Genomic DNA, 71,596 nt, shown 5'->3' with positions numbered 1-71,596 from the left:
AAAAGTCATAAAAAATATGGTTTGACGAGTGTCAAAAAAAATAACACTCGGCAAAGAGGATAAGACACTCGGCAAAGGATTAACGGCATCTGCCGGCCATTAACGGTGGTGGCCCTTTGCTGAGTGTCTTATCCTGATACTTGGTAAACCACCTCTTTGCCGAGTGTTATTGTTTGCCGAGTGCCAGTTGTTTGCCGAGTGCTTTCTCTATGGCACTCAACAAACAGCCTCTTTACCGAGTGCCCGATAAAAAGCACTCGGCAAAGTCTGGGACACTCGAAAAAGAAGCTGTCTCCATAGTGAAATATGTATATTACTTTGTGATCAACAAATATAAAAGAAACCCAAAATATAAAAAAACATTTCATTATGTATTTGCTCTTCTTTGGTCGTGCCATTTTTGATGTCATATGGTACGCCAGGGACCGGCTACCGCGCCGGCACCGACCACCGAGTGCCACCTCCTGCCTCTGCATCGGCCCAGCTAGCGTGCCGCCATCGAGTTGCTAGCTTGTCTCTCGCCGATCGCCACCTGCCCGCCTCTCGGCCTCTGCACTTGACGCATCGGCGCAGCCGATCCATCTATAAGAGATTGGGTGAACGAGATGACCCCTGCCTGGCCTCTTGGTTACGTGTTTATAGAAACAGGGAACAGCCCCCTGTGTGGCTCACAATGAATCTATTGTTACAACAAATACTCCACAATTCTCTCCACAATTCTCTCAACTTTCTATACTACCAATATACATAATAGGAAACCGAGATATCCTCTAATATTCCCCCTCAATCTTAGCCACTAACAAGGTTAAGATTGGACCGAAAGACTCATAGCTTGACAGCAGGTATGGCTTTTGTGAATCCATCAGCAAGTTGATCACTTGAGTTGATAAACCGGATATCAAGAAGTTTGTGAGCGACTCTCTCTCGGACAAAGTGAAAATCTATTTCAATATGTTTCGTCCGAGCATGGAACACAGGATTTGCCGAGAGATACTTGGCACCTAAGTTGTCACACCATATACGAGCTATAGGTGGATGAGGAACTTGTAATTCAGTCAAGATCTTTTGAACCCAGATCATTTCGGCGGCAGCATTGGCAAGAGCTTTATATTCAGCTTCAGTGCTGGAATGAGACATAGTGGGTTGCTTCCGAGTAGACTAGGAGATCAAGTTATTCCCCAAGAATACAGCAAAACCACCAGTAGAGCAGCGATCATCAGCACAACCGGCCCAGGCAGCATCCGAGAATGCACTTACTAACATAGAGGAAGAACGCTTGATTTTGTGCCCAAGAGCAATAGTGCCTTTAACATACCGTAATATCCTCTTAACAGCACTCCAATGGGTGGTCGTAGGAGCATGAAGGTATTGACAAACCTTGTTCACTGCAAAGGCAATATCGAGTCGTGTCAAAGTCAAGTATTGGAGTGCACCAACAACACTCCGGTAGCGAGTAGAGTCCTCAGGTCCCAACAAAACACCATCAGTTAACCTCAACTTGTCAGTGGTAGACAGAGGTGTATCAACAGATTTTGCCTTGTCCATCCCTGTATGTGTCAGGATATCAGCAGCGTACCATGACTATGACAATAGAAGTCCATTAGTAGACCTTGTAACTTCAATGCCCAAGAAGAAATGAAGGGGACCAAGATCCTTGAGAGCAAAAACTTGCTGCAAATCTCTGAGGAGTGCATCTGTAGCTTGCTGAGATGAACTAGCCACTATAATGTCATCAACATAGACAAGAACAAACATAACATAACCCCCTCGGATGAAATAAAAGAGAGATGTATCAGCTTTGGAGGCAACAAAACCGAGCACTTCTAGTCTCTTGCAGAGTCTTGCATACCACGCCCGTGGAGCCTATTTCAAGCCATAGAGAGCTTTATCAAGTTTACAAACATAAGTGGGATGATAGGTGTCTGCATACCCTGGAGGCTGGTTCATGTACACATCCTCTTCTAGAACCCCATGAAGAAAAGCATTTTGAACATCTAGTTGATGAAGTGTCCATCCCTTGGACACAGCAATAGAGAGAACAAGTCTGATAGTAGCTGCTTTGACCATAGGACTAAACATTTCTACATAATCAACACCATACTGTTGTTTAAAACCTTTGGCGACAAGACGAGCCTTATACCTATCAATAGACCCATCAGCTTTGCGCTTGATCTTATAGACCCATTTACAACCAACAATGTTCTTGCCCTTTGGTCTTGGAACAAGATGCCACGTCTTGTTCCGTAGTAACGCTTGATACTCATGATCCATAGCTACTGACCACTCCTTGCTTGCAAGGGCTTGATTGAGATTGGCTGGTTCACCTGTAGATACTGCAGTGTGCATACCATAGCGTATAGTACCATCAGAGTATTGTTTGGGTTTGAATATACCACGAGAGAGGCGTGTTGTTGGCCGAGTAGAGGATGGCGGCACCGAAGGAGTCGTAGAGGATCCGGGGACCAAGATCCCAGACGTCCCATCAGCCGGGACAGGTGGGGAGGCCGCCAGATCAGGTTGTGCAGCAGGTGAAATAGAAGTAGCTGTTGTTGGTGATGAGCTCAGCGCAGTGGATCCCAGGCCTGATGATGCGGCAGCATTCCCAGGAGACAGCGGTGCAGGCGAGGTCGTTAGTGCGCCAAATCCTGAAGCTGATGGCATGGCGGGCTTGATAGAAACTGACGGCGCGCTAGGGGAATCAGCCTCGATGCCCGGGATGCACCCCATCGGGGAACACATGAAATGTGGAGGCTGAGTTGAGCTGGGCGCCACCGTGGATGCAGCATTTTGATCTGAATTTTCACCTGTAGAACACTAAGAACCAGAAGAACTCGATGCACCATTAGTGTTAGTAGGAGAAAGCATAGATTGGTCAAGCAAATTTTGTTCCCCACTACTAGACAAAGGGTTGCGAAGCATATCAGGTAGGAGTTCGATTTCTTTGCGAAGTAAAGCACCTGCATTGGGATGAAGGGCAGCAAAGGGGAACACATCCTCATCAAAGATAACATCATGTGAGATGTAGACTCAACCAACTTTTGGATCAAGGCACTTGTAGCCTTTGTGTAGAGGACTATAGCCAATGAATACGCACTGTTTAGAGCAAAATTCTAACTTCCGTGAATTGTAGGGCTGAAGATTAGGCCATACAGCATAGCCAAAGATACGAAGAAAATTATAATTGGGTTTTTGACCATGGAGACGCTCAAACAGTGAGGTGTGGGCGATGACTTTAGATGGCAAGCGATTAATAAGAAAAGTGGCAGTGGCAAAAGCCTCGTCCCAGAATTTAAGAGGCATAGAGGCATGAGCTAGGAGAGTGAGTCCCATCTCAACAATGTGGCGATGTTTGCGTTCCGCCGACCCATTCTGCTGGTGAGCATGAGGACAGGAAACATGATGAACGATCCCAATACGCTTAAAAAAGGAATTAAGTGCTTGATACTCACCCCCCAGTCGGTTTGGACTGCCTTAATTTTCTGCCCAAACTATTGTTCAACAAGGGTGTGAAACTCATGAAAAATATTGAAAACCTCATATTTGTGATGCAGCATATAAACCCAAGTGAATTTGCTACAATCATCAATGAAGCTGACATAATATTTGTAACGACCAACAGACGAGGGAGCAGGGCCCCATACGTCGGAGAAAATAAGGTCCATAGGACTATTAGACACACTGGTTGATGTAGGATATGGCAACTGGTGGCTCTTGCCTTGTTGACAAGCGTCACAGACTCTATGTTTATTGGAATCGTGCAAAATAGGTAAACTATTGTGACTAAGGACCTATTGAATGACACAAGATGATGCATGCCCTAGACAGTGATGCCAGACTGACAAGGAAGGCTTGGTGACACCCAAAGCTTGTTTATTCGATGCTGAGGAAGACACATGCAAGGGATAGAGTCCTCCTTCACATTTGCCGCTGTGAAGGATTCTCTTCGTCGCCTGTTCCTTGATAAGAAAATGATTGGGGTGAAATTCAAGGAAAACTTTGTTATCTTTAGCGAGGCGATTAACAGAATAGAGGTTTTTTGTAGCTTGCGGCACATGTAGAATATTTTTAAGATGGAAATTGCGTAATGGGGAAGAAAAGGTGCTATGACCAATATTAGCAATCTCCATACCTGCCCCATCATCCGCATGCACTTGTTGATCACCATGGTACTTGTTCCGCATGGTCAGGCGCTCCAATTTGCTAGTGATGTGATCAGTGGTGCCTGAGTCCATATACCAATTGGTATCCACACCGTACGAGTTGGATGTGGAGGCCGAAGACGCGCTCTTCTGCGGTGGACCATTGAAGTTGCTATCGTACCTCTTGAAACACTGATGAGCAGGGTGGCCCTCCTTGCCACAGATCTGGCAAAACACACCAGGTTGGAAGTTGCGACCATGGCCGCTGTTGGTGCCTCCACCTCCGGTGTTTCCTTCTCGGCCACGATTATTGCCACCTCAACCGAAACCCCCACAGCCAGTGCCGTGATTGCGGGAGTTGTTGGAGAAGTAGGGGCCACTGTTGCGACCGCCCTTGGCAGCGACATTGGCGGACAGATGAGATGCATCAGCATGGAGCCCCTTGCGTTGTTCATGACTTATGAGTTGGGCATAGAGTTCAGGAATAGTGATAGGTTCCACTCTTGCTGCGATTGACGTGACAACCGACTCATACTCCTCACCCAAATCGGTGAGGATATAGGTGACGAGATCTTCGTCTTCAAGTTTCTTGCCTACCGAAGCCATGTCGCCGGCGAGGCCTTTCATCTTGACAAAGTAGTCAGCGATAGAGGATGTCCCCCGGGACGTCGTAGCGAGCGCCATGCGGGTGGAGATGATGCGGGCACGCGACTAGGAGGCATGAAGGCCTTGGATCGCCGCCCAGAGCTCAGCCGTAGTCGTCGCTGATGACACTTGCGCAAACACTTCCTTGGAAAGTGATGAGAACAGGTAACTCAACACCTGTTTATCTTGGGTGACCCACGTCTCATGCGCGGGGTTGGGCATAGGAGGCCCTTCTTGCTGGTGGTTGGATCGGCTTCTCCTTCGAGGAAGGCTTCCGGCGGCGCAGCACCCTGCTGGATGTAGCTGGCAAATTTTGCGCCTTTGAGGGTGGACGACACCTGGGCATACCACATGTTGTAGTTTCCCCGGGTCAATTTTTTTAGAGACAGGAAGAAGGAAGCCGAAGGCAAAGGCATTGAGCCCGGCGGCGGCGGCAGAGCTTTGCGCCATGGAGGATTGAAGTTTATCTCGTCGGGGAGAAAAAAGCTCGATACCATATAAGAGATTGACCAATGAGAATGACTTCCTTCCATGCTTCCATGGACCATGGGCTCTTGAGATCGATTGGCCCGTGAGATACCAACCCAGCCACAAATTACATCCGTACAATAGCCACGCACACTATTTCATGTATATACACATAATATACTAGTGTTTTCTATAAACTTTAGGTATGGCGGCCGCCAAACCTCGCCATACAGCTGCCTCCACCCATGCATCGCTGAAGAGGTTCACTGTTAAAGTATTTCAGAAATTGTAGATGCCGCCGTGGACTGGGTGACTAGCGCCACGAAATACGCTAGGACATCACCATGGCCAAGCTGCTCAGGCAGCCTATCGTTGTCTGCCTGCATAAGGTTAGTGAGCTACTCTCTCTCTCTCTCTCTCTCTCTCTCTCTCTCTCTCTCTCTCTCTCTCTCTCTCTCTCTCGCTTGCTCTCGCTCTCATTTTCTTCGATCTCTAGATGCTTTGATTCAGTCCTGAATTTCTTTTTGAAATAAACAAATGGAAACCATCACTTAGTGATAGGAGTAGCAGTGCTCAGAAGTAGTTGGGCTTTGGGGCTGGATACTTTGTAGTTTGCATATAATAGATTAATACTACATGACATTGTGACATAGCACAAGATCTCTCCATCTTTCGGTTCTTTTTAGTCTATTTTCTTTGTCTGTAGCTGAGGCACAACAAAATCATGGATCAATGGATGCTTTCATTTTCTAGTATAAATCGTTGTTAATTCTATAGCAAAATCTTGGATCAATGATGCTCATCGAAGCTATGTTTTATTTTCAACCTATTCGAGATAAGACTATGAGCTCACTGTCAGTGAATTTTGAACAGTGAGCTTTAGGTGTTAGTGCACTAAGCTTTTGATCACAAGTGGTGGTTGTATGACTTTTGGTCATATGAGGTAGAGGTAGGGATGTTGATGGCTTGCTCATGCACAAACTTCATGTATGCAATGTAAACCTTACATTGGGCTAGCTCATATATGAATGAATCAATGTCAATGTCAATGTCAATGTTTTATGCTCATATTAATCAATGTCCTTGTATATGTATGGTTAATGTATATTGTATTGAACGTTTGTGCGTTAACAATAGATAATTTGGGATTCATTATGTACTGTTGATTAGCAGTATATATATTGTGTCTATGTGAATGATTCACATTGGACTGTTAGTTGCTAAAAGTATTTATAGCTTCAAATTATGTGTCGGTATATATAGCTCCTAAGGCATCAGACTGTCGGTCGCTAAAAACATGTTGGTCGGCATAGGCTATACTGGCGCCACTTTCAACGACTACAGCTAAGTGTCAGTATAGATCTATACCGACCGATGGTATGTCGCTATATCGACCTATAGCGACCAATGTAATGTTGTTATTCTGGGGATGTGGTGTAGTGCATGCGGTGTTTTATGATGTATTTTTGTTATATTCACATGGTATACATATGATGTTCTATTATGTTTTTTGTGATGTTCACATGGTATACATGTGATGTTCTATGATATTCATGTACTATACATATGGTGTTCTATTATGTATTTTAAAATGTTCGCATTACCTAACTATCGGTGCAGAAAGTGACCAACAAGTAAATATTTGTAGTTTTACTGTATGTTTTGATCGGAGGTGGCCTAAGACTCAATGACACAGTGCTTATACTTGTTCAGGCAATGTGCCCTACGTCCAGTTTGAGTCGGTCGGTGACTTTATTCTAAAGCCTAGGTGCTCAAAGTTTGCAGTGGGGTTACAAACGAGAAGGAGAAAGATGGGGGTACAAGAGGTCCGGTCGGCTCCGGTCGGAAGGGCCGAGAGCGACAGGAGATCCGCTATGAGCTAAGTGTTCAAGCGTGTGCTTAAGGTTCGAACCTAGCGGTTCTGTGGTTGTGAGCTAGTGGGCTTGATTGATCTAATAAATCTGGAGGCACTTGAATCGACCTGAATTAACTTAAATGTTGGGAGAGAGCACATCCCCTTTTTATAGATGAAGGGGATGGTCTTACAAATGAGAGTGAGAGGGTACATAGCTCCTAAATCTTGTTGCCCACGCCAATGGGTACAGGATGATGGTAGGCGCCCACAACACTGTTGGATATCGGATACACGTGGAAGGTTACATCGTCTTGTTCGGGCATGGCAGACGTCGGTGCCTGCCACACTGTTGATACCTAAGGTAGGCAAGGAGTTTTTACCATGTTCATCTGCTACGGCAAAAGTCGGTGCCCACAACACTGTTGATGCCTAGAGGTATGTGGGGGGCCTTACTGTATGAGAGTTAATGGCGCCCACAATACTGTATAGGAAAATGTCAGCGCCTACAACACTGTTTGTGTCAGAGAGGTTGTAGAATACTGTTTCTACATGTGTACATGGTACGGTCCCTGGTATCATGGTTTGACTTGTGCGCTCTACCTTGCTTTCTCCATTTGTTCCCTGGTCCTTTTCAAGTGGGCGTCCCTGATAGGTTGGTCGTAGTCGGTTCTGATCGAGCTAGTCAGAGACGAGCAGTGAGCAGGGTTTTTGCGTACTCCGATAGGAGACGTGGGGTCAGAGTCAATAGTAGTGTTTTTGGCCAAGCCTTCTAGTCAGAGAAGCCATCCGAAGGCAGGCTGGAGACCAATGTGAGCCCTCCGGTCGGAGAGGTGGGCCGGAGTCGAAAAATGAGCGTCACTCCTCCTTGGCCAGACCTCCAGTTGATGATTGTATCACTCTTCTGGCCTGTTGTTTAGATACTTAGGCTGGCCCATGAGTCGCGCGCTATCTGCTTGGGCTGAGCCTTTATTTGGGAAGCTAGTCCATGAGGGACCTTGGGTTTATGAACCCAACAGGAGCCCCCGAGCTCCTAGGCAATTCAGGCAGAATCGTCTAGGGGATTTTTGTCTTGACGGCGAGTGCGTGTGAGCGCACCCGCGGGTGTAGCCCCCGAGCCCCTGGGCGATTTGGGTAGAATTGTCTGGGGGTGTTTGTTAGCAGGCATGTGTGCGTGTTTTTAATCGAGACAGAATTGTTAACCAAGGCGTCGTTGCACAGCCATGCATTTAGTTTTTTAGGGATCGGGTGAGACGAAGCTCGCGGATCCTAGCATCGATGCACGCTGTGGGATCGGGTGAGTTAGAATCATGGATCCTGGGCTTGGTGCAGCCTGTGCAGCCAAGGCAGTTAGTTTAGTTAGTTTAGGGATCGGGCGAGCCAAAGCTCATGGATCCTAATGAGGCAAGTTCGGGGTCGTAGACCTAGGCGTTTGGTGTGCAGTCAAAGCATAGCCGAATGGGGCGAGTTCGGGGGTCGTAGACCCAGGTGTTTGGTGTGCAGTAGAAGCGTAGCCGGATGGGGCGAGTTTGGGGTCATAGACCTAGGTAGTTTTGGAGTGTAGTAGGAGTGTAGCCGGATGGGGCGAGTTTGGGGGTCACAGACCCATGTAGTTTTGGAGTGCAGTTGAAGCGTAGCTGGATGGGGCGAGTTTGAGGTCATAGACCTAGGCATTTGGTGTCTTGAGCCCTCGAGCCCCATTGGGCCTTAGTAGGGATCAGTTTGAGTTGTGTGCGTTACCCTGTCCTCAATTTCTCACAACCGGAGGGGCTAAGTTTTGTCACTTGTCTCGATCACTCGGGCTCGAGTGACGCACTCGATGAGTTCGCTAACGGGTATGATCGAGTGGAATTCGGATCCGTCGTTCATGACGAGGTTGGCATAGCCCTCTTATAACATTCCACTACTCCTTTACCTACAACCCAACAGATGCCTAGGTCATTCCGGAGACCAACCTAGGTGGCCTAATGGCCTCCCCTCGATGGAGATTATGTGGGCTTCATAGAGGCTTAGGATCGAATGAGAAGGTTGAGATGACCTTGTCTGCTAGACTGGGCTAGGGCCGCACAGGGCTCATCTGCATTTTTCCCCTGGCTCTGTTGTTGCTCATGTCGAATGAGGCAACTGTCGCTTCATGACGCAACATGAAGCATTGTGATGCATTTCGCTACACTTGCGATGCTTAGTTCCTGAGCCCCCAGGCGGTTCAGGGCCTAAATCATCTAGGGGGCATGGGCATATGGAATGAATGCGCGTATGGATATATGAAATGATTATAAAGAAATAGAGGGGTCGGTAGTGTTAGCTTGGTGACTCGAGTGACGGGGTTTGAGGAGCTCCAGTCAGAAATGTCCGACTGGGACCCATGCTCATCGTTCGTGATGGAGTCGGCATGGCCTCCATGGGGCGTCCCTTCACTCCCTACCTATCTCTTGGTGTGTTTTTTCTGAGCCGTTCGATCGACTTAGCAAGCCTGATGGTCTCTCCTGGCGGAGATCCTATTTTGGGTTTTCCAAGTCCTGCCTAGGGATGTAGAGAGCTGCCTGTGTGTGGTGATGCTTTAGTTTTCATGCCCAGTCGTGCGATAGTGGTGGGTCATACCCATGCCACATCTCGTCTCACCAGGCGGCATTCCGTCTCACCAGGCGTTGTTCCGTCGGTCAGCGTGCGTCCCATCGGTCAGGGTGTGTCCCATTGTTTCCCATCCGCATTGAATAGAGGAAGGGAGAGAGAGTTTTTCTCTGATCTTTTGCCCCTCTTTGGCTGTGGCATTTCTTCCTTAAATAGGGGGAGGGAGAGGGCTCTCTGTCACACTCCTTTGCCTATTCTTCAACTATTGTCTCTCCTCCTTCTTCCTCTTCTCCAAGAGTGCCTGTATGCCACGGCGGTTCCTAAGTGAGAGAGGGGGTGGGCAAGGGGGAGGACTTACAGATCCTTTCATGAATCTAGAGTGCGATGTTGAGCTAGAGGCTGCCTAGGGTGGTGCTGGACATCTTTGCCTGAGAAGGGATGGCTTCCGCCGAAGGGGGTGGCGTGCTGGATTTGTCTGTGAGGCCTTCTTCGGGATGGAGCCATGTGTCACCTTTCTTCGGTGGATCTTCACCAGGAGAGCCTTATCGGAGGGGAAGTTGCTCAGGATCGTGCCGGTGGAGGGTTCCATGCCTACAGCTGCTCAGGTTGGTCAATTCATAAAATTTGATGAGATCTATTCCAGCCATGGCGGCCATACCTTGGTAGTAGCGTCCCTGCCCAGGAGCTGCCTCAACTGCATGAGAAGGTCAGGAGCTCCATGTTCCTCTGCTGAGCATCTATGGGTGCAACGCCCTTGAGGTACCCGTTGCGCTCACCAAAGTCGAGGGGACGGAACCAGGTGGATCCCTTGAGGTACCCATTGTGCTCACCGAAGTCAAGGGATCGGAACCAGGCAAGGCCCCTGTAGTGGTGGTTACGTCTGGCGGTGTGTGCCATAGTCTCTCCTTTGGCGTTAGGCGATGTCGTCAAGGGGCCACAATAGTATTTGGATTAGAAGTAGTTAGAAAAATGTAATAGTTGTGGGTGAGCCTCCGTGTGAATAGTTTTTGTATCAATGAATGCATCAGTTCTATTTTTGTGAAAGAACCACACTATCCATTCATTGTTTTTTATCCTAGCATAACTTTCATTTTTATCCTTTTCTTTTTTGCCCCTGCCCATTAGTTCCATAGGGTGTAGTTGTTAAGAGCCTAGGCATGGCCCGCGGGGCTCGGCTGCTTGTAACCATAGGGCGTGGTGGGGTGCATTTGGTTGGGAGTAAGAACAGAGTCACGTAGGGCAATCAAAGGAATGGAATGTGCTTCCGTTCGGGGACAAAGTTGTTTACTATATGATAGTAAAAAATAGAGGTAATATTTAGTATTGTACCCTCATGGAGCCCCCGAGTGACCTGGGCTAAAAATGTTCGGGCTAGGATGCTTTTACAGGAGCAAGTGTTGACTAAGAAGGGTAAGACCAAATTTAGGGGAAAACGACATAGCTGTTCAATGTTCCAAGTGTTGGTGAGAACGTTGCCGTTGTTGTCCTCTAGTCGGTAGGTGCCCGGTCAGATTACTTCGATCACCGTATAGGGCCCTTCCCATGGTGGAGAGAGTTTATGTTTTTCCTTTGTTGATTGGGTCCTCTAGAGTACGAGATCGCCGACTTTGAGTATCCTCCCCCTGATCTTCCTTTCGTGGTACCTATGTAGGGTTTGTTGGTAGTGAGCGAAATGGATGATGGTCGTCTCGCGGGCCTCTTCAAGTAGGTCGACTGCATCTTGCAGAGCCTCCATGGCTCGGTCGTGGTCAAAAGCCTTCACTCTTAGGGTGCCATGGTCAAGGTCAGAGGGTAGCACTGCCTTAGCTTCGTAGGCCAGGAAGAAGGGTGTGAACCCTATGGATTGGTTTGGGGTCGTTCTTAGGCTCCAGAGGATCACTAGGACCTCTGTAACCCATCGCCCGGCGTACTGGTTGAGTCGATCAAAGATGCATGACTTAAGTCCTTGGAGGACCATGCCATTGGCGCGCTCAACCTAACCGTTAGTTCATGGATGTCCGACCAAGGCCCAGTCGATCCTGATGCCATATCCATCACTGAAGTCTATGAACTTCTTTTTGGTGAAGTTAGTCCCGTGGTCAGTGATGATACAGTTAGGAACACCGAACTGGTAGATGATGTCGAGGAAGAATTTGACTGCCTCTTCCGAGCAGATGTTGGTGATGGGCTTAGCCTCTATCCACTTGGTGAACTTGTCAACTGCTAGGAGTAGGTGAGTGAAACTGCCTGGGCCCTTTTTGAGGGGTCCCACCATGTCAAGGCCCTAGACCGTGAATGGCCAGGTGATGGGGATGCTTTGGAGCTCCTGTGCCAGCAAATGGGTTTGCCAAGCATAGAACTGGCATCCTTCACACCTGTGGACCACCTCCTCTACATCTCGTAGCATGGTGGGCTAGTAAAACATTGGCGAAAGGCTTTCTCGACTAGCGACCTTGGGGCCATGTGGTGTCCACAAATCTCGGCATGGACCTCGAGGAGGAGCTGCTTCCCCTAGTTGGTGGGGATGCACTTCATGAGCACCCTTGATGGACTCTATTTGTAGAGCTCGTCACCGAGCATGACGAAGGTCTTGGCGCATTGAGCGATCCATCAGGCTTTAGTCCTTTTGGGTAGGAGAACCTCCTTGAGGAGGTATGCGAGTAGTGGCGCTCGCCAGTCGGTTTGATCAAGTGCTAATACGGCGACGTTGGGGGTGACGTCGTCATGGAGGTATTGGGATCGGAGCCCCCAAGCGTTGGCTTGGCGTCGGGGTCAGAGCCCTCGTTTGTCGGCTAGGCATTGGGGTGTGTCTAGACCGGACCTTCCATGATGCGGGTGGATGGCTCATGAACATCATTGATGAAGACCCCGCATGGGGATGGATCCTACCTGGCGGCCAATTTTGCAAGAAAGTCGGTGGCATCATTGTCCTTTCGGGGGACGTGATGCAGCTTGATCCCCTAGAATTTGTTCTCAAGCTTGTGCATCTCTTGGCAGTATGCTATCATGAGGGGGATTTTGCAGGAGGACTCATTCATGACCTAATCAATGTCTAGCTCTAAGTCATCATGAACGTAGAGTCGCATAGCACCAAGCTCGATGGTGATGCGTAGTCCATTGATGAGGGCCTCGTACTCCATGGCATTGTTTGAGGCTGAAGAGTGGAGGCGGATGGCATAGTAGAGCCTACTCCTGTCCGGGAAGATCAGAACCACTCTAGCCCCCGAGCTAGGCGCCATGATGGACCCATCGAAATACATTGTCTAGTACTCGTGGGTGATGTCCGGGGTCGGTAGCTGCACCTCTGTCCATTTGGCGACAAAAATCCACAAGAGCCTGAGATTTAATGGTAGTACTAGGGATGTACCTCATGTCATGGCCCATGAGTTCGAGTGCCCACTTAGAGATCCATCCCGCGGTGTCGCGGTTGCGGATGATGTCCCCGAGCGGGTATGAAGTGATGACCACAACCTCATGGTCGATGAAGTAGTGCAAGAGCATTTGGGTCACCATTAGCACGGCGTATAGGAGTTTCTGCACCTGGGGGTACCAGACCTTGGGGTCAGTGAGTACTTCGTCGATGAAGTATATGGGCCATTGGACCTTAAGTTGGTGTCCCGGCTCCTCCCTTTCGACGACCAACATGGCGCTTACCACATGGTTGCTGGCCGTGATGTAAAGGAGAAAGGGTTCTCCCCGTTTGGGAGCAACGAGGATCGGGGCTGACGTCAGAGATGTTTTGAGGCTCTCTAGGGCCTGCTGAGCTTCTTTAGTCTAGATGAAAGTGTCCATCTTTTTGAGGAGCATGTAAAGTGGCATCCCCCATTCACCGAGCCGGGATATGAATCGACTTAGAGCAGCCAGGCAGCCGGTGAGCCTTTATATGCCCTTGAAATTATGTATGGGACCCATGTTGGAGATGACCATGATTTTTTTAGGGTTGGCCTCGATGCCACACTCAGACATAATATATCCTAGCAGCTTCCCCTTTGGAACCCTAAAAACACAATTTTTGGGATTCAGCTGATGTTGAACCTTTAGAGGTTTGCGAACGTTGCGGCCAAGTTTGTGATCAGGTCACAAGCTTGAGTTGTTTTGACCACTATGTCATCAACATAGACGGCGATCATTGGTCTTGGCCACTCAACTTGATCAGGCTGATCAAGCGGGTCGATTTGGTCAGTGAAACATTGTTGCATGCACCTTTAGTAGGTGGCACCAGTGTTCTTCAAGCCGAATGGCATGGTTACGTAGCAGTATGAACCATATGGGGGTGATGAATGAGGTTGCGAGCTGATCTGACTCTTTCATCGTGATCTAGTGATAGCCCGAGTAGGCATCTAGAAAGGAGAGGATCTCATAACCCAAGGTGGAGTCAACTATCTGGTCTATACACGGCAAAGGGAAGTGATCCTTTGGGCACGCTTTGTTGAGGCTAGTATAATCAATGCACATTCTCCATTTCCTGGTCTTCTTTTTAACAAGAACAGGATTGGCAAGCCAGTCAGAGTGGAATACCTCTCTGATAAATCTGGACGCCAGGAGTTTGGCGATCTTTTCGCCTACGGCCCTACGTCTTTCATCGTCGAAACGACGTAGGCATTGCTTAGTGGGCTTTGAGCTCGAGATGAGGCGTAGTGCGTGCTCAGTGACCTCCCATGGTATGCCTGGCATGTCAGAGGGCTACCATGCGAAGACATCATGATTGGCATGTAGGAAGTCAATGAGCTCGTATTCCTATTTGGCCGGGAGCTAGGTCCTAATCTGCACCGTCTTGGTCGAGTCGGTGGGGTCAACCTCCACCGCCTTGGTTTCCTCAAGCGGATAGAAAGTCATCGAGGAGGTTGGTTTGTTGTAGTCTAGGACTACCGGGATCGATGATTCCCCGAGCCATGGGAGCTCGGTTGAGTTGACGATCGCAGTGGTGAGCTTGTAGTGCTCGTGGTCGCACGTGAAGGCATGCAAGAAGGCGCTGCTCATGGTGATGACGCCGTTTCGTCTCGGCATCTTCAGCTTGAGGTAGGTGTAGTTGGAGATTGCCATGAATTTGGCATAGCATGGCTGCCCTAAGATGGCGTGGTAGGACCCTAGAAAGTTCGCCACTTCGAAGGTGAGGACCTCTGAGTGAAAGTTGGTTCAGTTGCCGAACGTGACAGGTAGGTTGATCTGCCCGAGCAGGTATGCCTATGCTCCCAAGATCACCCCATGGAAGGGAGAGCCTGCCAGGTGAAGCTCTGATGGGGGGATGCGCATGGCGTCATGGGTGTCGACGTAGAGGATGTTGAGGCCGCTGCCTTCGTCCATCAGCACCCTAGTGAGACGCTCCTTATGGATGATGGGATCGACGACAAGCGGGTAGCATCATGGTCTTACGACATGGGAGGGGTGGTCCCTCTGATCGAAGGTGATCGGAGATTTCAACCAGCTGAGGAAGGAGGGGACGGCCGTCTCGGTGGTGCATGCCTCCCATAACATACCTTGTGCTGGCTCTTGGACCAGATGATGTCGGATCCACTGGAGATCATGATGCATTCATCAGTGTTGAGGAAACCATCTCCGTCCTTGCCTGTCGTGCCTCCTTTCTTGGCTGTCACCTCTTTGTTGTCCCCTTCTTTTAGCCCGACGGCCTATCATAGGAAACATTTGAGGAGCGCGCAGTCCTTGTAGAGGTGTTTGATGGGGTAGGTGTGGTTGGTGCATAGGCTATCCATGAATTTGTTGAAGTGGTCAGGCAGGTCCTGTTGGGGCTGCTTGCCCATGCAGTCAGTTGCGATGACCAACACAGTGTTGTCCGGTCGATGTCGGTCATTTTTATTCTTCTTGCCCCTTAGTGTGGAGGGGCCCTTGTCTTGGTCCACGTGCTTGGCCTTGCCTTTGTCTTGGCCCCTATTGAAGACCGCTCCGATTGATTCCTCACTAGAGGCATGGTTAGTGGCGACGTCAAGTAGGTCACGTGTGCTACGGGGCTTTAGGCATCCAAGCTTGTGGATCAGGGATTCACAGGTCGTCCCGAAGAGGAATGCACTGATGACGTCCACATCGATGACATCAGGGAGGGAGTTGCATCGCTGGGAGAACCTACGGATGTAGTCCCACTTGGACTCGCTGGGCTCCTACTGGCAACTCTTGAGGTCCCAGAAGTTTCTAGGGCGGACATACGTCCCCTAGAAATTTCTGACGAAGACCCTCTTGATGTCCGCCTAGTCATGGATGCTGTCATGCGGGAGGAATTCAAGCCATGCCCGAAAATGTTCCCCCACATAGATGGGGAGATACTGAATAATGAAAAAGTCATCATCCACCCCTCCGGCTCTGCAGGCGAGCCAAAAATCTTCAAGCCAAATACCGGGGTTTGTCTCCCCGGTGTACTTGGTGATGTTGGAGGGCAGTCAGAAGTGTTGTGGGAATGACGCCCTCTAGATACACGCGGTCAAAGGCCCATTGTCCCAAGCCCTCAGGGCTAGGAATCTAGTCGTCCGACCGGCGACTGTGTCTGGGACGCGTTTCACCGCTCCCCTCAATGGTTCAGCCGGGATCCATGTCGTCTGCTCTCACCACCGCCCGATGGATGTCATCATCATGCCATGCGTGATGCTGGTTGCTAATGATGCTATGAGCGTCCTAGTGTGGACTGAGCCGCTCGTGTTCTAGCGGTCGGTGTGGAGCAGGTGCTAGGTTAGACCGAGGCACGGCTACTGCCTCCCGAGCCACACCTGGTGGCCATAGCGGCGAGCGAACGGTGCTTTCTTGATTGATTTCTTGCCATCATCACTAGAGTTATCACTATCCCAAGTGACCACATAGCCTCCACCCTTCTTCTTTTGGAAGGTCATCTTTTTCTCCTTCTCCTTGTTTTCTTTCTTGTCCTTCTTCTTCTCATCCTCATCATTGTCACTATTGTAGGGATAATCCACTACAACGTGATCAAGGCTCTTGCAATTGTAGAATCTTCTCACATATTCTTTGCTTTTGGTGTGATCTTTTCTCTTTCTTGCACCATACTCCTTCTTCTTCATGAATTTGCCTATCTTGCGCACAAATAGAGCCATGGCTTCATCATCAATGTCACTAAGATCCTCATCATCACTTGATTCTTTCTTGGACTTGCCCTTGTTCTTGGATGATGAGCTAGCCTTGAATGCTACGCTTTTCTTCTTCTTGTCTTCATCTTCCTTCTTGTCATCCTTGTCAACCCCCTCCCTTTCCACACGGTATGTCTCTTGTATCATGACATCACCTAGTACTTGGTTAGGGGTAATCTCCTTCAATCCTCCTCTTATGATAAGCAATCTCAACATCTCAAATCTTGGAGGTAGGCACATCAAGAACCGATGAATGACATCATCATCCTTGATCTTCTCTCCCAATGCCTTTAAATCATTTACAATCACTTGCAATCGATGGAATATCTCTGGAATGCTCTCATCATCCTTCATCTTGAAGCTTGTCAACTTATCCTTGAGGATGTACAACTTGACACTCTTCACCGCCGGTGTGCCCTCATATGTTTTCTCCAATCTCCTCCACACCTCATTAGCTCTTTCACAATCCTTGATTTACTCAAACACCTTAGAATCAATGACATTGTATATGGTGTTGAGAGCCATTGTATTGCATTGCTTGTTGGTCTTGTCTAGGTTGGTGGGATTGTCGGGATCAATGATAGCATAGTCATTCTCGGTCACATCCCATACTTGATCATTGATTGAACCAAGATACATCTTTATCTTTCTCTTCCAATAATCATAGCATGTGCCATCAAAGAACGGTGGTTTGCCCCCCACATGGTTGAACACAACTTGAGCCATAATTTGACACCGAGGTTGTTAAGCCTTTAATCAAATGGTGACCATGACTCCGATACCACTTGAAAGGTCCTAATATGGCTAGAGGGGGGTGAATAGCCTATTTAAAATCTATAAATCAACTAGAGCAATTTGATTAGTATAACAAATAGCAAAATGCAAACTTGCTCTAGCACTACAAGGGTTGCAAGCTACCTATCCAACAATTCTAGTTGTTATGATCACTAAACACACAATTTGCTATTTCACTACTCACTAAGAGCTCTCACACTTGCTACACTAAAGAGCTCCACTAGATAAACTTAAACTACAAAGTAAGCTCTCAATTCTAGTTACACTAAAGAGCTTGCTACAACTAGTTTGCAAGAATATAAATAAGTGAGTAGGGTGATTGTACCATCATGTAGAGGAGTGAACCAATCACAAGATGAATACTAAATCAATCACCGAAAGAATACCAATGGGCAAAAGACAGCCAATTTTTCTCCCGAGGTTCATGTGAGTGCCGGCATGCTAGTCCCCATTGTATCGACCAACACTTGGTGGTTGGACGGCTAAGAGGTGCTGCACGAACCTCGCCCACACAATTGGACACCACAAGAACCTACCCACAAGTGAGGTAACTCAATGACACGAGCAATCCACTAGAGTTACCTTTCGGTGCTCCGCTAGGGAAGGCACAAGACCCCTCACAATCACCACGATCGAAGCCAGAGACAATCACCAACCTCCGCTCGACGATCCTCCCTGCTCCAAGCCATCTAGGTGGCGGCAACCACCAAGAGAAACAAGTGAATCCCGCAGTGAAACACAAATATCAAGTGCCTCTAGATGCAATCACTCAAGCAATGCACTTGGATTCTCTCCCAATCTCACAATGATGATGGATCAATAATGGAGATGAGTGGGAGGGCTTTGGCTAAGCTCACAAGGTTGCTATATCAATGCAAATGGCCAACAGAGTGAGCTTGAGCTGGTCATGGGGCTTAAATAGAAGTCTCCATGAAATAGAGCCGTTGTACCCCTTCACTCGGCACAACACAGGGTGATCGGACGCTCTGGTCATATCGATCGGATGTAGAACCTCAGCGTCCGGTCGTGCGATGCACGCCACGTGTCCCCTCTCTTCAAATACTAAGCGTCCGATACTAACGGTCAAGTGATGACCAGACGCACTGTTGTGAAGTGACCGAACATAGGATCTCAGCGTCCGGTCGTTTCCAGTAAGCATCCAGAAGCAAAAAATCACAACCGAACGCGTTTGGTCATGCTCGACCAGACTCACCTAGCGTACGGTCACTCGGTGTCTCCTCTGTATGCTACCACGTCAGTAGGACCGGACGCACCCCATCAGCGTCCGGTCACTAAGTGACCCAACATCCGATCAGAGACCGACGCCAGCGTCTTCGCTGCTTCTACTGACCAGACACACTGATCCTTCCGAGACTAGCGTCCGGTCACTCACAGTGACCTCTATTTTTTTCTGTATAGAGCGCCAGTGACACCATCGGACTGTCCGCACTCTACGGGCAAACACTCTGCCAGTGAAGTTTCTAATCCTTGCTCAAATGTGCCAACCACCAAGTGTATCACCTTGTGCACATGTGTTAGCATATTTTCACAAATATTTTTAAGGGTGTTAGCACTCCACTAGATCCTAAATGCATATGCAATGAGTTAGAGCATTTAGTGGCACTTTGATAACCGCATTTCAATACAAGTTTCACCCCTCTTAATAGTATGGCTATCGCTCCTAAATGTGATCACACTCGCTACATGTCTCGATCACTAAAACAAAATGGCTCCTACTATTTATACCTTTGCCTTGAGCCTTTTATTTTTGTCTTTCTTCTTTTCCAAATTCAAGCATTTGATCATCACTATGCCATCACCATCATCATGATCTTCACTATTGCTTCATCACTTGGAGTAGTGCTACCTATCTCATAATCACTTTGATAAACTAGGTTAGCACTTAGAGTTTCATCAATTAACCAAAACCAAACTAGGGCTTTCAAGCGGCTGGTTATACCGCTGTTTGTTGTAGTTCCTCAGCGTGCCCTTGCACAAACACGAGGGCCCCCCCACACGGGTTCAGGGGGGTGTGAGTTTGTGCAGACTCTGCAACGACCGACGGCTGTCTCGGAGCATCCGCCATAGTGCACTCCCAGGACGGACGGTGGCTAGGTGCCACGTCGCCGATGTTGGAGCCGTCGCTCTCACCCTCGTCATCCGGTAGTTCATGGAAAGTGGTAGGAACATAGCTCGCCATTCCCATGAATTCAGATGTGAGGGGGGATGACAACAACGTCCCTCGGAGCCCCTGAGCACACGCATTCGTGGGGGGCATGAGGCCATAGGGGAACCGATCGTATGGTGTTTGTGGTGCGGTAAATATGGTCCCTCCGGATAATCGGCGGGAGATAGTAAATAGAGAGTAAATAACAGTATGCATATTGCTCATAGCAGGGTTTGAGCAGAGAGTTTGCTCGAAATGAAGCGTGGATGCCACGTCGTCGAAGTCATGCGTCCCGGAGTCAATGGAGGGCGCCCCTCCGACGGGTGTCGGAACAAGTGCCTCCTCGTGGAGGTGTAGTACGCCGAGCCGATCGGCAACGAAGTCCAGACTTCCGAGGAGGAAGGCCTAGGATGGCTCGAAGACGGGTGGAACCCACATCCCAACAGGTGGGAGCATGGGAAACTCCAGTGAGCCGAAGCGAATCGTATCGCCAGAGCCCGCCATGGCGAAGATGGCGGAAAAGTGGGCCATCCGATGACCAAAAAGTCTTGAACGTACAATGTGTTCCCCACAGACGACATCAATTGTCGGTGCAGAAAGTGACCAACAAGTAAATATTTATAGTTTTGTCGCACCTTGTGATCGGAGGTGGCCTAGCACTCAATGACACAGGGTTTATACTGGTTTAGGCAACGTGCCCTACGTCCAGTTTAAGTCGGTCGGTGACTTTATTCCTGAGCCCAGGTGCTCGAAGTTTATAGTGGGGTTACAAACGAGAAGGAGAAAGATGGAGGGTACAAGAGGTCCGGCCGGCTCCGATCGAAAGGGTTGAGAGCGATAGGAGCTTCGCTATGAGCTAAGTGTTCAAGCGTGTGCTTAAGGTCCAAACCTGGCGGTTCTGTGGTTATGAGCTAGTTAGCTTGATCGATCTAATGAATCTAGAGGCACTTGAATCGACCTGGATTAACTTGAATGTTGGGAGAGAGCGCATCCCCTTTTATAGATAAAGTGGATGGCCTTACAAATGAGAGGGAGAGGGTATGTATGCTCCTAAGTCTTGTTGCCCACGTCGGCGGGTATATGATGATGGTAGGTACCCACAACATTGTTGGATGTCGGATCCACGTGGGAGGTTACGTTGTTTTGTTCGGGCATGGCAGACGTCGGCGCCTGCCACACTGTTGGTACCTGAGGTACGCAAGGGGTTTTTACCATGTTCGTCTGGTACGGCAAAAGTCGGTGCTCACAACACTGTTGATGCCCAGAGGCTTGGGGGGCTTACTGTATGGGAGTTAATGGCGCCCACAATACTGTAAAGGAAAATATCGGCGCCTACAACACTATTCGTGTCAGGGAGGTTGCATAATACTGTTTCTGTAGGTGTACAGGGTACGGTCCCTGGTATCGTGGTTTGACTTATGCACTCTGCCTTGCTTTCTCCGTTCGTTCCCTAGTCCTTTCTGAGCGGGCATTCCCGGTCGGTTGGTCCCAGTCAGTTCTAATCGCGCCAGTCGGAGACGAGCAGTGAGAAGGGTTTTTGCGTACTCTGGTCGGAGACGTGGGCCAGAGTCGGAAGTGAGCCCTCTGGTCGGAGAGGTGGGCTGGAGTCAGAAAACGAACGTCGCTCCTCCTCGACCAGACCTCCGGTCGGTGATTGGATCGCTCTTCTAGCCTGTTGTTTAGATACTTGGGCCGACCCATGAGTTACGCGTTGTGTGCTTGGGACGAGCCTTTGTTTGGGAAGCCGGTCCGCGAGGGACCCCGGGTTTATAAACCTGACACTAACACTCGTGAGATGTTCTATGACATATTTTAGGTTGTTCAAGTAGCACTCATATGATGTTCTTCGATAATTTTAGGTTCCGTTATCTTACTCATGTTAATTTAGATTACTATCTTTTTTATTCTATTTTTTATATGTTTATATATAAAATATATTTGTATATTATTATTAGTCATAAGGGAGATACTTATATGTTGTATTTCTATAGAAAAGTGTGTTGAAGAACGTGCTATAAGTTGAAGAGTAAAAACATATCATGGTGATCTATAGAATCAATTTTCATCTCTCACACTATAAATTTAAGATAAACTTATACGTGAACCTAGAAAATTTATGAGATATTAAATTCCAAGCCGAATAGTTTAATCTGTCAAATAGATTCTAATTCTTTTAAAATGAAAGGATCCAAATGATCCGTTAGTGTAATGTTCATCCTCTCCCACATATTATTTTTGTTCATATTTTATATTATTTTTTATAAGATATTTTTTCTTCCTCCTCGCTATGCGTTCACGTGATATACTCGCTCTTCCGTACACGAGCTGGGAGCTACGTGCGTGCTGCGCTCTTCCATGCGTGAGGGTGGACCGCCAATGGAGTAGTGGAAGGAGTGGGCTACGAGAGCAACATGGGATGGGCTGGACGCTTGCGTCCATAAATACGTGGGGGGGGAGGGGGGGGGGGCTAATGGAGTGGAAGGCATTGGCCATGAGACGGACGCGACCATGCGCAGTGGAAAATTATGGGTACTTGACTTTTGTCCGAGCGGCCGGCTCATATCAACTCCCCCACCCCGGTCGCCACCGTCGCTCACCTGCCCGCCTATCCAACTGCGTCGCTTATAAGCCGTGTTTTTCAGCCAATGAACAGTATTTTTCTATCACAATAAACTAGCCAACAGTACTTTCAGTCATGGCTTATCAGCCAAGCAAACAGGGCACTGAGCTGCTCGCTCGCCCGCCTTTGCCGCCGACCCCATCATCCACGTCCACACGCCACTAGCCACACGCCTATGCAGCTGCCCCATGCGCTTGCTATCCGGTGGCCAAAGGGCGCTCGTTGGCCTGGCGGTGAAAGGTAAGGATAAAGGATAGTGCGGTCATTTCCCAATGTTTATGTTTTTCTTTTGTTTTTAACTCGTTTAATCTCACAACTAACCTCTATCCAAAATAGGGACAAACTCACCGACAAATCAACAATAGTTGTATTCTAAAATTATGAGCATAAAATCACAAAGTTATAAAAAGAGAAGTAAATTATCGTTAGTCTCTTTAATTCCCATTATCAAATGGGCCGTAACAATACAATACACTCAAATATAGGGTTTGAAAAGAAAAAATCATCCGGTTCTAATCTAAATCCTGGAACCCGACAGCTCCGAACTTGCGATTTAGGTAGGGGTGTTTGGATCAGTGATTAAAATTTAGGAGGTGTCATACGGGGTGTCGTATGAGGTGTTTGGATACTAATAAAAAAATAAATTATAGAATCCGTCAATAATTCGCGAGACAAATTTATTAAGCCTAATTAATCCGTCATTAGCACATGTTAATGTAGCATCACATTGTCAAATCATAGACTAATTATGCTTAAAAAATCGTCTTGCAAAACAGTCTCAATCTGTGCATTTAGTTTCATAAATAATCTATATTTAATACTCTATGCACGTGTCAAACATCTGATGGGACATCGACTAAAGTTTAGGAGGTGGAACTAAACTCCCCAAGTTTTTGGAGAGAGAAAAAATAGATTTGTCCATCGTCCTGACATGAACTGTACCAAACACCTAAAGGTGTCTTCAATAGAAGACCCATTATGAAACCTAAAACTAAAATGGATCTCTAACATAATACCTATAGCCTCTAATGTACCTATATAAAAGACCTATTTTAGATGTTAGAAGAGACATAACATAAATCTAAGTATCCTCTCTTCTGAAGATCTATTTACGAAGAGAGTTGTCTTTTAGATTTTGTTATTGGAGAAGATCAAAAATAAATATTAATTTTTTTGTCTATCTAAGACGACTTACAGCCTGTTCGTTTGGCTGTGGCTCGTCGTAAACGATCGTAAATTTCCAGCCAAAATAATATTTTTCTCTCACATAAATCAACCAACAGTACTTTTTTATGAACCAGCAACGATACGAACCAACCAACCGAACATGCTATTATATTTTAAGTCACGGTTCTCAGAGACAGTCTGTCCCGCTCGCGTGGCGGCATGGCAGTGGCGACTGCCAAATCTTGGACGATTCCCCGGCGCGCACCTCATGTCCTCGCCCTGCCCACACGCCCACACCGTCGCGGCGGGCCCCGCGTGCCTCCCCTACCTGTGGAGACTGGCTCCGGCCACGGCACCCAACACAAGCCGTTCCGTCGTCCATGACAGCATGACAGCTGACCCCGCTGTGACACCGGTCCCGCGCGTCATACGCAGTCGAAGCGAAGTTCCTAGGGCCAGGCCCAGTCGCCAGAAAAACAGCAGCATCACTGTAGCAGATCCGGCGTCGTCGCAGGCCCAGGCGAGTAGCATCGCGCAGCGCAAGGCAGGCACCCCCACACTCGCAGGTCACGCACAGGGGGAGACGAGACGAGACGAGACGAGGGAGATACTTGTTTCTCCCAGGACCTCGCTCACAAACTCCCGGAATCCGCCAACTCCCGCCGCCCGCGCCGCGGCGCATCATTCCTTGCCAGCGGCCCACGCAAATCCCAGGACAAATCCCAAACCCCGCGCCGATGGCCACCAGCCCCCTGCTGCCCGACCCCAGCCGCCCGCCGCGCCGCTCTTATACGCCGCCCCGGCAACCGCAGCAGCCGCTCGTTGCTTAATCCGTCCGTCGCGTGCCGTGGGGGGGAGGCGAGGGGGTACTGTGCGGCCGTGGCGGCGCGGCGAGGGAAGGGAAGGGAAGGGGCGGTGGAGATGCTGGGGTCCGGGCTGAATCTGGTGACCACGGTGATCGGCTTCGGGATGAGCGCCACCTTCATCGTCTTCGTCTGCGCACGCCTCATCTGCGGCCGCGCCGCGCGTGCCGACGCCGACGCTGCCGACGCGGCCGCGGTCGCCGCGGCGCGGGCGCTGGCGCAGCCACCCGTGCCGTTCGACTTCGACGTCGAGTTCCGCAACGTCGCGGATCTCGACCGCACGGTGAGCGCCCAGTACCTTGCTACTCTGCTATTCTGCTAGCGTGTGTGTATCAGTTACGTTTGTGAAGCACGGAAGCGACCCTTGAGTTGTGTAGTGATCCGGTGATCCCAAGTCATGCACGGGGCCAATTAGGTTCAGGAAAATACCTCACTGAATACTTCTTTTTATTTTACACACTGGAACACCGTTCGATCTTGTCAGTCACATTGCTGTTTTACAGGAGTCGTGTTTATTGGGCTACAACTAAAACTGAACTCGAGGTCGCATGTGCATTATTTGTGTGATGTGACTTGTAAGTTGGCTTTGTTTTGGCCGAAAAGTAAATATCTTGACAAAATTAGCAACGAATACTTACGAAGGCCACCACCAGCAGCTGATAGAACTATAGAAGATGTAGAAGGGAAATATCATGGCAAAGATGCATTAGGAACTAATCAAACTGCCTTCTCAGTTCTCACTAATAACTGGAGATGCTATTTACTTGAATGAGATGCTGCTTTCATTTTGTCTGCAGGGTTCTTCTAGCTAGTCACATATTGCATCAACTCTTTTAGTCTCTACATTGTACAGATTCTTAATGAAGTTGCAAGTTCATTGACATGAAAAACATAACCACAGTGTCTACAGACTATGAAAACAGTCCATCTTGGCCAAATAATTCAGTCCGAGATGGGCCAAAGTCGATTGGATTAGTCATGTAATACCATGTTACTTACCATTATATTCATGATCTCCATATCGAGAACATTCACAGCAGGTGTTTAGATTGTCATATTTAAAAATGGTATTTTTAGCCCTGTAAGTTATGGCCTTTGGACTAGCAGTGTGGTTATCAAAGATGATTTGATTTGGTACACTGTACATTTGAATATCTGGCAGTATTTTCACCCTCAAAATTTAGGCATCAGTACGTGGTTCTATCCTATCTTCTGATTTGTCTGAACCATGGGCGATACTATCAAGCATATTATTATTTTGTCGTTTCAATTGATAGGCTGGTTCGTATGTGTATCATCTCTCTCAACTGTGAATATGGTGTATACAAAATTATCTTAGTCTTTTAGTGATAAGTTAGGACTTAGGTCCATATTCTGCCAGCATTTTGTCCTATCAGTCCTTTACAGTTGTGCTAGCTTCCAGTTGTAATTGAAAGTGGAAGATGCAAATGCAAGGGTTTTTTCTTTTGAAAAATTAACTAACTAAGCATGCACATTAGGTTTTCCATTTGACTATTTCTCAATGTTCTATGCTTTCTTTCATATCCCATGCATTAGTGGTTGAGTGAATAACTCGTGCAGAAGCCAGAATAAAAGTCCCCTTTTCTTAAAAAAATCCCATCCATTCGTATGGATGTGGTTTTGCATAGCTAAAGGGCATGATATGCACATTATGTATGCCCCTTTCTTTATCTGAGAGAATACTGATAAACAAAATCTTTATGCAAATTTATCTATGACAAAGGAATGTACTTCAACCAATGTTTAACTTGGGTATCTGAAAGTTTGAAGATAACCCTCTAGAAAGCCACTCTAACATGCTCCTGCACACTCAGATTAAGTCGTTTTTAATTTGCTTGTTTCATTGTTTTCAAAGAGATGCTTGAGATGACTAAACAATGAGGGGTTTAAATTACTAAATGGTTTGTGTCACAACTCGCAAGCATTATGTTTCTGCTAGGTGATCATTGGTGTCAGTTTACTTACAGCAATCCAGACAAGACTTTGTGTTAAAAGATGACATGGTTCCTTTTGCTTTGTTCAATAGATTGAACGCTCCCGCTGTGGGTTGGATCCTTTTGCCGTTGCTGCAATTCCTACAATGAATTATAGTTCTGAGGCCTTCCATTCAAAAGATGATGCCCAGTAAGTACATAATGCATGCTCTATAGTTAATTTACTTCCATGTCTGCAAATGTACCATCGCTCCTTCAACCAAATTGCCTATTCTCAGAGGCAGAGGGAATTACTTGTACGATTCCCTTTTGTATGATTGTCAATGAAATTTGATGCAAAGAACATGCAGGCATATCAGTTAGTGTTTCACAAGATATCAGTGTTTTTTTTTGTTTTCTCTTTTCCGCAGATTTTGCGGGGGGAAGGCTTGCCTCGGTTTTTCCCTTCCCCAGAGCCCACTCATGTGGGAGCCTCTGGCACTGGGTCTACCTTTTTTTTTCTCTTTTCCGCACACACTCTTCTTTCTATTTAACAAGTAGGGGGAAACTCCTCCTGTTATTTTCAAAAAAAGGTATCAGTGCGTATACCAATGAGTTAAGTGATAGCTTAATCATCAAGGCCTCCAGAATTTCTAGTCTTTGTTATTGGATGACTTATAAGTTCTAAATTATTGTATGTATATAGCTGCTACATGGTTTATATTAGTAAAGATGCTATAACTGAATGAAGCACTTAAATGGACAGATTTTTAGTTGTATTTATAAATTATCTAATGTAGATTGTAGAATCATATTTTCTTGAACAAGAAGTACAGCTACCCCCCTTGTCTGTGTTTTGTCTCTTATAAATATGGGAAGGTGCGCAGGGCTGATAATTGACTTGGCATGACATTCAATAATCTTTCATGATTGTGCATGACATATAAGTAAGGGGGAATTCTTGTGTGCCATTAAAAAAGATCGCAATGCCCTGTGAGCCCCTAGAAAAGTTCAGCGGTCTTCAGCGCCACTGCTCCAACTTTTTTGTGGCCTCCATGCCACTGCCGTCAGTTGGGCTCTAACTGTGTCAAACTGCCGGTGTGAAAAGTCGAAAATACCCTTAAGTCTAAATATGACATTAATTTTTTTAGCATCTTAACGACTTCAAATGAAAAAACTCAACTAGAAAATTGCAGATCTCGTCGAGATCTATAATTTTTCATATAAAAATTATCTTCATTTAATTCCGCAAAAAAAAAAATGATTTTTCTAAGATATATTAATCATATCAAATCATATTTTTTGCGGAATTAAATGAAGATAATTTTTATATGAAAATTATAGATCTCGACGAGATCTACAACTTTCTAGTTTTGAGTTTTTTCATTTGAAGTCGTTAAGATGCTCAAAAAAATTAATGACATATTTATACAACAGGGTATTTTTGACTTTTCACACCTGCACTTTGACACCGTTAGAGCCCAAACTGACGGCAGTGGCATGGAGGGCATAAAAAAGTTGGAGCAGTAGCGCTGAAGACCGCTGAACTTTTCCAGGTGCTCACAGGGCATTGCGATCTTTTTTAATGGCACACAAGGAATTCCTCCTATAAGTAATCAACTGCATAGTTGTGAGAAAAATAATCTTGATTATTTACATTCTACATGCGCTACTTTTTATTTGCATAACAGAAATTTATGTACCTCCAGAGGAGGACATTTATTCATGAATATATGTATTCATCAAATAGTTGACTAGCATCTTTTGGTGGACAGCCACAACTAGCATGCACAGCTCTTGCCTGACATTAGCAGTTTCATGGCGAGCACCTAATTTCTTGCTCAGCAGATATTGCTTGTAGTTGTACTGCAAACTTTTTATCTGTTATTGAAAAAAAATGAAATATCTAAAATGAGACATGACTTATTAGATTGGATATATCCTATGAGAAATTTTACTGTGCTTGAAAATAATGATAGCCCTTCGTTTGGTTAGATCAAGTGGTTAAAAATTAGGAGGAACCAATTCAGAGGAACTTAAGATGTGGCCCGGAACCAAAAATCGGTGGGCCAGGAACCGGCTCCTAATTAATTTAGAAGGGTAGAATAATACTTTCACATGTGAGAGATTTCTTCTTGCCCGTCCCGATCCATACAATCCCGAAACCACAAATGCATACACCGACATTTTAGAATCCACGCCTTCTATTAGGCAGCAGTGGCAGACGATTAGACGCCGGCAACGATGATCTATCGCTGCGCGAGGCCGGCGCGCCCCGCCCGGCAAGAGGAGCGGCGCTGCAGAAACACACAACCTCTCGGAGATGGTGGGTGCATCATGCGTGGTCCTTCTCTCTCATCGCTCTTTCCGTGGTTGGCCTGTTTGGTAGATGAGAACGTACGTATGATTCTGACATCGATCTGTCCCGCTCGCGTGGCGGCATGGCAGTGGCGACTGCCAAATCTTGGACGATTCCCCGGCGCGCACCTCATGTCCTCGCCCTGCCCACACGCCCACACCGTCGCGGCGGGCCCCGCGTGCCTCCCCTACCTGTGGAGACTGGCTCCGGCCACGGCACCCAACACAAGCCGTTCCGTCGTCCATGACAGCATGACAGCTGACCCCGCTGTGACACCGGTCCCGCGCGTCATACGCAGTCGAAGCGAAGTTCCTAGGGCCAGGCCCAGTCGCCAGAAAAACAGCAGCATCACTGTAGCAGATCCGGCGTCGTCGCAGGCCCAGGCGAGTAGCATCGCGCAGCGCAAGGCAGGCACCCCCACACTCGCAGGTCACGCACAGGGGGAGACGAGACGAGACGAGACGAGGGAGATACTTGTTTCTCCCAGGACCTCGCTCACAAACTCCCGGAATCCGCCAACTCCCGCCGCCCGCGCCGCGGCGCATCATTCCTTGCCAGCGGCCCACGCAAATCCCAGGACAAATCCCAAACCCCGCGCCGATGGCCACCAGCCCCCTGCTGCCCGACCCCAGCCGCCCGCCGCGCCGCTCTTATACGCCGCCCCGGCAACCGCAGCAGCCGCTCGTTGCTTAATCCGTCCGTCGCGTGCCGTGGGGGGGAGGCGAGGGGGTACTGTGCGGCCGTGGCGGCGCGGCGAGGGAAGGGAAGGGAAGGGGCGGTGGAGATGCTGGGGTCCGGGCTGAATCTGGTGACCACGGTGATCGGCTTCGGGATGAGCGCCACCTTCATCGTCTTCGTCTGCGCACGCCTCATCTGCGGCCGCGCCGCGCGTGCCGACGCCGACGCTGCCGACGCGGCCGCGGTCGCCGCGGCGCGGGCGCTGGCGCAGCCACCCGTGCCGTTCGACTTCGACGTCGAGTTCCGCAACGTCGCGGATCTCGACCGCACGGTGAGCGCCCAGTACCTTGCTACTCTGCTATTCTGCTAGCGTGTGTGTATCAGTTACGTTTGTGAAGCACGGAAGCGACCCTTGAGTTGTGTAGTGATCCGGTGATCCCAAGTCATGCACGGGGCCAATTAGGTTCAGGAAAATACCTCACTGAATACTTCTTTTTATTTTACACACTGGAACACCGTTCGATCTTGTCAGTCACATTGCTGTTTTACAGGAGTCGTGTTTATTGGGCTACAACTAAAACTGAACTCGAGGTCGCATGTGCATTATTTGTGTGATGTGACTTGTAAGTTGGCTTTGTTTTGGCCGAAAAGTAAATATCTTGACAAAATTAGCAACGAATACTTACGAAGGCCACCACCAGCAGCTGATAGAACTATAGAAGATGTAGAAGGGAAATATCATGGCAAAGATGCATTAGGAACTAATCAAACTGCCTTCTCAGTTCTCACTAATAACTGGAGATGCTATTTACTTGAATGAGATGCTGCTTTCATTTTGTCTGCAGGGTTCTTCTAGCTAGTCACATATTGCATCAACTCTTTTAGTCTCTACATTGTACAGATTCTTAATGAAGTTGCAAGTTCATTGACATGAAAAACATAACCACAGTGTCTACAGACTATGAAAACAGTCCATCTTGGCCAAATAATTCAGTCCGAGATGGGCCAAAGTCGATTGGATTAGTCATGTAATACCATGTTACTTACCATTATATTCATGATCTCCATATCGAGAACATTCACAGCAGGTGTTTAGATTGTCATATTTAAAAATGGTATTTTTAGCCCTGTAAGTTATGGCCTTTGGACTAGCAGTGTGGTTATCAAAGATGATTTGATTTGGTACACTGTACATTTGAATATCTGGCAGTATTTTCACCCTCAAAATTTAGGCATCAGTACGTGGTTCTATCCTATCTTCTGATTTGTCTGAACCATGGGCGATACTATCAAGCATATTATTATTTTGTCGTTTCAATTGATAGGCTGGTTCGTATGTGTATCATCTCTCTCAACTGTGAATATGGTGTATACAAAATTATCTTAGTCTTTTAGTGATAAGTTAGGACTTAGGTCCATATTCTGCCAGCATTTTGTCCTATCAGTCCTTTACAGTTGTGCTAGCTTCCAGTTGTAATTGAAAGTGGAAGATGCAAATGCAAGGGTTTTTTCTTTTGAAAAATTAACTAACTAAGCATGCACATTAGGTTTTCCATTTGACTATTTCTCAATGTTCTATGCTTTCTTTCATATCCCATGCATTAGTGGTTGAGTGAATAACTCGTGCAGAAGCCAGAATAAAAGTCCCCTTTTCTTAAAAAAATCCCATCCATTCGTATGGATGTGGTTTTGCATAGCTAAAGGGCATGATATGCACATTATGTATGCCCCTTTCTTTATCTGAGAGAATACTGATAAACAAAATCTTTATGCAAATTTATCTATGACAAAGGAATGTACTTCAACCAATGTTTAACTTGGGTATCTGAAAGTTTGAAGATAACCCTCTAGAAAGCCACTCTAACATGCTCCTGCACACTCAGATTAAGTCGTTTTTAATTTGCTTGTTTCATTGTTTTCAAAGAGATGCTTGAGATGACTAAACAATGAGGGGTTTAAATTACTAAATGGTTTGTGTCACAACTCGCAAGCATTATGTTTCTGCTAGGTGATCATTGGTGTCAGTTTACTTACAGCAATCCAGACAAGACTTTGTGTTAAAAGATGACATGGTTCCTTTTGCTTTGTTCAATAGATTGAACGCTCCCGCTGTGGGTTGGATCCTTTTGCCGTTGCTGCAATTCCTACAATGAATTATAGTTCTGAGGCCTTCCATTCAAAAGATGATGCCCAGTAAGTACATAATGCATGCTCTATAGTTAATTTACTTCCATGTCTGCAAATGTACCATCGCTCCTTCAACCAAATTGCCTATTCTCAGAGGCAGAGGGAATTACTTGTACGATTCCCTTTTGTATGATTGTCAATGAAATTTGATGCAAAGAACATGCAGGCATATCAGTTAGTGTTTCACAAGATATCAGTGTTTTTTTTTGTTTTCTCTTTTCCGCAGATTTTGCGGGGGGAAGGCTTGCCTCGGTTTTTCCCTTCCCCAGAGCCCACTCATGTGGGAGCCTCTGGCACTGGGTCTACCTTTTTTTTTCTCTTTTCCGCACACACTCTTCTTTCTATTTAACAAGTAGGGGGAAACTCCTCCTGTTATTTTCAAAAAAAGGTATCAGTGCGTATACCAATGAGTTAAGTGATAGCTTAATCATCAAGGCCTCCAGAATTTCTAGTCTTTGTTATTGGATGACTTATAAGTTCTAAATTATTGTATGTATATAGCTGCTACATGGTTTATATTAGTAAAGATGCTATAACTGAATGAAGCACTTAAATGGACAGATTTTTAGTTGTATTTATAAATTATCTAATGTAGATTGTAGAATCATATTTTCTTGAACAAGAAGTACAGCTACCCCCCTTGTCTGTGTTTTGTCTCTTATAAATATGGGAAGGTGCGCAGGGCTGATAATTGACTTGGCATGACATTCAATAATCTTTCATGATTGTGCATGACATATAAGTAAGGGGGAATTCTTGTGTGCCATTAAAAAAGATCGCAATGCCCTGTGAGCCCCTAGAAAAGTTCAGCGGTCTTCAGCGCCACTGCTCCAACTTTTTTGTGGCCTCCATGCCACTGCCGTCAGTTGGGCTCTAACTGTGTCAAACTGCCGGTGTGAAAAGTCGAAAATACCCTTAAGTCTAAATATGACATTAATTTTTTTAGCATCTTAACGACTTCAAATGAAAAAACTCAACTAGAAAATTGCAGATCTCGTCGAGATCTATAATTTTTCATATAAAAATTATCTTCATTTAATTCCGCAAAAAAAAAAATGATTTTTCTAAGATATATTAATCATATCAAATCATATTTTTTGCGGAATTAAATGAAGATAATTTTTATATGAAAATTATAGATCTCGACGAGATCTACAACTTTCTAGTTTTGAGTTTTTTCATTTGAAGTCGTTAAGATGCTCAAAAAAATTAATGACATATTTATACAACAGGGTATTTTTGACTTTTCACACCTGCACTTTGACACCGTTAGAGCCCAAACTGACGGCAGTGGCATGGAGGGCATAAAAAAGTTGGAGCAGTAGCGCTGAAGACCGCTGAACTTTTCCAGGTGCTCACAGGGCATTGCGATCTTTTTTAATGGCACACAAGGAATTCCTCCTATAAGTAATCAACTGCATAGTTGTGAGAAAAATAATCTTGATTATTTACATTCTACATGCGCTACTTTTTATTTGCATAACAGAAATTTATGTACCTCCAGAGGAGGACATTTATTCATGAATATATGTATTCATCAAATAGTTGACTAGCATCTTTTGGTGGACAGCCACAACTAGCATGCACAGCTCTTGCCTGACATTAGCAGTTTCATGGCGAGCACCTAATTTCTTGCTCAGCAGATATTGCTTGTAGTTGTACTGCAAACTTTTTATCTGTTATTGAAAAAAAATGAAATATCTAAAATGAGACATGACTTATTAGATTGGATATATCCTATGAGAAATTTTACTGTGCTTGAAAATAATGATAGCCCTTCGTTTGGTTAGATCAAGTGGTTAAAAATTAGGAGGAACCAATTCAGAGGAACTTAAGATGTGGCCCGGAACCAAAAATCGGTGGGCCAGGAACCGGCTCCTAATTAATTTAGAAGGGTAGAATAATACTTTCACATGTGAGAGATTTCTTCTTGCCCGTCCCGATCCATACAATCCCGAAACCACAAATGCATACACCGACATTTTAGAATCCACGCCTTCTATTAGGCAGCAGTGGCAGACGATTAGACGCCGGCAACGATGATCTATCGCTGCGCGAGGCCGGCGCGCCCCGCCCGGCAAGAGGAGCGGCGCTGCAGAAACACACAACCTCTCGGAGATGGTGGGTGCATCATGCGTGGTCCTTCTCTCTCATCGCTCTTTCCGTGGTTGGCCTGTTTGGTAGATGAGAACGTACGTATGATTCTGACATCGATGAGACTGCAGACTCTCACACCCAAATAGAGCAAGGTGGCTACAGGGACTCTCCATGACTCCATTCTTGTCATCTTGCTTTGTTCCATGTGTGGGTTAGTTCTGCGTTCCATTGGTTTCGCAAGTGCAGACGGACAAGGCCTCCATGGTTTATGATGCCATTGACTACCTAAAGCAACTTTAGCTCCAGGTGCAGGTTGACCAAATGAAACCGCACTGCTCCTCATGGTGGCACCGAGCCCATGTTGCTGAGCATGGGGAAGACAAGCCCTCGCAGCCGGACAACAGAGACCCGGGCACATGTCCGGGAGCGGGCTCCGGGCAGGCAGAAAATAGCGACCTTGGCCAGGTGGGCAACGGCAACTCTAGGCAGGCTGGCGGCAGGCGACATGACGGCACGCTTCCAGCAGCGAGCTCCGGGAAGGCAAGTGACAACGTGTTTGGCCAGTTGGGAGACGGCAACTCTATGCGGGTAGCGACGGGCTACGGGCGCGCAGGTAGTCAGGCAGCGGTGATCGGAGCAAAAGCACGAACGGCCAGATCGCCTGACTGAAATCAAAGTACTAAAATACCCTTAGTTATAATTAATTAATCAATAATCCTGCAGGGAGGAACTGTTGGTTCCTCTCAAGCACGGTAACAAAGCTCATATCCTATATGATAATTTAGCACATGGCTTATTATATTAGATATATCCTCTATATTAGATATATCCTATATGATAATTTAGCAAGTTGAGAGAGATATTTCTGATAAAAGTATATTACCACTTGATGATTGTTGATGAGCATCATGGAAATTAAGGAATTGCATAGGTTACCTTTATGTGGTATGTTTACTTGTAACTCAAAAGAAAATAATATGTTTCTTATTTTTCTTTGACAGGTGCTCCATATGTTTAGGTGAATACAATGATAAAGAGATACTGCGTATAATGCCTACATGCCGACATAACTTCCATCTGGAATGTATAGACGTATGGTTACAGAAACAAACTACTTGCCCGATATGTCGGATCTCATTGAAGGACCAACCTGGTGCAAAATCTACTGCATCCCCTCTCCGTAGCCCTCCCTCAAATATTGGGACATGCCGAGAGCTCTGTCAATAGATCGCCTCATTGGATACTTCCGATTCATCGTGATCGTGCTGGAGGTAGACAAAACAGTCCATCCCCACAGGAATCATTAGAGGTGATCATTGAAATCCAGCCACAAAGACAATGAGGGATACAAGGGTTGAAATTGGTGAAGGTATACTCTTCCGGTCGGGCGTCAAAAGGAAGGATCTGCCATTGCAGAAACCATGCTTGGGCTGTTCGTCCTGCAGCACAGTAGTTGGGTACAGGATGGGCCTGGTGTCTAGGCATTCTTTGTACATTTCGAGCTATAGATTAGCAGTTGCCTTTCGCAATTTCGGTACCTGTCTTTGTTTTTTTTTTCTTTTTGATGTGTTATCATTGTATTCTGTAAAGAAATGATATACTGTTCAGAGTTGGAGCTGCAAATATTCCGCTCGCCAATAAATTGCCAGTGCTTAAGGGAGCATTTTGGCTCTTGAACCTGTGGAAACTGTTTCATCTCCTAGGTGGGTTGTTCTGCGGGCCATCACCTTCTCACTAATCACTCCACATATTTGTTCTGGTTTGGGAATGGAACGGGTTAATTTAATAATAAGGCATTGGTTCAAGCCAGCAAAATTCATTGGATGGCTCGTTTTTTTTAGACCAATGACCTTGGCCGGCTTTTATAGAAAGCTTAACATTGATCGCTCATGACTCCTAGTTCCATTCTAGATGAGGTGTTTTGTCGAACGCCTGCTGGCCTGCTGTTCATCACTGATGTGTGGCAGGTTGATCCATTGGGGGCTTTTAAATTTTTATTATAATCGTCTTTCAAACTTCTTTGAGAATTGAGATCACGATGGCTGGAGGTTGAAAATTAGTGTTCTTTTCATTTTCTTTTGTGCAAACGTACTGTGCTGATGTACCAGACTACCAGTAGTTTAGTAATTTCAAATTAATTTAACTAATTGTACATGTTCGAGTCGAACACATCTCGTGCTCTCGCTGTTCCCTGTTCCAATCACCCTAAAGGCTCGGGGATGAAATAAATGCATCCACTGTTGTTTTCTCCTGATGATTTGCAGCTTCACTTGCTCCAGTGTTGACTACTTGCTGTTCCGGTGTTCCCTCCCTGTCCAGGCTGTGAACGCGGCTCCTGCTCCTGTACCAACAGCCGTGCCATTTCATCAGCGACCCGGACAGTTCGCGCCGCTCGCTCTCTCTCTTCCCTGTTTTCGTACTGTGAGCGGCTGTAAGGACACATCACCTTCCACGAACGGTTGTTGCGACACTTGATGGTCGCAGGACGCAGGGACACAGTCCTGGATCAGCCTGCCTGGCAGTGATTCCAAACCGTGTCAAGGAGCCCGAAAGACACCGGGGCGCTTGGCCGATCAGTCACGGTAAAAGGGTGTCCGTGAGAGGAAAATATTGTTCGTTTATACTGAAATTTAGTTTATACTAATGTTTATGCTGAAATATTGTGAGAGAAAAATAGTATTTCATGGCTGAAAAGTAGCGCCGAATAAGCAGCGTCCGTGTGGCTACACGAGTCGCGAGCAGTAACTGTGGAGGCGCTGCGCGGTGGATTGGATTGGATGCGCGCGCGTCAGATCAGTCGGCGTCTAGTCCAGCGGCAGGCTGCAACCTGACGCTGACGCCTCCGCGGAGCAAGCAGCTGGAGGCCGTGCGTGCGTGTGGAGGCGTGGAGGAGCAATCGGCGCATCACCTCGCACAGCGCAGGCCGCGCGGTTCGCGATCCGGAGAGGCGGGCGTGAGCGCTCTCCAGCCTTCCACGCGGCTTGTACTGCGTGCAACGAACGAATAATCCGCCGGATTTGACGTCGCCCGAAAAGGGGGGCTCCCGGCCGACTTGTACCTCCGGGGCTCCGGCTGGATGCCATGACGCCGCTCCGCCGGTTTTCTTGACGGTCGTGCTCATACATGACATGGGGTCGAGCTAATTAACAAGACTCGGGAGCAGAACAGTCGGACATAAGAGATACGGGGCAGGTACTCGCGTACGTGCCACACCACCTTTTCATACGGAGGGAGAAGCTCTGCCGTAACAGGGAAGAAGTGAAGAACCGCCGTAGCACCGCCCACAGAAAATGAAGTGGGCGATGCACCGATGGGTGCAAACAGCACTCGGCATAGGCCTTTTTGCTGGTCGCACGACTGGGTCGGACCCTCCGGTACGAGTCGCCGTGTCCGTGCGCTTATTAGCACTTCTCTAGTTTAGATTCGAGGGTAAATTCGACTGGAACCATCTGCTCGAAACATGCTGCCACGGCAGCTGGTTTTCTCAGCAGCGGACTGGACTACTACGCTGGCTCGACGACGGCGACCTGATCATCGGATTAGACAGGCGGCGACGACGCGCGCTCGATCGACGACGACGACCCCCAACGCCCAACTCACGTCCAGGCAACCAACGGGCCGGCAGCCGGCTGGCCCAGTCCGGCAGGGGCCCAGGGGCATTATGTCGGCCTTTAATAAATAAGTATTTTTTTTTATTAAAATCGCTTTTACGTCGTGTATGTACATGGATGATGCGAACGGATAAGAAAAAGGCTGTAATTTGCAGTTTTGCGCACGCAACGACGGCCGCGGAGACGACGTGGACGCTCCGTGGCTGCTCACTTTTAGACGCCTTTTAAGGTGCCGGTACGTGTTGGGTCCTATACATGTCGCTTCGTACTGAATTTTCTGATCAGCTCGATCCGGAACTATTTAAATCTGAACGTAGAGTGTATAGTGTGTCCGGAGTTGTTCCGTCAGAACGTCAATCACTGGACCCCGATCGATCTGTTGCTGTGGATCGGGCCAAATTATTGCATGGTTGGCCTCTTGCGCGCTCGCTACAGGTGGAGTAGCTAGTGGCATGTTACCCATATATTTATTTCCTTGTCAGTATCGAATATTAAATATAGACTAATTATAAAACTAAATACACAGATTAAGACTAATTTTTAAGCCTAATTAGTTCATGATTTGACAATGTGGTGCTACAGTAAACATGTGCTGATTACGGAGGACTTATATAATTTGTTTTATTATTACTATCCAAACACTCGACGTGACATCCGCATGCGACATCCTATGTGACACCCCTAAACTTTAGTCTCTGGATTTAAACACCAGGCTTTTGTATATGTTGTATCACTATCACTGTTTCCACTTGTAGTACCTACCAAAAGTGGATATATGTTGTCGTAGGGTGGTAGTAACCGTCCTACTTTGATCTGATTCTGCCTGAATAGGTAGAATCTCCTCTTAATTGGTTGTCCTATCCTATGTAGGAGTACTTATTTAGTATAGTCAGTAGATGCTTCTTCGGGACATACTAATTAAAGTAGCTTTCATATGGCAATCAAGGCCATAATCCGCGCATTTACCGTCTCTGCTGACGTGCTAATGAATCTTCAGTCGATTTGAACCTCGCCGTATGCTCACGGCCACGTGGGTCAAACGCGAGAGCGTCCGGACGTGATCGTCTAGTGCAACGCTAGTACGCACGCTACGTATTACGTTTTGGCGGGGTGCGGGGTGCCGGTGGTCTAGCAAGCTAAACGCGTAGTACGTTTTTTTCTTCGTACCAAAGGAAGGAGTAATTGATTCCCACCACAACCGCATGCATACTCCGAGTCTGAAGTCTCCATCATCGAACTATCGGCGATTACGTCGTACAGTACGTGGTCCTCGGGTTGGCAGGGGATGCAAACTGGCTATACAGAGGCAGCTGCGTCCTGCGTGGTGCGTGCGACCACGACAGCAGCCTTCGGGGAAGGAAGCGGACAGATGGCCACGGCGGGAGGGAAAAAAAAAAGCAGGCCCCACCTGGCAGGCCATCGGGAGCCTTGCAGTCCGGCACCCGTCAGGCCGTCAGCGGCAGAACCTGCCCCCACGTCCGCCCCGCGTATCTCGCGTCACCCACACAAGTGAGCGAGGCCGTCCCCCGTCAACAAAAATTTGGCCCCGTTCACGTGTTCTTAAATCCGGCTTTGATCCGCTTCTTTTTTTTTTCACTCGGAACCGTATTTTTCTCTCACAAATTCCTCCAGATTCATCTAGATTTCTTCAGATTCTTTCAAAATTCCTCCAAGCAAACGGGGTCAAAGGAGGGAAAGAATTAGCACCAATCACCTGTCTGCGCGGGCTAATGACAGACAGTCCTCAACCCAACCCAACCCCGCCAAGACAGAGAGGCCATTAGACAGCGACGGCGGAATCTCGCTGTCTCCCCGGGGAAGATATGACGAAGCAGCAGGGGGTGGGGGATCGGAGAGCAGAGCTAAGCGAAGCTACTACTAATCTACTTAAGCTAGCGGTTTTATCCGGCTTAGCTTAAGTTAGGTGGGCGTCTGTCTCGTGCGCTTTGCTTCTCAGGCACCAGCTCAGCGCAAGCCATACACACACACATGCACCCCCCGCTCGAATTACGCGTCTGCCGCCTCAGCATCGTCCCGCGCCTCCACCTAGCTCTCGCTTTGCGCTTGCTTAGCTCCCTGCGTGTGCGGCTGTGCCTGCCGAGAGCTAGAGATCTTTTCATTTCACCATGGCGGCCCGCACGCTTCCTTCCCGCTTCTTTACCAACCCTTAAATACCCCGGCACCCCCCTCGTCCATCTCATGACACCTATAGCTTCCTCTTGCTGGCCAATTGCACGAGCTGCTGCAAACGCCCGCACACACAGATCGAGACGCACGCACGACACTCGAATAGTTGACAGCTGCTGGGGAGGGAGGGATATACCTGCGTGTGCGTGTGCACCATACTCTAGATAGGTAGGTGCCGCATAGGTGCACTGCTGCAGCAGCTGAATTTGGCACATGTCAGCAGGTGCCCAAATAGATGGGCGTGCCCTAACGGTTCATGGCTGAGCAGCAGCCGCCGCCGCCGCCGCCACGACCCCATTCTCCTTCCCCGGCGGCGGTGCAAGTGCAACCGGGGCCGGCGGCAGCAAGCCACCACAGCCAACACCAGGCGGCGGCCTCGGGTTCGGGTCCAGCCTCGCCTCATTCTCCTTCTCCGGTGCTGCTGCTGCCGCATCAGGGCGACGGGACGTCGTCGGCGGGGGCATCATCAGCTGCCACGGCGCCGGCGCCGATGGCGACCGCGACCAGCTCGGGAGAGCCATCGCCGCGGTCCTCCGGGAAGCACGCATTCTACCGCGGCATCCGGTGCCGGAGCGGCAAGTGGGTGTCGGAGATCCGGGAGCCCCGCAAGGCGCGGCGGATATGGCTCGGCACGTACCCGACCGCCGAGATGGCCGCGGCCGCCTACGACGTGGCGGCGTGCGCGCTGCGCGGCGCCGACGCCGTGCTCAACTTCCCCGGCGCGATCGCCTCGCGCGCGGCGCCCGCGTCCGCGTCCCCCGCGGACATACGCGCGGCGGCTGCGGCGGCCGCGGCCGCCGCGCAGCTCGAGTACTCGCAGTCGCAGGGTACCGCCGCCAATATTCCTCCTGCCGCCGCTGCACAGGACCACCGGCGGCATCAGCAGCAGCAGCAGCACGGCGTGATGATGAGCGGCGCGAGCGCGACAGCTGACGACGCGGCGAGCTTATACACGACGCCACAGCAGCAGGAGATCGGCGGTGACGAGTTCATGGACGAAGAGGCCATCTTCGAGATGCCGCAGCTCCTGCGGAACATGGCGGCGGGGATGATGATGAGCCCGCCGAGGCTCAGCCCCGACACCTCCGACGAGTCGCCCGACCCGTCCGAGGCCGGGGAGAGCCTCTGGAGCTACCATGACCCGTAGATTGCATTGCCCAATTGCACGCACGCCGGCCGGTAGCAAACCAGAGCGGATTATCATGGCAACAACAGGAGGTACATGGTACTGGTACATACATGGACCAGCGCAGCGTCCTCTATCTGGTAATATAAGTGTATGCCATAAGCATAGTGTGACATGCTCGCTAGTAATAATAATGGTATAGTTACCAGAGCATCCATTTTAAGTGCTACCCTTTCAAATTTATATCTTTTTTTTCCCTTTCCACTCCTTTATTCATTCCGTATTTATTTGTTATTTTTACTTTGATGTGATTCGGCATGATCGAACAAGTCCAATTGTTGACGCAGTTAGCTAGCTTATTTTTCTAGTTTTGGTCTAAGAGCAAGCACACATGTTTTTTGATGTGCCAAGTGGATCGTAGGGAGACGTACGCTAGTACAGTATATGTATATGTCTGGGTGCCATTGTGTCTGTAGACAAGTTTTTTTTTTTGTGATTGTATGGACCCACTGGATCGGATTAAGAAAAAAAAAATATGTGTGTGTGTGTGTGCACATGCATGCTCCACTTTCCTTTTTTAATCCTGTGTTAAGTTTTGGTATTATTTTTATATACATATTGGGGAAGTTGGCCGTTGAGATTATGAAAGGGGCAGGAGTTAGGTGGGCAACCCCTTGGTCCTTGTTGGTTACTATATGTAATTTTTCACCACTTACTATATATAGTGGGTAGCTTGTTGTTTAATTAATATAATAAAGATGTGCTATTTTACCTTTTCTCTGTGTGGGCTCACCAATTAGGATAAAATGGTTCCCGCTCTTTAGCAATATTTATGAAGACGTTTTACAGGCCGTTAACACTCTTCCTACATGTATAGAATGCACGTGTTCCCTTCAAAAACATCAGTTTTATGAGCTATAAATCTGTTTTTTCTAAGAATTGTGAATCAACAGGAATTGTTAACATCATCAATACTGCCACTATTATCATATTGATCCACGGTTGGAAGCAATATTTCCTATTGCTTTAGCAGTTCTTATATTGTTCTCCCAGCAGCCAAATGTCAGACAGAACACTGGAAGATACATATCACAGGCTTCTAAGGATTAATTAATATAATACATATACAGTACTTTTTATAGAGAAGATATATAATTCTCAGAATTCATATATAATATAAACATAGTGAAAATTTAAACAAATATAATGGTTCTTGCAGAGTCACATCTGGGATAAGGTAGATTGGCACCTGCACCAATGTGGGGTTGACTTATGATTGGGTGCCTGAATCGTTCTTGTCAAGATCTTGCTTACATGCAAGAGCCTGTCCGGCATAAATCACTGGATCTGAAGTGTCAGATGTGGAGCATATATAGGAGTTAGTGAGACCTATATCCTTTGGCTCATTCCCTTGGTGTCTTTGGTTTGCACCCAAAGACACACCCACAAGATTGACAAAAGTTTATCATCTCAATCCATAAGCGTCCATGTGAACACAGGGAAAGCCTATAAACAAATAGTACTGTATGGTAGGGAAAGCAGGTAAAGATCTCTCTAGTCTCAAAAAGGGAAATAGCTATGGAGTAAAAGATCAGTAAAACCAAATGCTCTTGAGAATTCATAACTGAACTGTTGAACAGCAGTTGGCAGAGCGCTTCTTTAGGAAAGGCAAACGGCCAAGCCTCGATCTGACACTATGTTTCGAGATTTAATAATAAGATACAATAAGGTAATAGGCCCACGGTTTATCACAGGTAAGAGTCTGCTTAAACAGATTTTCCAATTGGGGTGGTCCAAAACTGTCAGTTCCATGGTGAAGAATGAGTGAGCTGGCCTGGTTCTTACTTCTTAGTCTACGTACGTGGGGCATGATTATGGGGGAATTAAGGTTTCAGAGCACTAATAGGCTGCAAGCATCTAAGACCCCTTAGTGATGTACTGATGTCTGCATAAGACGCAGGCGAATTTCTTTTGTAGTTTCGCACATCGCCACTGGTACCAATGTACTAGTACCACTCCTAGGGTTATATATTAGAACACAAAATTACATATTGCCTCGCCAAAACCCTCGGCATTCCAGCGAGTTTTAATTTGAGATTGGGCTGATTATTAGCTCTCCCTTTCGGTCGATTTAAATATATAAGCTGTTTCAGTTGTATCACATCACCCTTTGCGCCAAATAAAGTTGTGTGGTCAAAACCCTAGCCGCCTTCTTTTATCATTGTCCCTATGGGGCTGCAACGTGAGGTATAGTATAGCACATCTATATACGATATTCCATTCGCCGTGAGGCATTACTGGACTACATTGGTGCTGAAACAGTTTCCGTGTATGACTACATGCCCGTCGACAACGAGGTGCCTGTGATGACTTCGTCAATCTCGAGATTTGCCGGTCCAACTCAGTTCTTCGGAGGTGCTCATAGGGGTAGGGTCTTCATACGTGCATTCATAGGGATGAGTGTGCACTCGTGTATGTGAGCGACTACGTGTAATTGGGTCTCGCAAAAAAAAAACAAGTCCCATAGATACAACACCAAAAAAACAAAGATTGATCACGTCCCTCTTGTAAGGAAAATGGAACCTAGGTCCATTTACTTTGGATTTTGGTGTTTGATGACCAACACAATCAAATTGGACTAATGCGTTTTCTAGTGTTTATTTTATAGTTCAATATGATGCAACGCGGACTTGGATCAACTTTGGAACATGAAGAAAATGATCAACACTCAAAAGAAGACATTGGAGGAGGTGTTGATAGCCTAGAAGTAAAGCAAGGAGTCCAAGACGCGAAGATGTCGAAGCCCGAACAAAGCCACGCGAAGAAACGGAAGCGGACGGTGGCTGAGTGGGCACCGCCCTAGGGATGGCGGTGCCACTGCCCTAGGGGTGGCGCTGCCACCAGAGACGGGCTGCTGCAGCTGGAAGAAGAGGGGGGCACCGGACAGAGTCGTGTGCACTGCCCTGGTCACCGCCATGGGGTGGCGGTGCACCGGATAGGGGGTGGCGGTGCCACCGCCCTAAAATTCCAAAGAGCAACAAAGGGGGACTCGGGCACCGCCCTGGTCACCGCCCTCAGGGTGGCGGTGCATCGCCCGAGTGAACAGTACCCCCACGGTCGATTGTTAGTGACCAACGGCTAGCTAACGTGGCTGGCACCGCCGCGTCCGGTGCCAGGCACTGCCATGTCCGATGCCCACGCAGAAACATGGAACTCGGCCCCAACGGCTATATCTCGACTTGTGGCCTATATGTATGACTCCAACCGGTCATTTGAAGGGTGAGAGAGCTGAAGGAAGATAGGAGGGTGTTGCTACACTTCATTTGTGCTCTCCAAATACATAGAGCTTAAAGATCACTTGGTGATTAGCGTAGGTGCTTTGCGAAGTGCTTATGTTAGTTAGACCACGCTCATATGCGCTTGCTCTAGGTTTAGGTCTAGTTGCTAGTGAGGTTTGCATGCCTCTAAACCCAAGGTGCTTGCGCGCACCGTGTTTGTACTCGGCGGGGCTTGTAGTCTTGCGAGACCACACCAACCGCGTTTGTGGTGTGGCCGTCCCCGGCCCACGGCGTTTCGGCTGAAAGCTTGATAGTGAAGATGGCGGGGAGCGGTCTGGGAGAGGCTCGCCGGAAGGCACATCGGAGACCCACTTGCGCGTGGGGAAGGCCCGTGGCTATTCACGGGGTTACCCGACCGGGAGCTTAGCCCTTGCGAGGGGCTGCAACGAGGACTAGGGGGGATCTTGAGAGCTTCTCGATATCTCGGTAAAAATACTGGAGTCGTCGACGGAAATTTGCATCTCTACCTCATCTTTACCTTCCACATCTACATTGTTACCTAGGTTGTGTGCTTTACTTTCCTAACTTAGTTGATAGGATTAGAACCTAGGTTGTAAGACTCTTTTGCGGTAGAGATAGCAACACATTAGCAAAATCGTAGTTGCGCATTTAGATAGATTAGTTTATTGCATAGATTTTGCTAAGGTGGAATTAGAGGCCAAAGTTAGAAGTAGAATTTTAAGTTGCCTAATTCACCCCTCCCTCTTAGCCATCACAGTCCCTACACCTCTTATTATGATCAGAGACGCAAAAACATGCATGCAGCAAGGAGTTGCTCAACAATTCGCTTGTACTGTAGACTGAGCACTGATGATGACACACTGTTTCACGCATGCATACACGACTTTGAAGGACCATACGCTGACATGGTCCAGTGGCATCTTTTCTAAGGTTCTTCAGTGAATTGATAAACCTTTACACGTCCTTTATTTCAGAATGTTGTGAGCATCATTTGGCAAGTTCTTTTCTGATCAGTTCGAGCAAACACCTAAGTCAAAAGCTAGTCGCCGCATGTGGCTCTCCGGGCGAAAATCTTGTTTAGGTCTTGGTTTTCTCATCGCAGGTTTTCTCTCACGTGTTACATTCATGATTTCAAATAAGTTTGCTAAGAAAATTGAGAGGTTCTTAACCCTAGTCTGGATGCTTCCTCAAATCTAGAGCTTTTAAGAAGTCAGATCAGCCATCCTTTCTTCTTGAAGATTATCATTTTGTTATGTTGGGCCATCTGGATGTCTAAAAATGACAAGATCTTCAAACTCATTGATGAATCCATACAAGATTGCGAGCAGCTATTCCTAAGGAAGATGGACGCGTTGTTATTGCGCGCCAAAAAAAAGGTACTCTCCACGGTTACAAGATGACGGCACTATTCCACGAACGATCACCCGATTTCAATCGGGCGATCGATCGGACAGCGTGCGCCAGATGCCATTTTAGGAAAAAAAAATCCACCCCTTTTCTCTTTTCGGCATGCTAATACTCGAGTGGTGCATGGACACACTGGTCTTTACGGAACACTATGATTTTCTATTACTGCTGTGATGTCATGACGTGACCAAGAAAAAACTGAAACATTTATTTGGAATTGCTATAACTTTTGAAAGGTGTGTCCATTTTTAATTCCGTCTGTACCAGTATATTCTATGTGACAGGACGAACAAAATAGATCCCACTTGCATATGTTTCAAAGAATTTTATTTTAATATCAAGTTATGTATACTAACTTATAACTTATAACTTATACATAAAAGTTATGAAACACAACTTATGTACAAAAATTATTAAACACAAAGAAACGAATTCACTTATAAAATTATGCCAAAAATTTTGAAACACAAAAGTTATTTAACACAAAGAAATAAATTAGATTATAACGTATGCCAAAACTTGGAAATCAAAAGTTATGAAAATGCAACTTATATACAAAAGTTATGAAACAAACTTATGTTTATTGTTATTCTACAATTTATATACGTAAGTTATTCTATACAACTTGTCACCGCTGCCCAACAAGTTTTGATAAAAAAACTTATGCAAATAAGTTCTGCTATGCAAAATGTTATATCGTAAAAGTTGTAATATATAAGTTATGGTAATAAGCTATCCATAAAAGTTATGTGTATAACTTAGTAACTTTCGAAAAAAAAGGTAGGTATATAACTTACTTGTATAATTTAGATATACAACTTTATAACTTGATGAATGACTTAGATATAAAGTTGGACGTATAAGTTATATTAAAAAACTTAGACTGTACAAATTCATATCATAACATATTAGCAGAAAATACGAAACTGTGTACGAAATAAGTTCTATAAAAAATATAAGGAAAAAAAGAAAGAAAAAAAGTAGAAAATTAAAAAAAAAGAGAGAGAAAAATGGACGCACCTGCTGTCAACGTGCCAGCGTTTGTCCGACTCCAACGCCTGGGAAGCCTCCGCTCTGCGTAACTAAATCAAGCAAGCGAGAACAGCAATGCAAGAGAACATACGAACCACTGCGAAGCCTCGGAACGGATTGTTCGCCGGATAGGGAACGGATGAACGCTCATGGCAATGGAATTTGGGTTACAAGAACGGATAAACAGTGTAACTTGAACATTAGATCGCTGGCTGTTCAGCTCCTAGTTTTTTTCTCACTCTTTCTTAGTCCCCTGATCTGTTTCAGGCGGGCCTCTCTCTTCTCTTTTTCCTGTAATGAACTTTCACTTTCTTTTAATTGATTGCAGTAGGGGTCCAAAACCCCTCATGAGCCTTTCAAAAAAAAATTAATGTAAGGCACATATTTCATTAATTCAAATAATCCATAATGTCAACCACCGTACCGGTTGGAAGAATGCACGCAATCTTGTTGCAAGCTAGCTAGACAGCGAGATGATGGAAATACTTATTTCAAGCACTGAAGTGGAAGAAATATACCGTGCTCCCTAAAGTCTTCGGGTGAGAAAAAATGCACATATTATGTCGACTGAAATCTGATCAGGCAGTCTATCGAGGGGTATATCCTACGATAGTAGATGATCGGTAGAGGTGCGCGTAATTGGAACCGGATGGTGACGCAGGGCGCAGAGACAGCGATTTAGACAGGTTCGGACCATCTGATCGACGTAATACCCTACGTCATGTGTCTTTGTTGAATTGTATTGAATATGAGAAGATCTCGAGGGGGTCCCTGCCCGCCTTATATAGTCTGGAAGACAGGGTTATAAGTTAGTTAGATCTAGATCTATTCGGGTATATGGATAAGTATTTACAAAGAGTACAATATCTATCATATCCGAACAAATCCTTCTCTATGTTCAAGACTCTTTCCTAAAATCGTGTGATGCATGTCGATCAGTGTCTTACATCACACGTCTTTTTCTTATGGGCTAGACCACCCCTGGTGCTGCGGCCCATATCCATTGCCGTAAGTATCTGGGGTTATACCCCCACAGCTAGTCCCCGAGCGCCTTGTATCCGCTGAGCAACATCGTCTTGAGCAAGTCCGAGCAGTTTGACATGAAGCCGATGAGTTTAACCGGTGATCCGAGAGATAAAAGTTAAAGCCGAACTAGTTTAACTAGTGACCTGAGCGATGAAAATCGTAGCCGACCAGTTTAACTGGTACGCAGATATCGGACTTAGCCAAATAAGGCTTGCTAGAAGGATGTAAGGGGCTCAAGGTAAAAAATTAAAAATTCTCCACCTTAGGCGAAGTGTAGCCACTTGGACTCCAGTTTGCGAGGAATCATCCATGATTTAGTCAATAAGGAGGGTAAATTAAGAAAAGAGCACTACATTCATCGCTATGTGAAGTGTAGTCACTTAGTCCCTGAGCCTACTGGAAGATGAAGAATGAATCTTGTAGCAAGGGTCAAAGAAAATAAGCCTGAAAGCTTGCCAACATCATCTATTATGTGCGCATCAAGACCCCAAACATGCTATCCAAGATTAGCATCCTGATCCGAACAGCATGAAGCAAGTTGATAGCACACCGATGAGATGTAGCAAGATCCGATCACCAAGGGAGTCTAGCTGGTGACTCTTTTCACGAAGAATCCGAACACCGAGGAGTACCCAACTTAGCTGAAAACTCTTACACGAAGAAACCAAATGCTGAGTCCATAGCTAAGCTGACGATGAAGCGACAAACAATCCAAACGCCGAGGAGTCCCCAGCTTAGCTGGCGATGAAACGACAAACAATCCGACTAGTTGGTTGGCGAAGAATCAAGCACCAAGCAGCCCAACCAATTGGTCAGTGACGAAGTGAGCTCTAAGTAGAAGTGAGCGCTGAACAGTCTAACCAGCTGACTAGCGACGAACGTCATGAACCTAAGGGTCCGATCAGTTGATCGGCGAAGAAAACAACGACGGAGCTTGCTGGAGACATCAACCTTAGTTGAAGTGTACACACTTAGGCTTTGTTGGCGAAGTCATATGATCATCATCCATGACTTAGTCAAAGAGGATGTTAGTATTGATATATGCGCCACAAGGTGCAATATATACATTGTAGTTCCCAAGCCTGACAGTAGGTGAAGAAAACACCTGGTGTCAGGATCAAAGAATTTCAACAATCACTTAGTCAGGACAACCAACTCCTAGCTTAGCCGGGAGCACAGCGAGTCTTTAGCTTAGCTGAAAACTAGTAAGAAGAAAAAATAGTACATTCACCATAAGGTGAAATGTACACACTTAATTCCCAAACCTGTTGTAAGATAAAGAAACATCTTGTAGTAGGATCAAAGAATAAAGTGTAAAGGACGAAGTCCCTGCGCTTAGCACTGGGTATGTGGAGAAAAATTCAATAATACTAAATAGTAAAATGTGGAGAAAACAGAAAGTGCTTAGCATTGGATTGCTATGATAGATATACTTATCAAACCACGAGAGGCACCTGCAGACCAGGCAGGTCCCCAAGATGAAGTCCCCGAGCACCTAGAGCGAATGAACAAAGATGTTGCTGCCGAGCTGAGCAATCACCCAGAGCTAAGGCCTAGTCCCTAGGCTCAGACGCCAAGGATGGAACTTATCCCCTCCGTCCGACCATGAGCCACCCAAGCACCGAGGTAGGCGAGGGAGTCCCCCGAGGTGATTGAAAAAATTGAATGTGAAGCGCCAAACACCCGGGATCCTCCTCAGCACTTGCGGACCTTCGTATGCCGTGGAGATACGATGGAGGTGGTGGAGTATGAGGAAGCGAGCGGGCAGGTGAAGAAGCTCAGCGCTGGACTAGCGTCGGTGTCTGGCCAAATTGAAGTAAGTCAGTCTACGCCGCCAATTAAGATTGCAAATTATGCCTATTAACTGCTGGTCATCGCAGGAGGTAATGAAGATCTCCAAGAGCCACAGACGCCAGCTAGAACGGGTGGCTCCATCAGTTGCTGAAAACTAGAGGTTATGTGAGTTTGTGAAGACTCTAGAGAAAATGCTGGTTTGAGCACATGCCGACCAGGATAAGCTACGAGCAGAAAAGATTCAACTTGAAGCGGAGAACTAGGAGCTGAAGAATCAGCTAGGCGATGGTGTAAGTCAAGAAAAAAGTAAGGCCTTAGGCCCTTCGGTGTATTGCTTTCATATCTTTAGTTTGCCCATGCTAATCAAAATCTTTTATTGGTATAGAGCTTGTTGAAGCTCTAAGGCCAGGCAGAGGCCGAAGTGGGTTTGGCGCGTGCTACCAAGGTGGAGGCAAAAACTAAAACGCGCTTGGCACGTGATGCCAAGGTGGAGGCGGAGACCCAAGCTCTTCTAGCGTGGGAAGCCATAACTGCTAATGGAGAAACAAAGGGATGAAGCTTGAACGGCGGAAAAACAACTCACCGACGAACTGCAACGTGAGTTATTCTTCATGTTAATACTCATCTTGCTACGAGAAGCTTTTTAAGACTGATTGCCCTCTTGTCTGCAGTGATCTGAACCAATAGTCAGGCGTAGTTCCACTGACTTCATGCTCCGACTAGAGGCCAGTAAAGAGACGATGAAGGCCATGACCGACGGGATAAAGCCCGTGCTAGACCTCATCGACCCACAGTTGCTGGATCCCGACAGGCGACCGTAGTCAGATGTCATCGTGGAGAGGTGTAGGTCGGTGCTGGAGAACTTCAAACATTACGCTCATGGCGTCGCTTGTTCCGTCGCGGGCCATGCACTGGCGGTTGTCCGGTCAATCTACCCCTCGGTGAAGCTCGAACGAATCGATGGTGGCTTTGCCCAAAATCTAAGCGATGAGCAAATCACCGCGCTAGAGGAGGAGGTGTCTGATTCGACAATCAAGCCGGTGGACGACTTAGATCTATTCAACGATGCTGATCCTCAACCATGATGACATGAAACAAATTTATCTGTGTTATGCCAAACAGCTATGTATGAAACATTATGCTTAGGATGTACGAAATGTTAATATTTAATATTAACAATGCATTGTTAGTCCTTTATCTTGTTTTCTGCCCCGGCTAGTTCCACACCCCATGGTGTTAAGAGCTTAGCTCCCGTGTGCACTTAGGAAGATAGGTATCACCGAGGAGCCACTGCCGACTGCCCATGACACAGAGCATTGTTGCCCTTGCACGTTTAGATGCTAGACCAAAAATAGGACTTCTTCTGGATAACATGAAGGAGAAATGTGGCTGGTCGGCGAATCGAAGGGTAATGGTATATGTCATCTTAAAGGTGTTTAGTATGTACAAATAAGTAACTTGAGAAAAAAATATGGAAAACAAATGGAGAAAATGTCACAAATATAACTATTATTGAAATACATAAAGAAGGTACATATCTTTAGTAGAAAGTCTCAAGGATAGAAATGCCTAAGGTGTTCAATGCGCCATGAATTAGTGGTGTTGACGCCGTCTTGATCATAGAGCCTATATGACACTGGTTGGGTCATAGCTTTTATATGTATGGACCTTCTTAGAATCGGCGATGCAAGCTTCCATTCTGGCTGAGAGGCCCATCACTTCGGCGATGGCGAGTCCTTCTCTTTCGCATTCATAGGCGGTGGAGATGTTGACGTGCAGGGTGAGGATGCCCTGCTCCATTGGAATCTTCAACACCAGATAGACATAATGGGCCACGGCCATGAACTTGGCGAGAGCTGGTCGGCCAAGGATGGCGTGGTAGGTAGTGTCAAAGTCTGCCACAAAGAAATTCACTGTACTCAGTATGGAAGTGCTCGGCTGAAAGCTCTAGTTTGGTTTTGGTGAATTGATGAAACTCTAAGTTCTAACCTAGTTCATCTAAGTGATCATGAGATAGGTAGCATTATTCCAAGTGGTGAAGCAACGGTAAAGATCATGATGATGGTGATGGCACTGGTGATGATCAAATGCTTGGACTTGAAAAAGAAGAAAGAAAATAACAAAAAGCTCAAGGCAAAGGTGAAATTTAAGAGGAGCTTTTTTGTTTTAGCGAGTGTGATCACATTTAGGATCGATAGCTGTCGGTGCAGAAAGTGACCAACATGTAAATATTTGTAGTTTTGTCGTATGTTGTGATCGAAGGTAGCCTAGCACTCAATGACATAGGGTTTATACTGGTTCAGGCGATGTGCCCTACGTCCAGTTTGAGTCGGTTGGTGACTTTATTCTTGAGCCCTGGTGCTCGAAGTTTGTAGTGGGGTTACAAATGAGAAGGAGAATGATGGGGGTAGAAGAGGTCCGGCCAGAAGGGCCAAGAGTGACGGGAGCTCCGCTATGTGCTAAGTGTTCAAGCATATGCTCGTGGTTTGAACCTGGTGGTTCTGCTGTTGTGTACTAGTGAACTTGATCAATCTGAATCAACTTGTTGGGAGAGAGCGCATCCCCTTTTATAGATGAAGGGGATGGCCTTACAAGTGAGAGAGAGAGTACGTATGCTACTAAGCCTTGTTGCCCACGTCGATGGGTACAGGATGGTGGAAGGTGCCCACAATACTGTTGAATGTCAGATGCACGTGGGAGGTTGTGTTGTCTTCTTTAGGTATGGCAGACGTCGGCGCCTACCACACTGTTGATACATGGAGGCATGCAAGGGGTTTTACCATGTTCACCTAGTACGATAAATGCCAACGCCCACAACACTATCGATGCCTAGAGATATGTGGGGGAGCCTTACCATATTTCTCTAGCATAGGAGTTGATGGCGCCCACAACATTATAGGAGAAATGTCGGCGCCTACAACACTGCTTGGGCTCTATCATGCCAGGGAGGTCATAGGGTACTGTCCTGTAGGTGTACAGAGTACGGTCCTTGGTATTGCGATTTTCTTTGAGTGCCCTGCCTTACTTTCTTTGTCTGTTTCCTGGTCCCTACCGTGTGGGCATCCCCGGTTGGCTGGTCCCAGTCGGCTCTGATTGCGCCAACCGGAGAGGGGTTGTAAGCAGGGGTTCGGTGCATCCCCGATCGGAGAAGCGGGCCAGAGTCGGAAGTGGTGTTGGGCCAGGCCTTCTGGTCGAAGAGGCTGTCCGAAGGTGGGCTAGAGACCGAAGCGAGCGCTCCGATCGAAGAGGCGGGCTAGAGTCAGAAGCGGGTGTCGTTCCTCCTCGACTAGGCCTTCTAGTCAGAGATTGGATCTCCCCTCTGGCCTATCTTTTAGGTACTTGGGCCGGCCCATTAGTTGCGCGTTGTCTGCTTAGGCTAAGTCTTTGTTGGGTAGCCGATCCGCGAGGGACCCTAGGTTTATGAACCCGACAATAGCCGTACTATTAAGAGGGGTGAAACTCATATCGAAATGCGGTTGTAAAAATACCACTAGATGCTCCTAAGCCCCTATACAATTCGGGTAGAATCATCTGGGGGATTTTTGTCTTGATGGCGGGAGCACGCGAGCGCATACATGAGTCGGCCCATGAGTTGTGTGTTGTCTGCTTGGGCCGAGCCTTTGTTGGGAAGCTGGTCCATAAGGAACCCTAGGTTTATAAACCCGACAGGAGCCCTTGAGCCCCCGGGCGATTCGGGTAGAATCGTCTAGGGGTTTTTTGTGTTGCCAGCGGGGGAGGTTTTTGTTTCATCAACGGGTGCGCGTGAGCACACGCACTGGTGTAGCCCCCGATCCCCTAGGTGGTTCAGGCAGAGTCATCTGGGGGTTTTATTAGAAGGCGTGTGTGCGCGTATTTTAGTCGAGTCGGTTGTTTTTTAGGGATCGGGCGAGACGGAGCTCGTGGGTCCTGGCGTCGGTGCGCGTCGTGGGGCCGGGCAAGTCAGACTCGTGGATCCTGATGTCAGTGCGTGCCGTGGGATCAAGCAAGTTAGAGTCATGGATCCTGGCGGCGGTGCGTGCTGTGGGATCAAGTGAGTCAGAGTTATGGATCCTGGCGTCGGTGCGTGCCGTGGGATCGGGTGAGTCGGAGTCATGGATCCTGGCATCGGTGCACGCCGTGGGATCGTGGCAGTTAGTTTAGGGATTGGACGACATGGAGCTCACGGGTCCTGACATCGGTGCGCGCCATGGGATCGAGCAAGTTGGAGTCGTGGATCCTGGCCTTGGTGTAGCCCGTGTAGTCGAGGCAGTTAGTCAGTTAGTTTAGGGATCAGATGAGACAGGGCTCGTGGATCCTAATGGGGCGAGTTTAGGGTCACAGACCTAGGCATTTTGGTGTGTATTCGAGGCATAGCCAAGGGATGGGGTGAGTTTGGGGTCATAGACCCAGGCGTTTGGTGTGCAGTCGAAGCGTAACCGAGGGATCAGGCGAGTTTGGGGTCGTAGACCTAGGTGTTTTGGGTGTCTTGAGCCCTCGAGCCCCGTTGGGCTTTGGTAGGGGTCGATTTGAATTGTGTGCGTTACCCTGTCCTCGATTTCTCACAACCGGAGGGGCCGAGCTTTGTCGCTTGCCTTGATCGCTCGGGCTTGAGTGACGTGCTCGCTGAGCTCGCTAATGGGTATGATCGAGTGGAATCCGTGTCCATCATTCGTAATGGGGTTGGCATAGCCCTCTTGTGACATTTCACTGCTCCTTTACCTGCAACCCGACAGATGCCTAGGTTGTTTTGGAGACCAACCCATGTGGCCTGCTGGCCTCCCCTCGATGGAGATTCTGTGGGCTTGGCGTGAGGTTTAGGATCGAATGAGAAGGTTGAGATAACCCTATCTGCTGTGGGGTAGATTGGGCGAGGGCCACACGGGGCTCATTTGCATTTTCTCCCCTAGCTCTATTTGACGTGGGGTGGCCTCGAGCCCTTCGTGGGTCGACCTTCAAACCCTGGTCGATCGTTGCTTATGTTGAATGAGGCAACTGCCACTTCGTGATGCAACACGGAGCGTTGTGATGCATTTCGCCGCATATGTGATGCTTTAGTTCTCGAGCCCCTAGGCGATTCAGGGCCCGAATCGTCCGAGGGGCATAGGCGTATGGAATGAATGCGTGTATGAATGTAGGAATGATTATATAAAGAAATAGCGGGGGTCGGTAGCGTTACCTTGATGACTCGAGTGACGGGGTTTGAAGAGCTCCAATCGGAAATGTCTGACCGGGACCCATGCTCGTCGTTCGTGAGTGAAACTCATATCGAAATGCGGTTGTAAAAATACCACTAGATGCTCCTAAGCCCCTATACAATTCGGGTAGAATCATCTGGGGGATTTTTGTCTTGATGGCGGGAGCACGCGAGCGCATACATGAGTCGGCCCATGAGTTGTGTGTTGTCTGCTTGGGCCGAGCCTTTGTTGGGAAGCTGGTCCATAAGGAACCCTAGGTTTATAAACCCGACAGGAGCCCTTGAGCCCCCGGGCGATTCGGGTAGAATCGTCTAGGGGTTTTTTGTGTTGCCAGCGGGGGAGGTTTTTGTTTCATCAACGGGTGCGCGTGAGCACACGCACTGGTGTAGCCCCCGATCCCCTAGGTGGTTCAGGCAGAGTCATCTGGGGGTTTTATTAGAAGGCGTGTGTGCGCGTATTTTAGTCGAGTCGGTTGTTTTTTAGGGATCGGGCGAGACGGAGCTCGTGGGTCCTGGCGTCGGTGCGCGTCGTGGGGCCGGGCAAGTCAGACTCGTGGATCCTGATGTCAGTGCGTGCCGTGGGATCAAGCAAGTTAGAGTCATGGATCCTGGCGGCGGTGCGTGCTGTGGGATCAAGTGAGTCAGAGTTATGGATCCTGGCGTCGGTGCGTGCCGTGGGATCGGGTGAGTCGGAGTCATGGATCCTGGCATCGGTGCACGCCGTGGGATCGTGGCAGTTAGTTTAGGGATTGGACGACATGGAGCTCACGGGTCCTGACATCGGTGCGCGCCATGGGATCGAGCAAGTTGGAGTCGTGGATCCTGGCCTTGGTGTAGCCCGTGTAGTCGAGGCAGTTAGTCAGTTAGTTTAGGGATCAGATGAGACAGGGCTCGTGGATCCTAATGGGGCGAGTTTAGGGTCACAGACCTAGGCATTTTGGTGTGTATTCGAGGCATAGCCAAGGGATGGGGTGAGTTTGGGGTCATAGACCCAGGCGTTTGGTGTGCAGTCGAAGCGTAACCGAGGGATCAGGCGAGTTTGGGGTCGTAGACCTAGGTGTTTTGGGTGTCTTGAGCCCTCGAGCCCCGTTGGGCTTTGGTAGGGGTCGATTTGAATTGTGTGCGTTACCCTGTCCTCGATTTCTCACAACCGGAGGGGCCGAGCTTTGTCGCTTGCCTTGATCGCTCGGGCTTGAGTGACGTGCTCGCTGAGCTCGCTAATGGGTATGATCGAGTGGAATCCGTGTCCATCATTCGTAATGGGGTTGGCATAGCCCTCTTGTGACATTTCACTGCTCCTTTACCTGCAACCCGACAGATGCCTAGGTTGTTTTGGAGACCAACCCATGTGGCCTGCTGGCCTCCCCTCGATGGAGATTCTGTGGGCTTGGCGTGAGGTTTAGGATCGAATGAGAAGGTTGAGATAACCCTATCTGCTGTGGGGTAGATTGGGCGAGGGCCACACGGGGCTCATTTGCATTTTCTCCCCTAGCTCTATTTGACGTGGGGTGGCCTCGAGCCCTTCGTGGGTCGACCTTCAAACCCTGGTCGATCGTTGCTTATGTTGAATGAGGCAACTGCCACTTCGTGATGCAACACGGAGCGTTGTGATGCATTTCGCCGCATATGTGATGCTTTAGTTCTCGAGCCCCTAGGCGATTCAGGGCCCGAATCGTCCGAGGGGCATAGGCGTATGGAATGAATGCGTGTATGAATGTAGGAATGATTATATAAAGAAATAGCGGGGGTCGGTAGCGTTACCTTGATGACTCGAGTGACGGGGTTTGAAGAGCTCCAATCGGAAATGTCTGACCGGGACCCATGCTCGTCGTTCGTGAGCCGTTCTCTCAGTGCTTTCCTGAGTCGTTCGATCAACTTTAGGAAGCCTGATGGTCTCTCCTGGCAGAGATCCCATTGTTTGGGTTTTTCCATGTCCTACCGAGGGAGGCAGACAGGCGCACTGAGGTTCCTGTACCGAGGAAGCGTGCTGTGAGCGCGGGTGCCATCGGCGAACAGGAGGCGAAGCGGACGCGGTCACTGCGCCCCTCGGTGGTGTTGCCGGTTTTGTCCCTGCCTACTGTGGGCGCGACCGAGCAAGCTAGGCGGTCAGAGGAGCAAGTTTGCACCCATGCATTGTTGGGACTAGTGGCAGCACGCGACTCATAGCGGGAGGATGCCCCACCTGCTGCTCCAGTCGGCGAGTCTCGAGCCGAGGGTCATGGTGACACGTAGGCCGGGCAGGAGCCGGTTGGCACGACTCCGCCCCCGCCTAAAGTGAAGGGGTGCGGGTTGTAGCCTAGGAGCGGTCCTCTCCCTACGAGCCCATTGACATCATGTATTGGTTTCGGAGTCATGCTGCTTACCTCTCGATACATCTTTCTTTGTTTCTTTTAGATCTTGCTATTGAGTCTTTTTTGGAGTATGACTGACATGTGCTTTTTGACAGCAATCGAACGATGACGGGGCTGAGCATCACCCCAACTCCCATGTAGGAGGTTTGGAGGCCCACCTTGTAGCTTGTCGTGGTGAGCGGCGAGGAGAGCAGGGTGGTGGTGGCAAGTCCTTCACTTCTAGGGGTGGTGCTCCCCGGGTCGGTTGCTAGCATGGCGGCAGCGGTGGCGATGGTGTTGGTCATATCCCGGTGGTGACAACAGAGGCTACGTCGGAGGTGCCCCTCATGGCCCCTTCTCCACCAGCTATGGTGGAAGAGGAGAGGGAGACCATGCTTTCTACCTTGCCAGGCGGAGGGCTGCACGGCTCACCATCCCGATCAGCGCCGAAGGTGCCGAGAGATGCGGCCGGGTTAGAACCGGAACATCTGTCGGTGGCCCAAGAATATGTGGTGGTGGAGATCCCCTCCGACGATGAGGTGGATGATGTGGTGGAGCTATCGGTGCCATCGTGGGATCTAGCATTGGTTCGGTTGGAGGCTGGACCCTTTAGCAGGCGGGAGGAGACTGACCTGGTGTGGCCCTGTCCTGGGGACCCGACCAAGGTTCAATTCATCCTTCAGGATTCGCAAGAGGGTCAGCTCTGGGACATCCTTGGGGGGAGAGGACTCGCCATGGAGTCTGATCTCGCCAAGCTATCAGTGAAGCTTGAGGATGCCTAGGAGCGGATTAAGTCTGTCCAGCAGTTGGTCAAGGTTGACCTATAGCTCACCACGGAGGTGAGTTTCCCGCACTTGTCCTTGACCTCTTGGTCTCTTGTTGGTTGCCTTAGCATGCTTGCCTCTCATTTTCATAGGGTCTGTAGGATGTCGTCCCACAAGTCCCATTTCATTCAGATGGAGCATGCTCGGATGGCTAAGCTTGAGCATCAGCTAGAGTTCGCTCGCCATGAGTCCTAGGACCGAGCAGCCGAGGTGATCGCTGTGCGAGCAGAGGAGTAGCATGTGGTGGAGCGGGCGATCGCCACCGAGCAGAGTATTGAGGCGGTGAAGGCCCACCGGATAGAGACCAAGGCAGAGTTGTGGAAGTCCCTGGCGGACACCAAGGCGGCGCTCCAAAAATCCCTAGAGACCCTTGAGTCAGAGCAGAATGCCCTGGAGTCAACGCGAAAGGCCATGGAGTCAGAGTGAAAGGCCCGGTTGAAGGCGAACCAAGAAGTGCTCGTGCTTTGGGGCCAGGTGATGGGGACGGAGGAGGTGAACGCATGGCTACCCAATCAGGTGGCCCGGCAGGTAGAGGGACTCTCCGCCCTCAAGAAGTTCTGCCTCAATACGTGCCTTTTCTATTTTTTTGTCGAGTTGGTTTCTTCCTTTAGCTTGTTTTTGAGCCTGTCACCCTTCTTCCAGAGCTGGGTGGAAAGGTGGAATCATTGGAGTGGGACCTGGAGATGGCCAAGGCAACTTTTGGCTGGAATGCGGAGGCGCTGACCAAGTCCCTTAAAGAGCGACGTGCTCTCAAGGGGGAACTTTACCAGATCTACAATGTTGCCCAGCTTGTTGTCTTGGAGGTCTTCGGGTTGGCGCCAAGTACAAGAGCGTCCACCATCCAGCTGGCGGAGGTTCCGGATGAGGTCTAGGCCCTCATCACACATGAGTTGTTCTATGGAGCATTGAGAGTGTTGACTTCGGTGGCGACGTACCACCCGAACCTGGACTCCGCCACTATCTACAGTGGGTACACCGACGGCTTAAGCATGGAGGACATCTAATCGCTCGGGGAGAGCTTGCTGCCGCATGTAAGGTTGGTGGTAGAGCAAGTCTCTGCGCAGTGGGTGATGGATGCCCATCATGAGGATATGGCCAGAAGCGTGTGTCATGGGGAGGTCACCCAGCCCACAGATGGTGCGGAGCCTAGGTCGGAAGTGGACATCGCCCCGCCTTCAACCGAGTCGAATATCGTCCAGCCGGGGAGTGAGCAGCCCGTGCCTTCGTTGGTCGCACTGATAGCAGATGGCGTCGGGTAGCCCTAATAGCTTGCAAAGTATAAATAGTTTAGCAGATGTAAAAAGTTTAAGTTCATGGGGGAGCCCCTGTGTAAACATTCTTGTGCACTAAATGACTACAATCGGTTTTATTTTTTGTGATGGAGTCACTCCGTTCAGGGACGCTTGTCCTATTCGCTCCTTAGTTTTACCTTAGCATAATTTTGTTTTCTATTCTTTCTTTTTCGTACTTGCCCATTTGTCCCATAGACTACAACTTTAGGAGCCTAGGCGTGGCCCGCGAGGCTTAGCTGCTCGTAACCGTAGGTAGAGGCGGGGTGCAATCGGTCAGAATATTTTAAAGCAAAGCTATGTAAGGTAATTTAAAGGAATGAACTACCCTTTTGTTTGGGTAGGAAGGAGTTTTACCATATGATAGTAAACGAAAAGAGAGGTAGTAGTGCACCCACATAGATCTCTCGAGCGACCCGGGCCGAAAGTGTTCGGGTCGGGGCGCTTTTTTAGGAGCAACTGTTAAGTAAACAATGGTAAGACTGAATTTTAGGGGGAAAACGACATAGCTGTTCCAAGCATTGGTGAGAATGTCGTCATTGTCATCCTTCAGTCGGTAGGCGTCTGGTCGGATCACCTCGACCTTCAGTCGTCTGAATCCTTGCCCGCTACGCCCCCTTTCTTGGCCGCTGCTTCTTCATCTTTTTCCTTCCTTCAGCCCATTGGTCTGTTGTTGAAGGAGCTTGAGGAGCTCCTAGTCCTTGTAGAGGTGTTTGATGGGGTAGGCATGGTTGGTGCATGGGCTCTCCATGAGCTCATGGAAGTGGCCCTGAGGGTCCTGCTGGGGCTTCTTGCCCGTGCGATCAGCCATGGTGACCAACGCAGAGTTGGTCGATCGGCGGTGATCTTTTCTGTTCTTTTTCCCCCTTTGGGTGGAGGGGCCCTCGTCTTGATCCTGGCGCTTGGCCTTGCCTTTGCCTTGGCCTTTGTTGGAGCGCTGAGGGAGTAGCGCTCTCTGGATACGTCGGACAAAGGCCCATGGTCCTGGGCCATTCGGGCTAGGACTTCGGTTGCTGCTGCGAGCGTCTCGGTTTAGCCCGAGCCACTCATGTATAGGCGATCGGTGCAGAGCAGTCGCAAAGTCAAGACGAGGCACAGATGTGGCCTCCTATGCCACGCTCGGCGGCTGTAGCGGTGAACAGGTGGAGCAATTTGTCTGGTGCGTCCCCACTCCCCTGGTGGGGAGAGAGGCTGTGAGTTGGTGTCGTGATGCGGAGCTCTCTGCCTATTGAACGGCGGTGGTCTCCACCAGTGCCTGGAGGTTCCGGTGGATAGCCTGTTCCTAAGGGTCATTCGGCTCGGGAAGGCTGCGTAGAAGCATTGCCATAGCGGTGATGTTCTGATTGGCCCGAGCGAACTGTGGGGGATTGTTCCCCCCATCCGTGGTGTTGCGCTGGACCTAGCGGGTACAACCCTAGGTGCCGCTCGTTGGTTTATGCGCATAGGGCGTAGTGTGGTGCATCGAGCGCGCTAGCGCAATCGGTGGCTGGTTCAGCCGTTGTTGTCGTAGCTCCTCGTCGTGCTCCCGTGTGAGCATGGGGGTCGAGGAAATAGGTGGGAGCATAGCTCGCCATCCCCACGAATTCAGACATGAGAGGGGGCGGCGTCGGCATCCTTCGGAGCCCCGGGCGTACGTGTCCGTGGGGGACGCAAGGCCATAGGGGAACCGGTCACATGGCGGTCGTGGCGGGGACAACGGGGTCCCTCCAGATAATCGGCGAAAGATAGAGAATAGCAAGTAAATAACATCATGTACATTACTCACAGCGGGGTTTGAGTAGAGAGTTTGCTCTGAATGAAGCGCAAATTCCTTGTCGTTGAAGTCGTTGTGCGTCCCGGAGCCGATGGAGTGCGCCCCTCCGACGGGCGCCGGAACAAGTGCCTCCTCATGGAGGTGTAATATGCTGAGCCGGTCGGCGATGAAGTCTAGGCTTCTAAAGAGGAAGGCCTAGGATGGCTCAGAGATAGGTGGAACCCACATCCCAATAGGTGGGGGTGCAGGAAACTCCAGTGAGCCAAAGTGAGTCGTATTGCTTGAGCCTGCCATGGCGAAGGTGGCGGTAAGGTGTGCACCCGATGACCAAAAAGTGTTGAACGTACAACGTCTTTCCCACGGACGGCGCCAACTGTCAGTGCAGAAGGTGGCGGTAAGGTTGGCATCTTGGAAAGAAAGTCGTGCATCCTTAGGACGCTCCTGGTCCTTGCACGTCTTAGCTTCTGTTGTTCATCATAGAAAGCTTTGGCCATGCCATAGCATTGTCGCATGGTGTGCTTGTTGTTCTTGTGAATTGGACATGGGCCGTCAAGGAGCTTTTCGTAGGCAGCATTAAAATTGCACTTAGCGCGTGGCTGCTCTACGTTGTTGATGAAGTTTTTCGATCGGCGGCGACGTGGTTGTGCGGTCCTTGATCCTTCTAGCCGATCATTAAGCCGGTGTTCGTGATCATCGTAACGCCTATCGCGATCTTCATAACCCCATTCTTTGCGGTGATCATCATCACGACGTGTGTGGCGATGCGAGTGGGAAGCATGAGCAACATTGTCCTTGAACTATCGATAAGCTTCTTCAGAATCTGTGTATGAGTTTGCAACCTTGAGGAGTTCACCGATAGTCTGTGGCCTCTTGTGAAAAAGTTTGGAGCGCAGCTCCTGATCATGGATGGAGTCCTCTGGTGGAAGAGGAGATGGCCTCACTATCCCCGATGTTGGGATGATGCTCCTTGTTTTGGAGAAGCTCTTGATGTAGCTTCGCAGAGGTTCCCTAGAGGTCTGATGGAGTTTCTCTAGATCATATTTCATGCCAGGCTGCTGGCACATTGCCATGTAATTCTCGACGAAGACTTTCTTGAGATCATCCCAAAATTTGATGGAATCCTCCCTTAGGCCCATAAGCCAATTATTGGCTGTCTGGGAGAGGATGACAAGCAAATAGTTTGCCATTACGTCGCTATTTCCCCCGGTGGCACGTACGACGATCTCGTAGAGCTGCATCCACTGCTTGGGATTAGCCTTGCCGTCGTAGGTGTTGACCCCGAAGATCTTGAAGCCTGTGGGCCACTGTACATCTCATAGCCTTACTGTGAAGGGGCGGGGTCCCATCGACTCGATAGCGGAGAGTGGTCGGAGGCCGACGGGGTCGCCGTGTTAGTCATCGTACTCCTATCGGTGTTGGAGTTCTGCCTGATGTCGCTAGGCACGACTGTTCTTGATGCGATTGCGTGCATCAAGATTGGCGTTGATGCGGTCACGGGCGTCACCGTGCAGGGGTTGATTAACCTCCTGGTTGGCGTTATGAGCTGATCAACCATGCTGATACGAGATCCTTGTGATCCAGGATTAATGGCGACATTGCCCCTGGACTCCCCCTTGGACGATCTGGCCACTATGGTAACGACTCCTCCCATCACGGCGAAAACTACGGGGGTTACGACTATGTGCGGTCGCTGTCGAATAAGACATAGTTGGGTTTTGGATGTCGTCGACTTGGACCTGAGCTGCTTTAAGCAATGCTTGAATCTTGAGTACCTTCGGCATTGGCGGGAGTCAAGCCAACTCGTGGGTGGCCACAACCAGATTGGCCCTCGGCATCTGCTTCACTTGCTGGTTGTCCACCATGAGGAACTCATGTTGGAGATTACGAGCGAGAGGCAGTGGGTCACCTCCAGTAGCTTGGACGGTGTCTTCTTCATTGTGACGTCGTTGACGATCGGCATTCCTGGTTTCATGTTCACGGCACTGGACACTGGTCTTTCCATCGATAGCAACACTATCGTGGCTAACCATGAAGAGCTCTCTCCCAAAGCCTAGAGGGAAAGGTGGGCAGGTGCTGGTAGAGCCCTCGGAGTATGGCTCGGGGCTTTCCTCCAGGATTGTATGGAGCGTGTCATCTAGAAGATCTATTCGGATTTGCACCATGTTTATCATTGGCGTAGGCTGGTCGGCCTCAAGGAAGTCGAATCTGATAGAGGTCGTTGACGTGGCTGCACTCGGCGTGGTTGGCGAAAAGATGGTGCCCGACGTCCTGACTAGATCGGATCTGCACCCACTAGACCAAAAGGATAGGGCCTCGGCATGCTCTCTGTTAGAGCGGGGAGTGGTCGGTGTTGAACGGTACGCCCTTCCGGAGTTGCTGTAATCACCAAATCTTCATCTTGCCACCTTCGGACGGCGTGCACGAGCAGGGCGCTCGACGTTAGTGGCATGGTGACCTTGGAGTGCAGGAGGTTCGTCGCTCGCTCTAGATCGATCTAAGACCGAATCCACGAGGAGCTGACATTCCGCAAAGCGGTCCGTGACCCGATCGATAGCTTCGATCAGATCATTATTGTTGATGGATCTCTTAACCCAGCGACGAGGCACCGGGATTGAAGATGTTGTAGATGTTGGCACGATCGGCGTAGGGTGATCCTGCATCGCCTCGATGATTACCCCGCTGCCGTCAAGGCCGATGATCCAAGTCATGGATCCGACCGTGAAGATCTGGCCTGGCTCAGGAAAGACCATGGAGCTCGGGAAAGTGACCATCTGGTTGCCCATAGAATCAGCACGTACACCCCTACCTGGCGCGTCACTGTTCGACGAAATCTGGTCGACAGTCTATCGAGGGGTATATCCACGGTAGTAGATGATCGGTGGTGGTGCGCGTAATTGGAACCGGATGGTGACACGGGGCGCAAAGACAGCGATCTAGACAGGTTCGGGCCGTCTGATCGACGTAATACCCTACGTCCTGTATCTTTGTTGGATTGTATTGAATATGAGATGATCTCGAGGGGGGGGTCCCTACCCGTCTTATATAGTCTGGGAGACAGGATTACAAGTCAGTTAGATCTAGATCTATTCGGGTATATGGTAAGTATTTACCAGGAGTACAATATCTATCATATCCGAATAAATACTTCTTTGTCTTCAAGATTCTTTCCTAAAACCATGTGATACATGTCGATCATTGTCTTGCATCACACGCCTTCTTATGGGCTGGACCACCCTTGGTGCTACGGCCCATGTCCATTGCCGAGGGTATCTGGGGTTATACCCCCACAGATTCTACTCTGATCAACATTATTAGTAAAGTGCTAGCTAGGGTACATGGAATAATTAATATGGCTGATGATGGTGGACTGACTTATCTACAGCTTGTTCGTTTGGCTGTGGCTTGTCGTAAACGATCGTAAATTTCTAGCCGGAACAGTATTTTTTCTCACACAAACCAACCAACAGTACTTCTTCACGAACTTGCAACGATACGTGCTGCTACTACGGAGACAATAGTCCCTTTACCATCGCCGAACACCCACGTTTGGTACTTGCTCTCCCGAATACAACTGCTCCTGCACGCTACATGAGCTAACCACACTGGCAGAGGCACGCACAGCGACATGCTCACATGCATGACGCTCCACAAGTACCGATCAGATAGTAGACGATCCAACTTTCTGCTGCTGGCCAGAGCGCTCGATATAATCCACTGTCATTCACGACGCACACAGTGAACACAGGCACACAGCACAGTCGATGGCCACAGCGTGCGTGTGGAGGCATGCGCGGACATTCGCCCGCGGGCCGGGCCGCCGATGCATGGTGTGGTCGTAGTAGAATCGACTGCATGCATGCCCCGTCGCCAGGGGTACGGCACGACTGTCGCGTCGGGATCATGCGGCGCTGTGTGCTCCGGAACTCGACGAGGACGACGACGAGAGAGTCCCGCCATTTGCATGCTCCAGGCCAGGGCGGCGTGTCCGCGTGTGTGGGGGTGGGGTGGGCCGGCGGCCGGATAGAATTATCGTCCTGGCCCCCACACGGACGTGCGCGTGCCGTGCGCCTGTCGCCGGCGGGGCGCGCGGCCGGGTCCTGTGCGCGCCGAGCAAGGAGCGAGGACGCGTACGGGTACGGCCGGGCCCGGCCAAAGGACAAGGGCAAACGAGATGCGTGACGCCCGGCACGGTGATCGTACCAGTCACCATGCATACTCCTAGCGAGCGAGCGCCGGGGACCAGCTAGCCTGCCCGGCCAGGCAGCATGCACCCTAACAAAGTGTCTGCCTACTGATGGATCGATCGGTCAAATTATTGTGCGGGTGATCCGTGACGACGGCCAGCCACATGCGAGAAACGCCAAGCAAGTTGCTAAGGGAAGGGAACGTATGCTTAGCAAGCAGTCTTGCCGAACCAGAGATCGAGACTGATGGATGATGGATCGATGGGCAGGCAACCGTCCGGCCGTCCGGCAGCGTTTACCGAGCAATGACGAGGGAACAGTGCGGCCTACAGTACGCTTGCCAGCAACGCGCAGTCAAGGAGAAGGACCGGCACTTTCCTATCGTGTCCGTCTGCCAGGACGGATCAGAGCCGCCGATCCAACAGCACGTTCGTTTCGACTGGATTGGCTTATAAGCCATGACTGAAAGTACTGCTGACTGGTTTGGTATAAAAGAAAAATATTATTCGTTGACTAATAAACAAGACTTATAAGTCAGATATGAGCTGCGGCTGGAAGTCTCCAGAACGTAAACTGGCGCTGCAGTCGCGTGCGTGATGGGGAGGCCCCGGCTGTGTTCCCTGAAAGCAGAGAACAGCGAGACGGGCACGGTGCACTGTGTACAAACTGTACAAAGCCCCGGTAGGCCGGTACACTTATCACGCTGTCGATCCTCCCTGCCACTGCCACTGCCAGGCCGCTCTCTCTGGCCTCTGAGTTTGAGGGTTTCAGACTTTGGGTACGGGCCAAGCTAGCGCTGCTGGTTTACTGCTACATCCGGTATAAATTATAGATCGTTCTAATTTTTTCTAGATATACGGTGAAAGCTACTCTCTTTATTTCAAATTATATTTAAGTTGTTTTAGTTTTTTTAGGTACATTATTGTTTTTGTTATACAACTAGATATAAGACATGTTTAGATACACAATAAAAGCTATTGTCTCCTTCCCAAATTATAAGATGCTTTGACTTTTTTAGATAGATATATCTAAATGCATAGTAAAAGTAATGATTTAGAAAAGTCAAAACACCTTATAATTTGGGATGGATGGAGTATGTATATCTAGAAAAGACAAAAGGACTTACAATTTGGATTGGAGGGAATATATGTCTATAGCATATATATAAACACATAGCAAAAACTATGTACCTAGAAAAGCTATAACAACTTATAATTTGGAAACTAGGAGTATAGTACAAGTTTTTTTCATATCGAGTTGTAAAAAATCTCCTTGTCTGTCTCACACCAAAGCACAGGTCACATGGGTTGCGGTGCCACTGTGTATGGGTGGGACAGGGGTTCAAAAGTTTTCTCAACCTGTGTGAAAAGGTCTTCTTCTTAAGCACAATACTCGGAGCTGTCATATCCCACGCAGGTTGAGTTTTTTTTTTTCTTGGTTTATTTTATGATCCAAACATTCATATCTGCCACTATTAACATAGAAAAATTAGTTCAAGATATTCATGCACAATATCTGTCACCATTAACCACAACATATGCAAGATCGAAGGAAGCGATGATCATCTTTTTTTCATGTCAAACACATAACTCAAGCTATAGTTACAACTAAACAAATGTTATATACACGTGGTGGTGTGACGCCAGCAGGGTGGAAGCTATATATGAATAGAGATAAAAAAAAATACTCCATCTGTTCCGATGTTTTGTCTTTTCTTAATACACCACTTTTGATATGTATTTAGATATAGTATATACTAAAGTCTATTATCTTTCAAATAATACAAAGAAACACATCCATACGATATAAACAATTTAGAAACATTAATGATTTAGTTTTGATTAACCATGGATCCTAAATTTATACATGAACCTATAACACCTGTCACTACGTGAAAAACGATTTGTAGCAACGGGATAAATTTTTTGTAGGGGCAACTGGTGATGGAGCCGCTCCTATAGTGACGTGCTAGGGAGCCACGAGACCAGCCGCCCCTACAAATAAAACAGCAAGGGCGGCTGGTGATACGAGCCACCCCTATAAATGGGTTGGATTTGTGGGGGCGGCTCACTCACCAGCCGCTCCTGGTGTTGCTTTTTGTAGGGGCGGTTGGTGATTGAGCCGCCCCTATAAATGCTCGCATATAAATACCTCCGATTTGTAGGGGCGGCTCAATCACCGGCCGCCCCTACAAATGACCCACATATAAAACAAACTACAGCATCTTCTTTCTCCTCGGATCACTCACTCTAACCCGTGAAAAAAGGCGGGGAGGCATTGGGCACCTCTTAAAAATTGCTCTACTAAAGGGGGAAGGTTTTGGTCTCAAATCCTTTGGTGGAGAGGTTGTAGAAGGTAAAAAAATGCTATTCCACACTTTTTCTGAAGTTTTAATAGTTGGTTAGTAAGTAATTAGAATTTTGCTTTTCTCTCTCTTCTATGGTGCTTAAGCTACTTATGAAGCAAATTAGACTCAAGTTTTGAATGTCCTTGGGTAAATTAGGTAGGGAAACAAGATCATACCCTTATTTGGTCTATGTTTCTTGATTTTAGTGAACAATTAGTTAATTTTATGGATGTTTCATGTGCATGTAGATCTAGATCTAGGTTTTTTTTTATTAATTTTGTTTTTATAAATTTATGTTTGATGAAATTGGACTAGGGTTTGTATGAAAGATATTGGGTAAAATATAATTGTTGCTAATTATTGTCTTTGAAATTGTTTATTATAATCAACAAATATGTATTTTAATTATTTATGGATAAATGAGTCATTAATTAATTTTCCTCTACCATGGTGTGTTTGTATGCTACATGTAATTATATTTGATCTATATTCATATATATCTGAAGTATATACAATGTTTGTTTTGTTGTTGTTGTAAAAGATGGAGTACAGAAACTCTTGGATGTATGGTTCGTTAAGGTTCGAGGCAGGTTTCCGTGAAGAGGTGGATAAATTTATTGAAGCCGCAAAGAAGCATGCAACGACGTTGACAGAGAATAAAGATACAATTATTTGTCTCTGTAAAGATTGCAAGAACCGTATGGCATGGATAGATGTGACTATCATCAGATCACATTTGATTATGCGAGGATTTGTTGAGGACTACACAGTGTGGATTTATCAAGGTAAAACGGTTATTGTTAACGACGAGGATAAGGAGGAATACGACAACGAAACCCTCGAATCCCTGTCCCAATATTCAGCAGAGCTTAATGCACGAATAGATCCTGAGTTTGGCAATGAACAAGGTGGTGATGTTGGTGGTTGGGATGGTAACGACGAAGGTGGTGCCAATAATGATGGTGGAGCACGTGTCGGGGATAAAGATGATTTAGAGGACATAATTCGAGCTCTTGGACTAGAGATTTTACTAAAGAGCTTGAAATGTCTAGAAAGTTTAGAAAGGGTGACAAAAGTATCGAAGAATACTGTGTATGGTGTTGAAAAGGGCTGTCCGACACATTGGACATTGCTACGTTTTGTGCTTGAGCTAGGAGCACAAAATTCTCCAACAACACTCTACTATATGGCTACCATACAACTTCAAATAAGTTCAACTCTATACTTAAAGCTTTGTTTGATATATTTTATTCGATGCAAAAGAGCTTATCTAGTTTTATGATTAAATCCATGCAGCAACCACTGGATTTGTATAGGTGTTGATGTCGGGAGGAGCATGGCATGGGTCTTTGATTCAATAGATAGGGACCCGGTGACATACAAAGACTTCATATCGATTCTCAAGACGTATATATATCGAAAATCCTAATTAGCTTACATGTTTGTATACATACTTGTAACATTCACTTTTGTATACTAACAAGTTGTATTTGCTAAAATAATTCAAACAAGGCATTTAGGTTCTATGTCACTAAACATCACGGAAGGCATCATCCAGGAAGGAAGAAAAAGCTGGCTATAAAAATACTATGTGCGGTAAGTGTAACTTACTTCTTCAGTACCCCATTGCATGGCTGTTAAAAGCATTACTTAACATTACCATATGCAAACACACACAGTACACCAAGCAGAAGCCTGGGAGTGTACATTGTAGATACTATATATGTTCTATGATGAGTAACATCGGTGTCTATGTCGATGTTTTACCACCGATAGCCTGCCACGGGAGTACCCGGGGCAGTATGTTTGGGCTTCGGCGTATGCTGAACTCGATGGTTAACGCAAGAGACAGTCGATTTATCCTGGTTCAGGCCCTCGATCATAGATCAAGTAATAACCTTACGTCTAGTTGGCGCTAGCCTTTGCGTTGGATTGATCGTGATATGTTGTGTTGTACAATTGTCATCTCTCTCTCTCAGGAGCCCTGCCCTCCTTTATATAGTCAGGAAGCCAGAGTCCTAGTCGATTTACAATGAGATTTCCTAGTAGGATTACTTAATAGTTCTACTACTAAGATTACATGGGAAGAATCCTAGTTGGATTAGATCTTCTCTTTCCCTCGCGGGGTATCCTATGGGTCCCGCATCGATAAGCCCCCGAGCACTTCATGGTTGAGCTCTGAAAGTCTCGCTTTGCTCCTTCAAGTCTTGTTGAGTAGGAACAAAATGTCATCCGAGTGCTTTCTGGAGTGAAACCTTGTAGCGCTTCTTAGGATCTTCAAGTGGTGAGTGCTTTTTGAAGAAAAAGTACATCCATCTGGTTGTAGCCCCCGAGCCTCTTGCTATTTGGAACAAGAAGCTGGAGGATCTTGTCTTGAAGTTGCTCTTATTGTTCGTTGAAGTTTTATCAAAAAGAACTCGAATATAGCTTGTTCCGGGTTCTTTTTGTCGTAATGTCTTGAAGTGGTCTGCGTTGAGGGAAAAAGCGCACTCACTGAGTGTAGCCCCCGAGCCTCTTGCTATTTGGAACAAAAAGTTGGAGGGTCTTGATCCTTTATGTTGTTTGAAAATTTGTGTTCTTAAGTAGTCCCCGAGACTTGGATTATGTCATCATCCGAGTAGTTTTGCGGCATCTTTCTGTAGCGGCCCTTTAGTCTTGGATTAAACCATCATTCGAGTAGTTTCGCGGCATGCAGCCTCCGAGCTTATGTCCGGGTTCTTTTTGGGTGGGTGCAATTTTTTGTAAAAATTGCACTCACTGAGTGTAGCCCTCGAGCCTCTTGCTTTTACTTGCAAAAGTTGGAGGGTCCAGGTTCTTGTCTTCAAAAAATTCTGGGGCTATGTGTCTCGTAGCCCCGTGCTTTGTCCGAGTTCTTCCCTTTTGAAAAGAAGTCGGATGAAGAGTCTTGATGTGTCATCGTCGTTGTCAGATGTAGTTGTATGGTGGTGGTTGAGTGTAAATGCCTTTTGTTCACGGGTTGTACTGTGCTGGTATATTCTTCCGAATATGCCTGTCTTCGAGTACTGCTTCCTCTCGCTTGAGTCATCCATTATTGAGTCATGTCTTTTCACTGTGTCCTTTGTTAGGCTTATTTTGTTGGTACTCCTAGTCCATGTGCGCCGCTCCTTTGGTCTATAAATACTGTCCCGGAGTGCTTGTTTTCATCCATTGGACATTCTGTTGAAACCTTTGTGGTTATGAACATGGTAGTTTGTGAAGTAGAGCAGCCCCCGGGCATATTTTGTAGTTCTTGTGTGTCTTGTCGTAGCTGGAGGAAGTCTTATGATAGGGATTAGAGGTAGGCTAATCCCGCGACAGCATTGTGCCAGGGTGTACGTGGTGGTAGTTGGAGGAAGTCTTGTGATGTGGGCTTCGTTCCTTCATCCGACAGTTCTGGGTTGATCCTCGTCGCCTGTCTTGAGACTGTCCGGTGCAGATCAACACCATATCCAGCATCACATCGGTCTTGGGTAGACAGATGCCCGTCGGCCTTCTCTGCTCCATGTTGCCCTGCTGTGCTGCCGATTTCCGCCTTAGATGCACTGCGTCCATCCTTTGAAGAAAATAGTGTAGCTGATGACGGTTTGTCCTTCTGAGTAGCAATTTGGGACACGTAGTCGTTCCAGAGCCTAGCCGTGTCCATGTTCCTATTTGCTACTTTGCTTTTCATGGCACCGAGTTCGTTGGGTCTTGTAAGATTTGTAATCTTTCATTTTTGAAGTTGCTTGTAATGTAATGAATCTTGTCTTCTGAGTTGTCTTTTACTTTTCTGCTGTGATCTCTGTCGTTCATGAGGTTACCGAGTTCTTTCTTAAATAACTGGGTTACTTTGTTCCTTGTGAGGTAGCCCTTTCTTTCTTCTTGGTTTGACGAGTTGTTCTTGTAGTTCATCTGATAACCCTGCCGTGGTGCTGTGTGGATAAGTCTAAAATCTGCTCGTTGGTTTGTACCATTGTGTGGATTCGTGCCCTCCGCCGTTTTAGCTACGTCGGTAAATGGACCGTTGCGTTCTCACACTGTGTTTTAACGGGCCTTATGGGCCGTTTTTGTTACCGAAAAATCTATTTAAAGACCTTTTATCTTCCTTTCCCTTGCTGCCTAGCTCTTGCCTTTAAACCCTAGCTTTCAAAAATCCGCCGCCGTCTTCATCGCTGTCACTCGATCACCTTCATCCTAGCTTTCTCTTCCCTAGTGCCTTCTTTGCTTCCGCTAGTTCATGGGAAAGAAGAAAACCACAAGCAAGTCTCAGGCGACCTTCGTGGACGAGGAGTCGTCCCTTTCTTTGATCGAAAACCAGGAGTTCGTGGCCATGAGGGCTGCTCAGAAGGTTTGGCCGGCTCCAACAACAAGCGAAGACCAGCTGCGCGAGCTCGTTAGCGACGGCTTGATCCAAAGCAAAGTCATCGCTGAATGGAGAGTTCTGGGCAGGCATCGGGTTCTGGCTCCGGGTCCTAGTGAGATTGTCCTCTTTGTTTCCTTTGTCCGCGCCGGACTTTGTCTTCCTGCTTTCGCCTTCCTTCATCAGTTTCTTGGTTATTTTGGGGTTAGTCTAAACCATCTAACCCCCAATGCCGTTCTCCATCTTTCTGTTTTTGTTCACCTTTGTGAATC

At 47.9% G+C, this 71,596-nt stretch overlaps 2 protein-coding genes, 1 non-coding gene and 1 pseudogene across 4 annotated transcripts; 3 read left to right on the top strand and 1 right to left on the bottom strand.

Annotated features, from left to right (window-relative positions):
* Positions 1 to 4,590: 4,590 nt before the first annotated feature.
* Positions 4,591 to 4,727, bottom strand: LOC136468269 (small nucleolar RNA Z247). The gene has a single exon (XR_010761786.1). It is a non-coding gene; the product is annotated as a small nucleolar RNA Z247 (small nucleolar RNA).
* A 19,207-nt stretch (positions 4,728 to 23,934) lies between these two features.
* On the top strand, positions 23,935 to 27,227 carry LOC136467438 (uncharacterized). 2 transcript variants are annotated; one of them, XM_066466145.1, is made up of 3 exons: positions 23,935 to 24,631; positions 26,396 to 26,493; positions 27,162 to 27,227. In XM_066466145.1, the coding sequence occupies exons 1-3, from the start codon at positions 24,407 to 24,409 to the stop codon at positions 27,190 to 27,192; spliced, it is 354 nt and encodes a 117-aa protein (XP_066322242.1). In that variant the 5' UTR covers positions 23,935 to 24,406; the 3' UTR covers positions 27,193 to 27,227. The 2 variants fall into 2 exon arrangements, with proteins under 2 accessions (XP_066322242.1, XP_066322241.1); XM_066466144.1 differs by having other exon boundaries at positions 26,714 to 27,221.
* Positions 27,228 to 28,953: 1,726 nt separating this feature from the next.
* LOC136467437 (RING-H2 finger protein ATL72-like) lies at positions 28,954 to 35,276 on the top strand (annotated as a pseudogene).
* A 4,127-nt stretch (positions 35,277 to 39,403) lies between these two features.
* LOC136467436 (ethylene-responsive transcription factor ERF027-like) lies at positions 39,404 to 41,108 on the top strand. The gene has a single exon (XM_066466143.1). It carries the CDS (start codon positions 39,658 to 39,660, stop codon positions 40,546 to 40,548), a length of 891 nt encoding a protein of 296 aa, XP_066322240.1. The 5' UTR covers positions 39,404 to 39,657; the 3' UTR covers positions 40,549 to 41,108.
* Positions 41,109 to 71,596: the final 30,488 nt, after the last annotated feature.

The sequence above is a fragment of the Miscanthus floridulus genome, chromosome 7 (genome assembly GCF_019320115.1).
Source record: "Miscanthus floridulus cultivar M001 chromosome 7, ASM1932011v1, whole genome shotgun sequence".
Lineage (NCBI taxonomy): Eukaryota > Viridiplantae > Streptophyta > Magnoliopsida > Poales > Poaceae > Miscanthus > Miscanthus floridulus.
Note: the sequence above shows the minus strand (reverse complement) of the source record. Positions and strands in the feature narration are given on the sequence as shown.

Excerpts from the sequence above, each read along its gene's own strand:
- LOC136467436 (XM_066466143.1), top strand. The coding sequence starts at position 39,658 with ATGGCTGAGCAGCAGCCGCCGCCGCCGCCGCCACGACCCCATTCTCCT.
- LOC136467438 (XM_066466144.1), top strand. The coding sequence starts at position 24,407 with ATGCTGGGGTCCGGGCTGAATCTGGTGACCACGGTGATCGGCTTCGGG. Across the intron at positions 24,632-26,395 it reads TCGCGGATCTCGACCGCACG|ATTGAACGCTCCCGCTGTGG; the intron begins GTGAGCGCCCAG and ends TTTGTTCAATAG. Across the intron at positions 26,494-26,713 it reads CATTCAAAAGATGATGCCCA|ATTTTGCGGGGGGAAGGCTT; the intron begins GTAAGTACATAA and ends TCTTTTCCGCAG.